The 72,089-nt window shown below is 38.7% G+C and overlaps 2 protein-coding genes across 4 annotated transcripts; one reads left to right on the top strand and one right to left on the bottom strand.

The window, feature by feature from the left end:
• Nucleotides 1-12,886: 12,886 nt before the first annotated feature.
• On the bottom strand, nt 12,887-13,496 carry LOC131996338 (GATA zinc finger domain-containing protein 8-like). Of its 3 annotated transcripts, XM_059365936.1 has the most exons (3): nt 13,377-13,496; nt 13,127-13,315; nt 12,887-13,072 (listed from the first exon to the last, which is right to left on the bottom strand). In XM_059365936.1, exons 1-3 carry the CDS (start codon nt 13,404-13,406, stop codon nt 13,007-13,009), a joined length of 285 nt encoding a protein of 94 aa, XP_059221919.1. In that variant the 5' UTR covers nt 13,407-13,496; the 3' UTR covers nt 12,887-13,006. The 3 variants fall into 3 exon arrangements, 1 of the variants encoding a protein (XP_059221919.1); XR_009397785.1 differs by having other exon boundaries at nt 12,887-13,315; nt 13,383-13,496; XR_009397784.1 differs by having other exon boundaries at nt 12,887-13,327.
• Nucleotides 13,497-13,534: 38 nt separating this feature from the next.
• On the top strand, nt 13,535-40,148 carry LOC106080948 (uncharacterized). The gene is made up of 3 exons (XM_013242576.2): nt 13,535-13,552; nt 13,847-14,067; nt 39,800-40,148. The coding sequence occupies exons 1-3, from the start codon at nt 13,535-13,537 to the stop codon at nt 40,146-40,148; spliced, it is 588 nt and encodes a 195-aa protein (XP_013098030.1).
• The last annotated feature ends 31,941 nt before the right edge of the window (nt 40,149-72,089 follow it).

The following is a 72,089-nucleotide window of genomic DNA, read 5'->3' on the forward strand; positions in this document are numbered from 1 at the left end:
GCGCCCTTTAGTGGCTCAAGAAGTCAAAACCCCAGATCGGTTTATATGGCAGCTATATCAGGTTATAGACCGATTTGAACCATTCTTTAAACAGTTGTTGGAAGTCATAACAAAACACGTTATGCAAAATTTCAGTTAATTCGGATAATAATTGCGTCCTCTAGTGGGTCAAGAAGTCAAGACCCCAGATCGGTTTATATGGCAGCTATATCAGGTTATGGACCGATTTGAACCATTCTTTAAACAGTTGTTGGAAGCCATAACAAAACACCTCATGCAAAATTTCAGTTAGTTCGGATAATAATTGCGTCCTCTAGTGGGTCAAGAAGTCAAGACCCCAGATCGGTTTATATGGCAGCTATAGCAGGTTATGGACCGATTTGAACTATTCTAGGCACAGTTGTTGAAAGTCATAACAAAACACCTCATTCAAAATTTCAGCCAAATCGGATAATAATTGCGTCTGATAGTGGCTCAAGAAGTCAAAACCCCAGATCGGTTTATATGGCAGCTATATCAGGTTATGGACTGATTTGAACCATTCTTAAAACAGTTGTTGGAAGTCATAACAAAACACGTCATGCAATATTTCAGCCATATCGGATAGGGATTGCTCCCTGTAGAGGCTGAAGAAGTCAAGATCCCAGATCGGTTTATAAGCAGCTATATCACGTTATGGACCGATTTGAACCATTCTTTAAACAGTTGTTCGAAGTCATAAAAATACACCTCATGCAAAATTTCAGCTAAATCGGATAAGAACTGTGCCCTCTAGCGGCTCAAGAAGTCAAGATCCCAGATCGGTTTATATGGCAGCTGTATCACAACGTGGACCCATATAGCCCATTTACAATTCAAACCGACCTACACTAATAAGAAGTATTTGTGCAAAATTTCAAGCGGATAGCTTTACTCCTTCGAAAGTTAGCGTGCTATCGACAAACAGACGGACGGACGGACAGACGGATGGACATGGCTAGTTTGACTTAAAATGTCATGACGATCAAGAACATATATATTTTATGGGGCCTTAGACGAATATTTCGAGGAGTTACAAACAGAATGACGAAATTAGTATACCCCCATCCTATGGTGGAGGGTATAAAAATGCGTCACCGACCGACTGTTACAACATTTTGCACAAGTCACTTGTTTGGTCCAAGGACGAACGCCATTGATTTTTAACAAAATCGGTTCAGATTAATATATAGCTCCCATATATATCTCTCATCCGATGTGCCCTATTAAGGCTGTAGAAGCCACAATTTTAAGCCGATCTTTACAAAGTTTTGCATGAGATATTTCATTTAACATCGCAATACTTGTACAAAATTTTATTAAAATCGGTTCAGATTTGGATATAGCTCCCATATATATCCTTCATCCGATATGACCTTTGAAGGCTATAGAAGCCGCAATTTTGGTGCGATCTTTACAAAATGTTGCAGAATATGTTTCATGTGACGTTGCAATATGTGTGCAGTTTCAGAAAAATCGGTTCAGATTTAGATATAGCTCCCTTATATATACCTTTCATCCGATATGGCCTTTCAAGGCTTTCAAGCCACAATTTTGGTCCAATCTTTACAAAATTTTGCATGAGATGTTTTATTTAAGGTCCCAATGCGTGCTAAAAATTTCGTAAAAGAAAGATTTAGATATAGCTCCCATATATATCTTTCATCCGATATCGCCTTTTGAGCCACAGTTTTGGTCCAATCTTTATAAAATTTGCCCTGTGATGTTTTATTACAGTACTTGAGATTAATTTCATCAAAGTCGGTCCAGATTTAGATATAGCTCCTATCCTTCACCCGATATGGCCCCTTTAAGGCTGTAGTACACTCAAGCAAATGTGTTATTAAAAACAGTAAAAATATTTGGTAAAACAGAAGTTTTTGTCTGCTGAAAATGGGAAAGCAGGCATTGCCGATGTTTCAGCAAACATAGGGCTGCTGTATTAGCAAACATTTCATATTGCTATTTCAACTGACAAAATCTGTTGCTTTGAGTACACAAGTCTGCCCTCCGCCATAGGATGGGGGTATAGGTATGTACACCTATTTTGGGAATCCCCATTTTAAAAGCCACCACGGCGCCACCAACGCATTTTTTTATGAAAAAGTTGCAGCAACAATTTTTTCAAGTTCAATCTTCAAAAATTTTCCAATTTTTTTTTCGAAAAAGTCACCAATATTTTCTTTTTAAATTTTGCTATACCAAATTTTTTGTAATAAAAATCTGCGTTACCAAATTTTTTCTGTGAGGAAAAGTTGCGTAGCCAACTTTTTTATACAAAAACCTGCGTTACCAACATTTCCTATGATAAAAGTTGCGTTACCAACGTTTAACCATGAAAAAAATTGCATCACCAATTTTTTTTATGAAAAAAGTTGTGTCGCAAGCCTTATTCTGTGAAATAAGCTTTGTCATCAACGTCTTTCTATGACAAGAGTTACGTCACCAATTTTTTTCTATTCTATAAAATGGAAAATTTGCGTCTCCAACTTCTAACATGAAAAAGTTGCATGCCATCCTTATGATAAAATTTGTGTCATCAGCTTTTTTTATGAAAATGTAGCAACACCAATTTTTTTAAAAAAATATTGCGCAACAAATTTTTTTCTTTGAAGTTGCGTCGTCAACTATAAAAACGTTACAACACCAATTTTTTCTATGAAAAAAGTTGCGCCACCAACTTTTCCTATGACAAAAGTTGCGTTACCAACTTTTTACCATGAAAAAAATTGCGTCACCAAGTTTACCAAAGTGCGTTACCAAACATTCTTGTTTCTATGAAAAAATTGCGTTATCAACAACAATTTTTTTGTCAAAATGTTGGGTCACTAATTTTTTACTATAAAAAAAGGGTTACCAACTTTTTTGCTTCACCAAATTTTTTCGGAGAAAAAAAAAGTTGCGTCTCTGACTTTTCTCTTTTGAAAAATGTGAAGGGTATATGAAATTAGTTTTAACCACCTATTAGACTTTCCAAACATGTATGAGTGTACCTGTGCGTATCTATTTTGGGAATTCCCATTTTTATAGCCACCACCGGCGCCTCCAACACATTTTGGTGGTGGTGATGACGACGTTTTATACTACTTGAGCTTCCTTGTTTCATTTGACATAAAGGAAAGCACGAAAAGTTTTACAACTTGTTGGCCATTCGTTTCGATTGCAAAACTGTTATGATTTCCAATTTTATTATCCACCGTTTCTTTTTAGCAAAAAGGATTTTTTTGTTTTGCCTACAGCTGCTGTCGCAAGGCTTTCACATTCTTCCGCTTAGCGTGTGAAGATAGCCTCAAACGCGGTTGCGCATGCGCAAACGCATGTTATGTAGTATGGTTGCCTTTTTCGGTACATTTTTCTTTTGCGTAAACACGATCCAATTAGTTAAGAGATTTGTATCAAGGCACCATGACATGTGACAAGTGTCACACACGCAATTCGATCCTCTTTTTCATTGCAAAAAGAAAGTCAATTGAAACTTTTCTAGCGATTGAAATCGATTTTCAAGAAAAACAAAAAGAAAACATTGTTTGACTCGAATGTGTTTAAAAAATTGGAGTATGTAACTGGGACCCAACATACAAACAGGAAGACGTTTGCTGTTTATTGTGAAAGGAGATTTTGGTTACGGCATTCATCTTCCTTTGGAAACTGTGTTACTATGTGGAGAAAATTACGCTATTGTTTTACTCGTATTGACGAGGCTATTACTGAAGGAAAGTAAGGAGGAGGTCAGTATAGCAAAAGAAAATATTGCCCATGAACATTCCACTAAGTAACAGGGTCAGTATAGCTATTGGTATCATAACGGGACACGTAGGACTACACTTGTGTAAAATCGGTGCGACAAGTGATGGCATGTGTAGGGTATGCGGGTAAGATGATGAGACGTTGGAGCATTTCCTTTGTCATTGCTCGGTTTTCTCGTCTAACAGATACCGGCACTTAGGTGGAGACACAATACCAGACATGAACCAACTTAGGCGAGTGGTATTCTTTTCAGAGGTTACTTTATAGTTTTTAGAGCACACAACAAGCCGATTACTGGCTTAGGTGTATGTCCATAGCGGACAGACAAAGACAAGAACAAATGTTATTCAACTTATTTCTCAAGACATTCTTCATTACAATTGTCTCAAAATTTAATTTTCTAAATGCAAGGTTAGGTAAGGTTAGAAGAGGATCCCAGCCCAAAAATGGTTAGGCCTTCTTGAACCAGACCTGACGTAAGGTCTAAAACAGGTTCAGGAAGGCAATCTATTATAAGGTCTGATATAAAGGGTGATTTTTTTGAGGTTAGGATTTTCATGCATTAGTATTTGACAGATCACGTGGGATTTCAGACATGGTGTCAAAGAGAAAGATGCTCAGTATGCTTTGACATTTCATCATGAATAGACTTACTAACGAGCAACGCTTGCAAATCATTGAATTTTATTACCAAAATCAGTGTTCGGTTCGAAATGTGTTCATTCACCGTTCAGCGATGAGGCTCATTTCTGGTTGAATGGCTACGTAAATAAGCAAAATTGCCGCATTTGGAGTGAAGAGCAACCAGAAGCCGTTCAAGAACTGCCCATGCATCCCGAAAAATGCACTGTTTGGTGTGGTTTGTACGCTGGTGGAATCATTGGACCGTATTTTTTCAAAGATGCTGTTGGACGCAACGTTACGGTGAATGAACACATTTCGAACCGAACACTGATTTTGGTAATAAAATTCAATGATTTGCAAGCGTTGCTCGTTAGTAAGTCTATTCATGATGAAATGTCAAAGCATACTGAGCATCTTTCTCTTTGACACCATGTCTGAAATCCCACGTGATCTGTCAAATACTAATGCATGAAAATCCTAACCTCAAAAAAATCACCCTTTAGCAAATTTTCATAAAAATGTTAAAAAATGCATTAAAATAAAATGTCTAATTTTAAGTTATTCTGTTTAGTGTACGAATTCTTCTTCTTCGAATTTCGAAGTGGGGAAGGTTGGAAAATATTCGAAATTCAAAAAAATTAAAGAGTTACAGCGTTTTTGGCCTTGAAAACGACCTTGAATTTTTATGCCCAAAAAAGTGGTTTTTGCAATGTTTTTTACAAAAATTTAAATTTTTTAGTATTGCTTCACCTAGCACCATTACGAAGCACGAATCCAACGGTGTCTGAAAAATTCTAAAGCTTGCAAAACTAAGAAAGTTACAGCGATTGCAAACGCACATTGTTTTTTTATACCCTACATCACTACTGTGGTACAGGGTATTATAAGTTAGTGAATTTGTTTGTAACACCCAGAAGAAAGAGAGATAGACCTATTGATAAGTATACCGATCGACTCAGAATCACTTTCTGATTCGATTTAGGTATGTCCGTCTGTCTGTCCGTCCGTCTGTCTGTCTGTCCGTCCGTCTGTTTGTCTGTCTGTCCATGTTAATTTGTGTACAAATTATAGGTCGCAGTTTTCATCCGTTCGTCTTCAAATTTGGTACAGGCATATTTTTCTGCCTAGAGTCGAAGCCTATTGAAATTGGAAAAAATCGGTTCAGATCTGCCCGTTCGTCAGTAATAATGCAATGAAATGGTAATTTGTAAACCGATTCTCTCGAAATTTGGCAGGAAGAATTTTTTTACGACTATCGTCATTACTGAAGAATTTCAGGGAAATCGGTTCAGATTTAGATATAGCTCTCATTTACATATATATATCGCCCGATTTTAACTTCTATAGTCACAGCAAGCGCATTTATTGAGCCATCTTGCCAAAATTTTGCAAAACGCTTTCCTCGACGACTACCACAGTATCTGAGGAGTTTTACACGAAATCGGTTCAGATTTAGGCATAGCTTTTGCAAATTGCAAAAAAGTGATCATTTGTTATCCGATTCAATCGAAATTTTGCAGAAAGGATTTTCTTATGACTCTCAATATTGCTGGTGAATTTCATAGAAATCGGCTCAGATTTAGATATAGCTGTCATATATGTATATCGCCCGATTTTCACTTTACGAGCCAATGCAAGCGCATTTATTGACCAATCTTGCCAAAATTTTGCACAACGCTTTCCTCGACGACTACCACATTATCTGAGAAGTTTGCTCGGAATTGGTTCAGAATTAGATATAGCTCCCATATATACGTTCGTCAGATTTTGGGTAATTCCCCATAATGTTGCTATATATCAACCGTAGTTTTTACAGTTTGAACATATTTGCTCGCCGAGGTCCATCAAAATTGGTTCGGAATTGGATATTGCTCCCACATTGTACTTATAGGGTAGGTGTAGGGTATTATACAGTCGGCACCCCCCGACTTTTGCCCCTCGTTACTGGTTTGAATTTTACGTAGTGAAGAACGCTTCCTTTCACCGCGAGCCAATACAGTAGAGGCAAGATATTGCGCTCCAATGTCACCCTATGTAGAACAGAAGACAAGACGGAAACTATGGGCAATGCCGTATGTCAAGCCTTCTGATCCGTTTTTTTTTTTACCGCTTGGATGATACCAGACATTAGATGTCTTTGTATGCATTTGTCGAGAAAATCGTGGTGCCCAATGTGATTCCAAAATTGCTTTTGGCTGTTAGATCTGAGTCATTCAACCACCATCGTCTCTGGTTAGGGAAAACCACATCAATACGCTATCACTTGCCGCACCGATTTTACATGAGTGAGTTCGTAATCCTATGTGTCCCGTTATGATAGCAACAGCTATACTGACCTCTTTATTACTTCCTTTCAGTAATAGCCTCGTCTTCTCATGATCTGGATCCCCCCATAGGATATTCGCCGCCTTACCGACCGTTGCGGTGTTCCACAGGGTTGCATGCACATTCATCGTCCACGACCTTAACTCGGACTGCGCCGACTTGAAAGGCTTCAGGTTAACCAAGTTTATTGACAGCAGTCCTCTGGCCTTTACCGCTAAATCGTCTGCCTTTTCATTCCCCTTACTCTGTAATGGTCCGGCAACCAAACGGAGAGGATTGTGCCATCCTCAGAGAAGGCGTTAATATACTTCTTATACTGCAAGACTGTTCATGACCTTACCGTCCTGGTTGTTATGGCAATTTTACTGTCCGTAAAGATGTTTACATTCGACGTCCTCGCGTTAACACCACACCAGCTCTCGCATTCCGTGATCGCCTGGATTTCCGCCTGCAGGACCGTATTATGGTCAGGCAGTCTAAAACAGATCTCAGTCCCTGGGTTCTCAATGTAGACCCCCAGACTCACTCTGTCCTCTAGCTTTGATCTATCCGTGTAACATGATCTTCCAGAAGGCAATACTAGGGTTCCGTCAATTCAAGAGTGTGCCGCTGGCAGCAGTGCCTCGCACTCGACCTCAAGTGTCGCCTCAGGTATCCGATCAGAAACCTCTTCCCTTCCTTCCAGGTTTCCTATTATCGCCTCGATTATACCGCGATGGTATGAGCTGCTCTCATTCTCCCATCGCCTTAAGTCTCATAGCGGCAGTGGCTGCCTCACACTTAATCTATATTTAAAGTTGTGCAATGTTCAATGAATTTTGCTCATATGTCGCAATATTCTACACCAAGGCCTCTACTACCGTGTCTTCTTCTGGCATCAGGACCTTTTCCTTTCGTCCCATAAGATTACAGTTATTAAAGTCTCTATCCATCAGTTTTATGGCTCACCTCAATCTGGTGATGGACCTTAATTGCATCAAGTCGTTAACACTCATTGGTGCCTTAATGAAGTTATCACAATCCTTCATTTAAGACTTCCTTAACTCCTCTTAATAGACTGCAAATTCCCCTTCTTTCACTTCCAATGATTCCATTGAACGCGTTTCTAGCATCTTTTCGGAGCATCAGTTGATCATTATTCCAACATCCTTTGTCCTTCCTCTTACCGGCCTATCGGAGCGAATATCGCCCCAAACTCCATGATTTGGACCAAGTTTTCGATGTCCTCTACAGTCGAAATTTCCTCAGAAGCTTAACGAATCTTTTGTCCAACTGACGCATTTCCTCGGTGACTTATTTCGAGGAATAAATTGTACGCATAAGGAAGGCTATATTCAACAATCTCTTTAATTTCGTGGTGGCCTTAACAATCGGCAGCTCTTCAAACTACTTAATGAAATCTTCCTTCTTCCACTTCCACTGGCCTCCTTGAATGTCCTTCTCATCTCTGTTCGGAGTATCCTACGATACCTATTTCACAATTTTTTGTACTTCTTCTAATATGGAACTTCTTGCTGGTCAATATCTATGGAAATGGCTCAATATTCCATGAAAACAATTCTGCTTTAAATTTTCTAATTAGTTAAAATTCTTTTTAAATTTTCGGTTGAGATGAAATTTTCATGAAACGACAAAATTTAAAAAAAAAATTTTCTGAAGACTTTTCTTGTAATTGTAAAGATTGTAAAGACAGAACTTCATTGAAATTTTCGTTAAAGACAAATCTTCATTAAAATTTTTTCTGAAGACAAAACTTTATTGAAATTTTCTCTAAAGACTTAACTTCATTGAAATTTTCACTAAAGAAAAAAATTTTGGGAAATTTTCTTCAAACACTAAATTTCAGTAAAATTTCTTGCAAAGAGAAAATTTCAATGAAATTTTCTTTAAAGACTACCCTTCATTGAAATTTTCTCCAAAGAAAAAAATTTAGGGAAATTTTCTTCAAAGACAAAATTTCTATGTAATTTTTTTTAAAGGTAAAATTTCAATGTCAGAGAAATGTTTTTAAAGACGAAATTTTAGGAAATTTTCTTTAAAGACGAAATTTTAGTGAAATTTTTTTGAGACAAAATTTCAGTGAAAAATGTTCAGTAAAATTTTTTCTGGAAAAAAAATTTGGTGAAATTATCCCTAAACACAAAATTCAGTAAAATTATCTCTAAGAAAAAATTTCAGAGAAATTTTTCTCTATAGGCGAAATTTCAATGGAATTTTTGGAAAATTTTAGAAAAATTTTCTATGAAGATATCTATGAAATTTTCTCCCAAGACAAAGTTTCCACGAAATTTTCTCGTAATAGAAAATTTCAATTGTAATTTTATCAAAAGACAGACAACATTTTTTCTGAAGATTTATTATATTAAGTCAACAAATGCTCCTATTATTCATATACATTTAAAATTTACATTTTATTCGCCAAGCAAATGAACAAAACACATTCTAAGTGTACCTTATATGGTCAAAATTTAGACTGTAAACCAAATAATGCTGAACATCGATAAAACGAAATCAAAGATTATTGCTCAAATTTTAGATTTCATGATTTTTCTCACACAGAAGCTATTGACAAACAAATTAAATTAATTGCAGCCTTCAATGCTCAACATCAACAGAGTCTACAAACATTTGGATGCAAGAGAAGCACTCTTAAAACAAACATTACATTCAAAATTCTGACATTGATTGGCTAATGAAGAAACGAACATCTGCGATTGTGCAACCATGTGGACATTAAATCGAAAATGATGGACTGAAGATGATGTCCATCGTTACATTACAATTGACAGAAGCAATTCAATGTACTAACAAACATTTGCGACAAAGTGTAACATACAAAAAAAAAGGCTTCAAAGTAAAGACCCTCTCTGGCTCAAGCCTAAACGACCAGATACAACACCATAACAAAACTTTACGTTGAACCATAAAGAGATGAAGAAGATCACCTTGAAGACGATAATGAAGTTAAAAGCCAGAGAGCTACCTATCTCACAGTCATCGCTTAAGCGTTTAACGTACACATGGTTGTTTGACTACCGAACACCTGAAGAGAGCTGAGAAAAAAAGAGGCCAATGAAAACGAAAGTGATCGTGTTTCAGTTTCAGTACCGATAAACGCTCACTCAACACGATCCACAGCGCTGACTATGCTGAAAATGTTGAACGTTGTGCCAAAGCGTAAACCGGTGAGCCGAACCACAAATGAATGTGGTAAAGTGCAGTAGCTTAAGATGAGCTTGATAAGAGTGTATGTGTTGGGTAGGATTTTCCCTGCGGTAATACCGTTGGGATTTTTATGGGTTTTAATTGTAAACAGAGTTGCCAGAGGGTGTCAAAGGGATTTGTTAAAGAAAAATCTCCTACAATGCACTTATAACAACTTTTTAATAATTTCTTTTAACTTAAAATGCTTGTATGTCCTCAAACTATATTTCAGTCCGTATAATGTCTGTTGAAAAGCTCACTCAGCATGATTCATAGTTACCAGTAGCTTATTTGAGAATGTGAGAAAAAGTTGGGACCTTGGCAAATTTATACGAGTTAAAGTCACAAGGCCACCGTAGCGCAGAGGTTAGCATGTCCGCCTATGAAACTGAACGCCTGGGTTCGAACCCTGGCGAGAACATCAAAAAACAATTTTCAGCGGTGGTTATCCCCTACTATATTAGGTTAGTTTGAAAAGAAGGTGCAGATATTAATCCGCCCTTTTTCACCATGGATAACGCCTTAGCCAGTTGTTGTATAAGTGAGCTTGTAGTCCTATGTGTCCCGTTATGACACCAAAAGTTATACTGAGCACCTTCTTACTTCCTTTCAGTAATAGCCTCGTCCTTTCACGATCTAAATCATCCCACAGGATATTCGACGTCCTACCGACCTTTTCGCTGTTCCACAGTGTTACATGCCCCCACTCCCTTAAATCGGACTGCGTCGAACCGAAAGACTTCTGGTTAACCAAGTTTATCGACGGCAGTTCTCTGGCCTTCACTGCCAAATCGTCTGCCATTTCATTCCCCTTTACTCCGTTATAGCCCGGCACCCAAAAGATGCGGTGTGTTTAATCCCGGAAAAGGCGTTAATCTCCTTCTTACATAGCAAGACTGTTCGTGGCCTTACCGTCCTGGTTTTTATTGCCTTTTTCGGACAGTAACGCAAAGATGTTCACACTCGACGTCCTCGCGTTAGTACCATACCACCTCTCACATTTCGTGATCGCCCGGATCTCCGCCTACAGGACCGTATTATGGTCTGGCGGTCTAAAACAGATCTCAGTCCCTGGGTTCTCAATGTAGAACCCCAGGCCCACTCTGTCCTCTAGCTTTGATCCATACATGTAACATGATCTTCCAGATGGCAATACTAGGGTTCCGTCAGTCCAAGACTTTGCCGCTGGCGGCGGTGTCTCGCAATCGACCTCAAGCATCGTCTCAGGTATCCCATCGGAAACCTCTTCCCCTGCTTCCAGGTTTCCTATCGTCGCCTCGATTATACCGCGATGTTATTAGCTGTTCCTATCCTCATAGACAGCGGCTATGAGCCGGCTGCCTTACATTTAATCTGTATGTTTATGGGTCGGATATCTAGAATAGTCTCCACTGCCCTAGTGCGCATAGTCCACATCGCTCCTTCTATGCCAAGACAACATGACCTCATGATGAGTATGGTTATCATCTACGAGCTTTATAATGGTATCAATACATTCTGCTAACGCAAAACGCAACGTAAAGATGTCCCTTTTAGGTTCGGAGCTCATAATTTGTATGGTTGGACTCCCTTCAACACATGTTCGAAAACCCGTTCGTTTACCAGATGGTGTACTTCATATCTATGATCTGGTGGAGTTATACCGGGTGCACTGCCGATATCGATTACTGTATAAGTCATCTCATCTCTGTTGTACCTTCATGCTACTCTGGCGTAAAAGGGCGGATCCTTACCTTTCTCAGCGACCATCTTTCCCTTCTGTCATGGCTTTGGCATCCTTTTGGAAGTCACAATCCTCCATGAAGACTCAGGGGCTGTGCACGCTTCCTTCGTTTCTCCATTGCGGGAGGTGCGGCTTGGTCTTCCCAGAGTACTTAAAAACGGGTAGCTCTTTTTGTTCAGGGTCATAGCAGTGTAATGCTCTCCGGCAGATCTGATTCTCTTTCCAGCTTACGTAAAAGTGCCTAGAATGTCAGTGCTATACCTTTCATCATCCTGCACTTTCGCCCAATTGCGCTGCTGGTGCAACCACCTCTGTCTTCTTCGTTAAGCCCCGGTCTTCATGTGAGCTTAGCAAAGCCCTTGCTCACTTCTGTCATCATCGCGCTGTCCTCATCTCTCGATTTGGCTGCGATGATTGTTTTACTGACACTGTCGCTGTCTGAAACTGAATCGGAAACACTACCTTCACTTAAAAACTGGGGACGAACTTCGCATTCCTTTAGGTTATCTGACTGTTCTTCATTTGTTAGTCGGAAGACTGGTTGTGATTTAAAAATTGTGTTATGGGTATTACAGCGACCGGGTACTTGTACCCATTTTTGAACCTTCACCCGATTGACCTGTAAATCTCAAAATCATTTGAGAGAACGTTGTTCATTTTGTTGCAGCTTGATCAGCGGCGGGGTTACCAGCCAGACATACCAGAATATATGAAATGACTATGGGTGACATGCAGACTGACAGCCTAACGAAGTTGGACATTATAGCAGTAGACCATTGCGCTGAACAAAATATAGACGAGTTTCTTTGTATTAGGGACGATTACAACGTCTTTTAGGTGGAGGTCTTTTCGATTGCCAGGGCTGTGGAAATTGCCGGGAGAGGTCGCCGACATGGGATCTATGTCAGGATATCAACGGACCGAACTAAGCTCGGCTTGACATTATTATATACCATACCAAATGTCAGTAAAATTGGGTATAAGTTAAACACTTGTGGTTCTACATATATCAAAGAGGTTTATATAGAAGATATATCAGATTCTAAGCCGATTAAATCTGAGGCTACATCAAACTATGGACCGATACGACCCATTCATAAAACCTACCAGCTTGCTTTTGGCATAAGGTCCAACCATTTCTACCCTATGCCATACGTTATAAAATAAAAATTGGTTTGTGTTAAGCTTTCAATTTGACCTTCGTAAACTTTTTACTTTAATTGGTCATTGCATTCAATCGTAATCCCATACCCACAAAAATCCTTCTTTTATTTGTCCTCATACAACACATTGGCAACCCCAAAGTGGAGGGAAGACACAACGCACCTTGTGTTTAGCGCATTTAACGATCTTCCCCATACACAGCTAAGCCACATTGCCGAAGACAAAGAAGAAATGAGCGAGTGAGTTGAATTTTGCTATGCCCTCTTGCTGTTGTTGTTATTGTTATTTAGAGTTTCAACTGTTTTGGTATCTCGTACTTACGGTATTTTGGATATTGTTTTTGTTTTTGTTACCGTTGCTGTTATTGTTTTTTTCGCTGCATCTGTTGTTGTTGTTGCTGCTGCGCACATTTTGGCAATTTGGAGTTCGTGATATTTTGGAGCAACCAACGGAGCGATCCAACCCAACCAATTCATCCCCATAGAGTGGCGTTGAAGATAAACGGCGCAGCTATAAAAGAAACTGATGGCACTGTCATTTGACACAGACACAATCGGAGTGTACAACAAACCGTTACTTGAAAGGAGAAGAAGAAGAGCATAGATATACGATAAGTGCGTGTGCGTGTGTATGAGCGTGCGAGAATAACTCAATTCAAATCCTGTGAAAAGAATTGTTGGCGTTTAGTAAAAACAAAAAACTAAAAGAACAATAAAAAATATACAAAAAATGAAGCCTTATTGTGTGGTATGTGTGTTAAAAAAATTTAATAAAATGGATATTGTTATAAACAAATAAAAACTGAAACAACTATGGTTAAAGAAACAATTGCACAGTGTTCTGAAATCGAATATTAAAAAAAAAATAATGATAAGGAAATTATTAAAAAAAACTCTAGTGTTACAATTCAAAGACAAAAATCTGTGTTTAATTAAAAAATCCTACTCTTGCCTTGGATCATAACAAAGGATTTCAAAATATATATTTTTTAAGGAGTTTTAAAATTCTTATGTGTTTCTATTGTGTTTTGTCATCAATTAGGTTTTTGTGGTATTGTGCGCTGCTGGCATGGGTATGGCCCGGCCAGAGCCCCCTCGTGATAGTTATTCAGCTCCACCACCCAGCAGCTATTCGCCTAGTGTGCCAAGCGGCGGTTATGGTGCTCCTGCACCCGTCTATGGACCACCTCAACAAGCGCCTGTGATACACAAACATGTCTATGTCCATGTTCCACCACCAGAGCCAGAGTATCAAGCACCTAGGTAAGTTTGCAGAAAAAAATTATAAGAAAAGGACCATTATTAGGATGTTTTTGTGGATTAAAAGTGAAAATGTGGTTTAATTATTCACATTAACAAAACTTGGGCTATGCCGCAATTTATGGGGAAATTAAAAATCTATTTTTTGTTACCCACCTAAAATTATTCCATAAACTCAAATATACATACAACTGCTTTTGGAGTTCGATAGCAACGAATGCCCAAAGGGGTTCCTGGCCCATCCTGATGAATATGAGCTATATTATAAATATATGTGGGACTTGTCCCAGAAACTGTAGGGTCTTGAGATATATTACCTCTTTGGACAAATTTACAATATCCTAGCTAAAAATATGATCCGACTATGTCTGGCGTCCGACATGTCAGCACATAGTCGGACGAGAGATACGACAATTCTTACCAAATCCTGAAAGAAATCGGTTTGACAAGTCTGAGGGAGTTCTCCAGAAGTCAAGACCCCAGTTCGGTTATATGACAGCCATACCAGGTTATGGCCGATTTCAACCCAAACTAGCACAGTTGTTGAATGTCATACTAAATTTTTCTTGAAATTTGCAAGAGGTGGACTCAAAAATTTGTCCTCTTGTTTGTGGAGTCCATCTTGCGATTATTCCAAAATAAAAAGAGAAAAGATCAAGTCCTTAAATCTTTTATTATTTTCGTTAATACTTAAGTTTTTATACCCACCACCGAAGAATGGGAGTATATTCATTTTGTCTTTCCGTATGCAACACATCGAAATATTTCCGACACTATAAAATATATATATTCTTGACCAGCTTAAAAATCTAAGACGATCTAGCCATGCCCGTATGTCTGTCCGTCTGTCTGTTGAAATCACGCTACAGTATTAATAAATAGAGATATTGAGCTGAAACATTATACAGATTCTTTTTTTGTCCATAGGCAGGCTAAGTTCGAAGATGGGCTATATCGGACTATATCTTGATATAGCCAGCTCATAGACCGATCCGCCGCTTTAGGGTCTTAGGCCCATAAAAGCACCATTAATTATTTGATTTTGCTGAAATTTGGGACAGTGAGTTGTGTTAGGCGCTTCGACATCCTTCGTCAATTTGGTTCAGATCGGTCTTGATTTGGATATAGCTGCCATATGGACCGATATCTCGATTCAAAGTCTTGGGCCCATAAAAGGCGCATTGGTAATCCGATTTCACTGAAATTTGACACAGTGACTTATGTTAGGTTTTTCGACATCCGTGTCGAATATGGCGCGGTTTATTTTTAGTTATAGCTACTAAAAAGATCAATATTTTGTTATACAAAATTTAACAATGACTTGTTCTTATTAGTATTTGGGCTAAATCAGAATATATTTAGATATAGCTGCTATGTGGCATAAGATATGCATTTTTGATCGGATTTTGACGAAAGGTGGTTTATATACATACCGGAGGTAGTGCATATCCAAAGTTCGGGTGGTTACCCGGCTGAACTTAACGCCTTTTTACTTTTTTTTAATAAAAATATTTTCCTAATGGGATTCAGGAAAATTTAGCTAATATTAATATAACAAATAAGCGGCAAAAATAGAAAGCCAAAGGCAATAACAACAAGTAAGAGCGTGCTAAGTTCGGCCGGGGCGAATCTTAAATGCCCTCCACCATGGATCGCATTTGTCGAGTTCTGGGCGCGGTATTTCTTTTTAGGCAAACAAATAGTATTGAATTAGAACTGTTATGCTATGGGAGCTATATCAAGTTATAGTCCGATTCGGACCATAAATGAATGCTGAACATTGTAGAAGTCATTGTGTAACATTTCAGTTCATTCGGATAAGAATTGCGCCTTGTAGGGGCTCAAGAAGCAAAATCGGGAGATAGGTTTATATGGGAGCTGTATCAAGCTATTGATCGATTCAGACCATATTTGACACGTATGTTGAATTGCGCCCTCTAGAGGCTCAAGAAGTCAAGATCCCAGATCGGTTTATATGGCAGATATAGCAGGTTCTATACCGATCTACGCCATACTTAACACAGTTATTGGGTGTCATAACGAAACACCTCATGCAAAATTTCAGTCAAATCGGACAAGAATTGCACCCTCTAGAGGCTCTAGAAGTCAAGACCCAAGATCGGTTTATATGGCAGCTATATCAAACCATGAACCGATTTAAACCATACTCAGTGCAGTTGTTGGAACTGATACCAAAACACTACGTGCATAATTTCAGTCAAATCGGACGAGAATTGCGCCCTCTAGAGGCTCAAGAATTCAAGATCCAATAACAACACCCGAACAGAAATTATAGCGATGGTGCTGATTTTTTTAGCATGGAAAGACCAGCAGCTGAGGATGCAAGCTCTGACTTTTATCTTCCAGTGCGCCGAAACCCACTACAAAGAATTTGAGGCCGTCCTGGTGTCCCTCAAAAACGGCAAGTCAGCCGGCCCGGATAACGTACCTGCCGAACTGTTGAGGTATGGCTCACACCTCATTGCATTTATTAATCATCCCAATAATCAAAGAGGCCTGGGATAAAAACTCTGTCCGAACAAAATGAAAGAAGAGAATCATGGTTACGATCCCAAAGAAGCGTGACCTCACCTTAGTGTACAAAATGGAAAATATTACATTGCTAAACCCAATAAATAAGATAATGACAAGTCTTCTGCTTTAGCGTATTTCGCCTGCACTTGACTCCATTTTGGCCGGTAGGTTTCTGGCCAGGTTGTTCTGGTGCCAACCACATCAACTCCTAGCATATAAACATTGAAGGGTCTGCAGAGCTCAATTCTCATCTAACCTTTTATTCGTCGACTTCAAGCGGGTTTTTGTCACAGTTTGGCGAAGCTGTATGTGGAGCACGCTGTTGAATGAGGGCATTCCAGAAATGATCGTGACGCTAAGGGAGCTGTAAAGCAATGCAAATATTTCAGTGCGTTTCAATGGAAAAGAGAACCGACATTTCGAGATCGAGAAAGGTGTGCATCTTGGCATGTAGACAACTTTACCTTTCTTGACAGCAAAACTACAAGGCACGGAGGATGGAAAGCAGGTATCCGCGAACGTATCAATAAGGCTGAAAGTGACTTTCTTGAACCTAACAAAGTTCAGAATCTTCAACAATAGTGTGAGATCTTTCTTATTTGAGCTTGACACAAGCCACTACACGCAAAGTTCAAGTTTTTATAAATCGCTGCCTACCAAAAAACTTCGAATTCTCTGACCAAATCGTATTTCAAGTGTAGTAGTGCAAATTAGAACAAACACTACCCTTGTCGATGTAGAAATCCGGAAGAGCAAATGAACTTGATTGGGTCATATACTAAGCCGACCAGGGGATGATATAACGAGAATGTCCTAGACTAGAACCCGCAAGCCCGTTTAAATTGGTGCTCTCAATTCCAAGATATTGTGGTTTTGAAAATTTTGTTATAAGGTAGGATCCAGCCACTCGTCCTTAATTAATATCCTCGTTACATTTTTATCACACCTATCTCCCATTCGTTCAAGCTTCGGATTATTATGCATTATATAAGCTTTAGTTGACTAATCACTACACCTGTCTAATCATTCTGATTTAAACGAGTCAATGTTTTGCGAAAACCAACAAACCGCCAACTGATGCAATTTTGAATTAACATTAATATGCAATGGTTAATCCGAGGCATGCAGCATGCAACATCTCAAGACCACGCGAGCGCTTGGCAAATGATGAAGACAACGACAAATCGCTAAAGAAAAACTGTGTTAACAGACGTTTTGTGGTGTTTGACACACATATGCATGTATAGCAGAAGTGTTGATCGCACTGTCAAAAGAAAAGCAAAAAAAAATTACCAGTAAGCTAAGAAAATCACCTGTTAGTGGAGTGGTTAGCCTGATGACTATCTAGCTGACTATTAGGCTAGACTGCTTGCTGCATTCGCTGCAGGCCTCCTATTGGTAATAATTTAAATTGCAATAATTTTAAATTATTGCCATCTCAAGACTGTTAGCTATGGAGCTCATATTTATCCTCCGTAATCATGTGAGGAAAGCATAAATATGTTTTTATGATTTCCGTTGCATAGCCTGCCACCCCATTTTGGCGGCTTTTATGGCGTGCCAATAACTCCCTGCTTTAAGAAATTTGACAAAGTCTTAACCAACCAGCAATCATTGGAGACAATAACCTGCAAGCTGAGCTATTTAAGCCAGGAGACTGGCAACGTGATATAGCATATGTATCAGCTCATAGGGTGGAATCTGTCTGAAAGATCGTATATCTGATGATTGGAACCTTGCAACTGCAGACGAATGAGTCCCCTACCCATTGCATACCAAAGACTCTCAAGCGTACTTAGGATATGGATATAACATTTTGCCTAGAGAAAACCACGAAGTAAAAGCGTTCTATGTTCCGCCAGGCCGAAACTTATATACCCTCCACCAAAGATCGCATTGTCGAGTTCTTTTCCCGATATCTCTTTTTAGACAAACAAAGGATAAAAGAAAAGAATTGCTATAATATTGGAGCTTTATCACGTTATAGTCCGATTCGGACCATAATTAAACTGAATGTTGGAGACCATAGTAGAAGTCGTTGCGTAAAATTTCGGCCAATTCGAGTAATCAGGCTATAGACCGATTCCGATCATATTTGACACTTATGTCGAAGGTCATGGGATCGGATAATGATTACGCCCTCTGGAGGCTCAAGAAGTCAAAATTCAAGCTCGGTTTAAATGGCAGCTATACCAGGTTATGGAACGATTTGAACCATACTAAGAACAGTTTTTAGTAGTCATAGCAAAACACGTCATGCGAAATTTCAGCCAAATTGGATAAGAATTGCGCCCTCTAGTGGCTCAAGATGTCAAGATTCAAGATCGGTTTATATGGCAGCTATATCAGGTTATGGGCCCATTTTAACCATACTCAGCACAGTTATTGAAAGTCATAATAAAACACTTCATGCGAAATTTCAGCCAAATCGGATAAGAATTGCGCCCTCTAGAGGCTCAAGAAGTCAAGACCCAAGATCGGTTTATATGGCAGCTATATCAGGTTATGGGCCCATTTTAACAATACTCAGCACAGTTATTGAAAGTCATAATAAAACACTTCATGCGAAATTTCGGCCAAATCGGATAGGAATTGCGCCCTCTAGTGGCTCAAGAAGTCAAGATTCAAGATCGGTTTATATGGCAGCTATATCAGGTTATAGGCCGATTTTAACCATACTCAGCACAGTTATTGAAAGTCATAATAAAACACCTCATGCAAAATTTCAGCCAAATCGGATAAGAATTGCGCCCTCTAGAGGCTCAAGAAGTCAAGACCCAAGATCGGTTTATATGGCAGCTATATCAAAACATGAACCGAAGTAGCCCATTTACAATCCCAACCGACTTACACTAATAGGAAGTATTTGTGTAAAATTTCTAGATATACTCCTTCGAAAGTTAGCGTGCTTTCGACAGACCGACGGACGGAACGACGGCGGAGAATATTTCGAGGAGTTACAAACAGAATGACGAAATTCGTCTTCCCCCATCCTATGGTGGAGGGTATAAAAACCTATGGTAATCATTCCAGTGAGCCTATGGTGAAAAGTATAAAAACCTATGGTAATCATTCCAGTAGGCCTGTTTAAGAATAACAAGGCCGCTAAGACCCCTAATGAGGCGTATGGTGGTCACCGTGGCGCAGAAATTAGCATGCCCACCTACGATCCCGAACACCTGAGCCTAAATCCCGGTATGAACATAAGAATAAAATTTTCTGCTGTGGTTACCCTCTTACAAATGCTAACGACATTTGTAAGGTATACAGACATGTTAAAACTTTTCTAGCAAGTAGTGTCGCTTAGCGGGACGCCGTTCGAACTCACCATGAAAAAGGAGGTCCCATATCATTGAACTAAAAAAACTTGAATAGAACTGCACTCTTTGATATGAGAGAAGTTTTTTTGGGTTCCTTAATGGAATGTTTATGGAAAAATATGTATGCAGGTAATGAGCCGTATGGATTAGTTCGTCTGTTAGAATGCTACTGGAAGAACCCATACCCGATGATTAGTACCTCAGCATACTATGTCCCATACGCATATTACATATGTCATGTACTTATCATTGTGGCTTCATGTCTGGTAAATCCACAATTGAGCAGATATTCACACTACCCTAAATTATGGAAATTATCCCAAAGAGAAAGATGCAAAAACCTCTTCGACAGCATTTAAACTTCAAAGGGGATTCAAGTCACGTCCGTGCACTAATAGGAAGTGTTTGAGCAAAACTTGAATCCCACCTAGTTTTACTCCTTCGAATGTTAGCATGCAGACAGACAGGCAGATGGACGTACAGACTTACTTACTTTTTTGGGTCTCAGATCATTATTTCGATGAGTTGCAAACGGAATGACGATGTTAGTATCAGAGAACACCAGCAAGCCATCTTAAAAACAAGTAAAATGGCGTTACTTTGGATACCCACCACCTCGGGTATATATGTTAACCACCCTTCGTCAAAATCCGGTGAAAATTGGATATCTTATGCACCCAAATTCGGCAAATTTCAGCGAATAAAAAATAAAGCTTTTTGGGCTTCATACTCTTTATCAGGAGTTTGGTCTGTATGGCAGCATATAATCCGTTTCGAAACATATTTGGGACGAATGGCGGGAGACCTACCAACTTTTTCAAATTTCAGTGAAATCGGATAAAAATAAAGCATTCATGGGTATTAGACCCTTTATCGGCAGACCCTTTATCCAAATATGGTCCAATTTGGCTCGTTCAATAACTTATCCTGCGTACATCAAGAAGACGTATCTGGAAGTAAGTCTCTCACTTTTGAACAGATGGAGACGTGCTGTCTGTCTCCATCTGTTCAAAAGTGAGAGACAGACGTCACTGACACAAACAATGCTCATCCAAAAATAAAAAGCAAGTGCAAAAAAACATCGGAGTGTATTTATGCAGCTCAACAAAACTGGATGTCTCATTCCTCTGTTTGCTTTGGCTTCATATGACACCCATCTGAGTGCTGCTTATTCGACAACCGAATTGAAAACAACATCCACACATTACTAAAACTTTCGGGCATATCTCACTCTATGATATATTTGCGTGTGTTTCTAGCTAACATTGTTTTTACGTGCCTTGGGTAACAGACAATTGCTTTGGCCAAAGTGGCTATTGAGTGGCAGATTTGAGTGTGTGAGAGACAGACGTCACTGACACAAACAATGCTCATCCAAAAATAAAAAGCAAGTGCAAAAAAGCAACGAAGTGTATCTATGCAGCTCAACAAAACTGGATGTCTCATTCCTCTGTTTGCTTTGGATTCATATGACACTCATCTGAGTGCTGCTTATTCGACAACCGAATTGAAAACAACATCCACACATTACTAAAACTTTCGGTCATCTCTCACTCTATGGTATATTTGCGTGTGTTTCTAGCTAACATTGTTTTTACGTGCCTTGGGTAACAGACAATTGCTTTGGCCAAAGTGGCTATTGAGTGTGTCCCGTAATGATATGGAAAACCATACTGACCTCCTTTCTACTTCTTCGCAGTAAAAGCTATCTTTTGTTGCGACCTGGATTCTCCAATTTTAAACATCCTACCGATGCTTATTTTACTTCATTGATGACTGTCTAATTGTTATTTTTTGAAAAATTATTTTTATTATCTAGCATCTTAACCTAAAACAAATAGAAGTGTGCTTCGTTCGACCGAGCCGAGGAAATGTTTTCTTAAAACAGTTGGAAAGTTGCCTAGGTGGCGTGGTTCCCACCCATGCCAAGGTCTACCTATGCCAAGACAATAGTGATCTGAACCTGTTGTAAAGTCCTGAATATGCACTTTTTCTCCGACGCAGTCTACCAATCTTTCGAGGCGTACGTTAGTATTGGTATAATTACCCTTTTGTGCATCCAGTAAACTACCCTCCGTCCTTCGATTGTAGGTTAAACAAGTAAAAGCGCGCCACCTTGAATCGCATTTGTCAAGTTCTTTTGCCGATATCTTTTCATAGGCAAGGATGCAAATGCAAATTTTGCCCATGAACATTCCACTAAAGAACAGCGGCAAACTTCTCACATATTAATGAGTGCAGTCCGATTCAAGTTTAAGCTCAATGATAAGGGGCCTCTTTTTTATAGCCGAGTCTGAACGGCGTGCTGCAGTGCGACACCTCTTTGGAGAGAAGTTTTACATGGCATAGTACCTTACAAATGTAGCCAGCATTAGGAGAGGAAAACCACCGTTGAAAATTTTTTTCTGATGGTCTCACCAGGATTTGAACCCAGGCGATCAGAGTCATAGGCGGACATGCTAAGCTCTGCGCTATGGTGGCCTCCTCTAGGCAAGCATAGGATAAACAAGAATTGCTATGCTATTCGAGCAAAATATCGGGTTAAAAACCGATTCAGTACATATCTGGTACATATATTGGAAGTCATAGCACAAATCGATGTGCAAAACTGCGCCCTCTAGAGGCTCAAGAATTATAGCCGGGAACTCGATTTATATGGGATTTGTATCAAAACAGGGATCGATATGGTTTTCCCATAGAGGAAAACCACCGTTGAAAATTTTTTTCTGATGGTCTCACCAGGATTTGAACCCAGGCGATCAGAGTCATAGGCGGACATGCTAAGCTCTGCGCTATGGTGGCCTCCTCTAGGCAAGCATAGGATAAACAAGAATTGCTATGCTATTCGAGCAAAATATCGGGTTAAAAACCGATTCAGTACATATCTGGTACATATATTGGAAGTCATAGCACAAATCGATGTGCAAAACTGCGCCCTCTAGAGGCTCAAGAATTATAGCCGGGAACTCGATTTATATGGGATTTGTATCAAAACAGGGATCGATATGGCCCATTTACAATCCCAACCGACCTACATACACTAATAGAAAGTATTTCTGCGAAATTTGTAGTGCCTATCATCATTACCTCGAAAGTTTACGTGCTTGGGTCAGACAAACGGCCAGACGGACGGACATTTCTGGATTGACTTACAATTTCACAGTGATCAAGAAAATATACACCTTATGGGATTTTAGACCAATATTTCGAAGCGTTACAAACAGAATGACGAAGTTTGTGTACCCCAATCCTATGGCGAAGGGTATAAAAATATCAGGTTTAAATTTTCATCCCAATCGAATTATTATTGTTCCCTCTGGGGCTCAACTAGTCAAACTTGGAGATCAGTGTATATGGAAGCTGTTTTAGGTTTTTTTTTGCAGGTCATGGTAGAAGTCATTATGCAAAATTTCAGCCAAATTTAATAAGAATTGCTCCTTCTAGTGGCTCAAGATGTAAAATCGAAAGATCGGTTTATATGGGAGCTACATTTAAATATTTGGCCCAACGACCTACATCTATAGGAAGTATTTGTGCAGTATTTCAAGCGAATTGCATTATTCGTTTAGACGCCATTGTGATTTTCACAGACGGAAGGATTGGGGGAAGGAGTGCCAGACGGATGGATGGACATACCTACATTGACATAGAATATCAAGGCGGATAAGAATATACAGTCGAAACCGGATAAGTGAAACGCTAAAAATACGTCGATTTGGTTTCACTTATCCGTAATTCTCACTTAAGTGTAGTTGGGAGAAGTGCAATTCGTTTTCAGTTAAGCGATATAGGTTTCGTTTAAGCGCAATTTTTTTACTTAAGCAAATGTACTTTGTTGGGTTTCCGATCAATATGTAGATGTGTTACAAACAGAATGAAGAAATTAGTATACCCCCATCCTAGGATGCAGGGTATAAAAATGAAAAAATGTGTTTCCAGTTAAGCGATATAAGCATAAATGCACGCGAATTTTAAAGTCAAAGTACTAATAATGTATGAAGTAACTTGAGTTGAAAAGAAGCAATTCTTAGTAGAGCCTTTAAAAAGTTTTTGCGAATTTCATTACTTTCAGATAGTTTCCCATAGAGATAACTTTTTCACTTTCGTTTTCAGTTTCATGTGAAAACACAATTTGGGGTGTAAAAACTTTTTCAGTTTAACCGTATTTTCGGTTAAGCGATTTTCGCTTAAACGAATTCAATTGCATTGAATGACACCAAAAAATGGAAGGTTCTTTCCCTCAAGTTTCGCTTAAGCGCAATTTTTTTACTTAAGCAAATGTACTTTGTTGAGTTTCAGATCAATATGTGGATGTGTTACAAACAGAATGAAGAAATTAGTATACCCCCATCATAGGGTGCAGGGTATAAAAATGAAAAATGGGTTCATTGAATAACAAAATGAACCAGACTTTTTAATATGAATTAAGATTTCATGTTAGCTATATTCCTTTAAATGTACGATGACATACAACATACATTGATGGATGCCAATTGCTTCAAAAATTCAAAACGACGCAAACCTGTCAAAAGATTAATCATTATTGCCGCCAATATATATTTCAAAGCTATCGATCTGAAATAAATTGTGGTAGAACGTCACTAGCCACAACGATGACCATTCCATATTACAAACAACAAATTTTTAAGCCTGACTTCACAACCAATATGGTTTAGGAAATTGTTACGAATTCTGTTTTTCGCAGTAAAATAAATGCCTTTGTTGTTGTTGTTGTTGTTGGGGAAACATAACATATCCATGAAATTCATGGAAATTGAAAGTGTTTTTTGTAAATGTCTGCAAGCAAAAAACCGCAAGTCTATGTCTTTTTGTTTTAAAGCGTCTGTTGATGTTTGGCTGTGTTGTTAGCCCCTGTCTGATGTGATGTGGCTTGAGGCGAATGGAGAGAATTACATTCATCCATTCATTCATTGCCTGGCTCATTCTGTCCGTCATTGCAATGCGATTATTGATTGTATTTCTATAACAAATTGCTAGCAAATAACATATCAATTATTCATTTTAAATTTTGCTTGATTGTTTTCCAGTTGCTTGTTGCTTGTTGTTTTGGTTTTCGTTTTGTCTTTCCCTCAAGCTCCTTAAAGCTGAAGCTCTACGTTGGTTATAGAAGTTGGGAATTTTCTATGGTTTGTAGATTTTTTTTTGGGATTTTTTGTTTTGCCATCCTCTCCATTTCAAATATTTATGTTCAACTAAGCTGCTATTAAATTGTTTGAGGGGGGTCGGGGGGTAAAATAGGACAATCGATAATAAAGTTTGTTCAATGATGATACGATGACAATACATTATGTTGTGAACCAGCCACTGTTGGACATGTAGAGTGATGAATTGAAGGCAGAGACGGATTAGTGAAAGAATAAGAAATAAGGCGTTAAGTTCGGCCGAGCCAAACTTTGGATACCCACCGCCTCGGATATATATGTAAACCACCTTTCATCAAAGTCCGGTGAAAATGGCATACCTTATGTCCCATAGCAGTTATATCGAAATATGTTCCGATTTGGACCAAATACTAATAAGTACAGTAGCTATATCTAACAAGTAAAAGCGTGCTAAGTTCGGCCGGGCCGAATCTTATATACCCTCCACCATGGATCGCATTTGTCAAGTTCTTTTCCCGGCATCTCTTCTTAGGCAAAAAAGGATATAAGAAAAGAGTTACTCTGCTATTAAAACGATATCAAGATATGGTCCGGTTCGGACCAAAATTAAATTATATGTTGCGTTAAGAATTGCGCCCATTGGGGCTCCCGAAGTAAAATAGAGAGAACGATTTATATGGGATCTGTATCGGGCTATAGACCGATTCAGACCATAATAAACACGTTTGTTGATGGTCATGAGAGGATCCAACGTACAAAATTTCAGGCATATCGGATAATAATTGCGACCTCTAGGGGTCAAGAAGTCAAGATCCCAGATCGGTTTATATGGCAGCTATATCAGGTTATGAACCGATTTGAACCTTATTTGATCCAGTTGTTGAAAGTAAAAATAAAATACGTCATGCAAAATTTCAGCCAAATCGGATAGAAATTGCGCCCTCTAGAAGCTCAAGAAATCAAATCCCCAGATCTGTTTATATGACAGCTATATCAGTTTATGAACCGATTTGAACCATACTTGGCACAGTTGTTGGATATCATAACGAAATACTTCGTGCAAAAAATCATTCAAATCGGATAAGAATTGTGCCCTCTAGAGGGTCAAGAAGTCAAGACCCAAGATCGGTTCATATGGTAGCTATATCAGGTTATGAACCGATTAGAACCATACTTGGCACAGTTGTTGGGTATCATAACAAAACACGTCGTGCGAAATTCCATTCCAATCGGATAAGAATTGCGCACTCTAGAGGCTCAAGAAGTCAAGACCCAACATCGGTTTATATGGTAGCTATATCAGGTTATGGACCGATTTGAACCATACTTGGCACTGTTGTTGGATATAATAAGAAAACACGTCGTGCAAAATTTCATTTCAATCGGATAAGAATTGCGCACTCTAGAGGCTCAAGAAGTCAAGACCCAAGATCGGTTTATATGGCAGCTATATCAGGTTATGGACCGATTTGAACCATACTTGGCACAGTTGTTGGATATCATAACAAAACACGTTGTGCAAAATTTCATTCTGATCGGATAAGAATTGCGCACGCTAGAGGCTCAAGAAATCAAGACCCAAGATCGGTTTATATGGCAGCTATATCAGGTTATAGACCGATTTGAACCATACTTGGCACAGTTGTTGGATATCATAACAAAACACGTCATGCAAAATTTCGTTCCAATCGGATAAGAATTGCGCACTCTACAGGCTCAAGAAGTCAAGACCCAAGATCGGTTTATATGGCAGCTATATCAAAACATGGACCGATATGGCCCATTTACAATACCAACCGACCTACACTAATAAGAAGTATTTGTGCAAAATTTCAAGCGGCTAGATTTACTCCTTCGGAAGTTAGCGTGCTTTCGACAGACAGACGGACGGACGGACGGACGGACGGACGGACGGACGGACGGACAGACGGACGGACATGGCTAGATCGACATAAAATTTCACGACGATCAAGAATATATATACTTTATGGGGTCTCAAACGAATATTTCGAGTAGTTACAAACAGAATGACGAAATTAGTATACCCCCCATCTTATGGTGGAGGGTATAAAAATAAACCGATCTGAACTGTATACGACACGAATGTCGAAAAGCCTAACATAAGTCACTGTGTGAAATTTCAGTGAAATCGGATTATAAATGCGCCTTCTAAGGGGCCAAGTCATAAATCGAGATATCGGTCAACAAGGCAGATATATTCAAATCTGAACCGATTTGGGCCAAGTTGCAGAAAAATGTCGAAGAGACTAACACAAAGCACTGTCCCAAATTTCGGCAACATCGGACAATAAATGCGCCTTTTATGGCCCCAAAACCTAAAACCGACAGATCGGTCTATATGGCAGCTATATCCAAATCTGGACCGATCTGGGCTAAATTGACGAAGGGCGTCGAAGAGCCTAACTAAACTCACTGTCTCAAATTTCAGCGACATCGGACAATAAATGCGCCTTTTATGGGCCCAAAACCTTAAATACAGAAATCGGTCTATATGGCAGCTATATTCAAATCTGAACCGATCAAGGCCAAATTAAAGAAAGATGTCGAAGGGCTTAACACAACTCACTGTCCCAAATTTCATCAAAATTTGATAATAAATGTGGCTTTTATGGGTCTAAGACCCTAAATCGGAGGATCGGTCTATATGGCAGCCATATCCAAATCTGAACCGATGAGGGCCAAATTAAAAAAAAGATGTCGAAAGGCCTAGGACAACTCACTGTCTCAAGTTTCAGCAAAATCGGATAATAAATGTGGCTTTTATGGGCCTAAGACCCTAAATCGGAGGATCGGTCTATATGGCGGCTATATTCAAATCTGGACCGATCTGAGCCAAATTGACGAAGGATGTCAAAGAGCTTAACACAACTCACTATCCCAAATTTTAGCAAAATCGGATAATAAATGTGGCTTTTATTGGCCTAAGACCCTAAATCGGCGGATCGGTCTATATGGCAGCTATATCCAAATCTGAACCGATCTGAGCCAAATTAACGAAGGATGTCGAAGGGTCCAACACAAATTACTGCCCCAAATTTCAGCAAAATCGGATAATAAATGTGGCTTTTATGGGCCTAAGACCCTAAATCGGAGGATCGGTCTATATGGGGGCTATATCAAGATATAGTGCGCTAAAGCCCATCTTCGAACTTAACCTGTTTATGGACAAGAAAAAAATCAGTGCAAAGTTTCAGCTCAATATCTCTATTTTTAAATACTGTAGCGTGATTTTAACAGACAGACGGACTGACAGACGGACGCACATGGCTACATCGTCCTAGATTTTTACGCTGATCCACCATCCTTCGGTGGTGGGTATAAAAGCAATGCAAATGCAAATTTTCCCATGAACATTCCATTAAGGAACTGGGACAAATTTCTCACATATCAATGAGTGCTGTCCGATTTATTTTAAGCTCAATGATAAGGGACCTCCTTATTGTAGCCAAGACCGAACTGCGTGCCGCATAGTGACACCTCTTTGGAGATAAGTTTTTACATGGCAATGTACCTCACAAATGTCGCCAGCTTTAGTAGGTACCATCGTAACCATCGCTGAAAAAATTTTCTGTTATTGCCAGGATTCGAACCCAGACACTCTTCGCCAAAGATGGACATATCAACTTCTGCGCTATGGTGGCTTAGGAGAAATGTGTTTTTTTAAGAATTTTTTTTTGGACTTTTCAGTTGTCCTTCCGTCGGCAGAAAATATTGATTTTAGGCTCTTTATAGGGTTGACCAAGTAGCCGAGTTTATAGCGTGCTCGGCTACTTGGTCGACTGCCAATCTAACCTAACCCAACCCTTTAAAGACTGTCTGTCTGTCGAATGCACGATCAACGAGATTATTGAAATTTCTGTGAGAAGACTGTCAAGGTTGGCTACAAGGTATGGATGAAGGATGAACTAGGACATCTATGGAGGTGGACCACAATGAAAGTTTTGAGTATGAACCCAAGCAAGATGGAGCTGGTGAATTTCACTGGGAAATATAGATACAGGATATTAACTCCCGTCTGTGGTTGACATCACTCTACAGTGGTCAAGGCAGGCGATATACCTAGGTCTAGTCCTTGATTTTAAACTGTCCTTGAAGAGTAATTGAGAGGAATAAAGTCGGAAGGCCGAATGAGCCTCCTACTCCTTCTGTAGAATGTTCGATAGGATGTGTGGAGTTAACACTAAAATGATTTACTGTGTATCCACTATGAAACCATATGAGACACTGGCATGGTGGCAGGATGAACGAGTCCTCCTATTTAGAACTCATTCAAAGGTGCTTGAGGTAAAAATTTTCTTTTGCACAAAAGTAAGTACCAAATTCTAACAATGCCAGCATCTCAAAAACTAGCCGAATTTATAACAACTTATTTTCTTATCCCACGAATTCTTGACCTTTGAACCTTGGGGTTTTACTTAAGTTTTTGTGCAACTTGACCTCGCCACGCATGGTTGCATATAACAAACAAAGAAGGCCTTTTGGTTGCGTAAAAAAATGTTGACTTTAGTTACAAGGCCTTTTTTTGACCTCTTCTTCAAACAGCAATGGAAAGATTTTTAGTGCCTACAATTTTTGTTCTGTTGTTGATGTTTTTGTGTTGCTGTTGCTGCCGCTTGCTGCTGAATGGCCAAAATGTTTGATTTGTATCTTAATGTATGACCCGGACCGTTTCATTGAACTTTTACTACTTGTGTTTCGCTTTTGGCCACAATGGATAAAAACTTTACTTTATGGCCATGAGGTTGAGTGGGGCCCAAAAGCATGGAGTGTTTGTACATTCGCTCTTTGGATTTTGAATGTTTGTTGGTTGGCGGCCTAACAATGTAGTCCTGCCTTCATATTAATGGCAATAGACAATGATTTTTTTTGGAGGTAAGAGTGTTGGGCAGTTGTTGGCCCCTATCATATCAACATCATCATCATCATAATCATCACTGTCGTTTAAAGGCAACATTTCCTCTAAATCATGAAACACAGGCGACAATGCTGAGGATGTCTATCATTATGATGATGATGGTCAATGGTGTTGTTGATGAGCATGGTAATTTCATTGACGCTGCTGGACCATGCACCAGCCATGGCTAATCGACAAATCATGTTGTCTTCCCCAAACTTGTAGCCGAAGAAGAGTTTCGCATGGTGGTCAAATGCAATTACTATGGCCTTTTGTTGCGGTTGTCGCTTTTGGTATTACCATTACCACCATTGTTCAAGTTTTTGTCTGTTGTTATCATTGTTGGGCTGCCTTTCAATTCCATAATAAAAATAATAACAAGATGACTATGTACGGTAACGTAAACAGCCACTTGGCTGCCAGCTACTGTTCCATCAACTCAGCCATTCATTCATTCATTCATTCAATGTAACATTTTTGAGCCTTTCGATTTTTGAAAGGTTGTTTTCATTTTGTTCCGCTTTTTTAAGTGATGGCCTGTTAACTGAAAGTGATGTGCCTGGCTAACAAGATTTCATTCAAAAATTGTCCCTAGGACTGTTTATGAGCATTTTTTTGAAAATTCGAAAATAGAGAAAGCCTAGGAAATGTCGTAAATCAGGTGACAGTTGTTGGTAGGCTGCTGATAAAGTACATAACATAGCAACACATTGTGGATGGATGGATGCCGGAATATTGGAAATAAAGTCAATGGGATATGGGGCTTCATACCAATTGATTTGATGGTTTCTGTCCAGAGTGTGATTGTATTCTTTATGTCTGCATGTTTGAGGACAATGTATTTTTAAATCGAAGTTATATGCCTCATAAGGGTAAGTGTGTCTAAAATGGTGCAATATTTAGATTGGTAATTTAAGTCTTATGGAGGTGAAGCACAACATATGGGTTGAACCTATTTTAAGAAAAAAGAAAAAAAAAAAAATCCAAGACAAGGCAAATGAAGCAAGTAAAAAAAAGTTTAGTCAAACAGGACTATATTCTATATACCTTCCATACACTGCGCGAAATGTTGCCTTGAGAGAAAATTTTGAACCGAATTTTGTCTTAAAGAAAATTTTTGAAAAATTTTGTGCTTAGAAAAAATTTCTAAAAAATTTTGCAAAAAAAAAACAAATTTTCCCATGAATATTCCATTTAGGAAGAGGGGCAAACTTCTCACATTTTAATTAATGCTGTCTCATTCAAGTTTAAGCTTAAAGATAAGGGGCCTTCTTTCTATGGCCGAGTCTGAAAGTCGTGCCGCAGTGCGACACCTGTTTTGACCATAGCTGCCATTCCATTTTTATACCCTCCACCATAGGATGGGAGTATACTAATTTCGTCATTCTGTTTGTAACTCCTCGCAATATTCGTCTAAGACCCCATAAAGTATATATATTCTTGATCGTCATGACATTTTAAGTCGGATTGTAAATGGGCAATATCTGTCCACCTTTTGATATAGCTGCCATATAAACCGATCTGGGGTCTTGACTTCTTGAGCCTCTAGAGGACGCAAATATTATCCGTTTAAGCTGAAATTTTGCATGAGGTGTTTTGTTATGACTTTCAACAACTGTGCAAAGAATAGTTCAAATCGGTCCATAACCTGATATAGCTTCCATATTAACTGATCTTGGGTCTTGACTTCATGAGCCTCTAGAGGGAGCAATTCCTATCCGATTTGGCTGAAATATTCGTGTTTTGTTATGACTTCCAACAACTGTATTAAGAATGGTTCAAATCGGCCCATAACCTAATATAGCTGCCATATAAACCGATCTGGGATCTTGACTTCTTGAGCCTCTAGAAAACGCAATTATTATCCGATTAAGCTGAAATTTTGCATGAGGTGTTTTATTCTGACTTTCAACAACTGTGCTAAAAATAGCTCAAATCGGTCCATAACCTGATATAGCTGCCATATAAACTGATCTGGGGTCTTGACTTCTTGAGCCACTAGAGGACGCAATTATTATCCGATCTAGCTGAAAATTTGTACAACGGCTTCTCTTATGACCTTTAATATGCGTGTCGAAAATGACATGAATCGGTTTATAGCCTAATGCAGCTCCCCTATTTGGCTGAAATTTTACACAATGATTTTTACCATAGTCTCCAATATTCAGTTCAATTATGGCCCGAAATGAGTCATAACATTGCAATTCTTTTCTTTTATCCTTTGTTTGCCTTAAAAGAGGTGTCGATCCATGGTGGAGGGTATATAAGATTGGGCCCGGCCGAACTTAGTACGCTTTTACTTGTTTCAAATGGCATAGTTCCTCATAAAGCACCGCTGAAAAATTGTTCTTGATGTTCTCGACAGGATTCGAACTCAGTCGCTATAGATGATTTTGCGGTGGTGCTGATGTGTATGTGTATGTATCGGAATAAAGCGAACGAATTTCAACTATCACCGCAAATATTCAAGCTCATGTACCTCTTGTATTTGCGGTGGTGTGATGAGTTTTTTGCCAAAAACAACGCAAACACCGCAGTTTTATTTTTACCATAAAAATGTTCAAACAAGTCCATTATTTTTTTTAAAAACAAGTAAGGAGGGGTCAAAAAGACGGACAAAGCCGACCTTTTGATACCCTACACAACATTGCAGTCCTTAGTAAACCTTCCATGATATCACTTATCGTCAACAGAATTCGGGCCAGCATCCCTACGTCGTCTTCATAAGCGATTATCTTCAAGCCATCTGCGCTGAGATCCAACAGAATTTCATTCATCACGAAGTTCCACAGAATCGGCGAAAGCATTATTTCCTGGGGCGTTCCTCTTGTCACATGCCTTCTAACCACACAATTTCCAAGATTCACATTAATAAGCCTGCCACAAAGCATATTATTTACTTTTGACTTTTGATTCTATCTTCATGTTATCGGCGAGAATTCCCCTTCATGGTGAAGAGGAATTTCTCTTGTCACCCGTTTTTCTGTCTGCGAATCTCCCAGATTCGCATTAATAATCTCTCCAGAAAGCATATTTGTCCATTTGGAGATTACAGGGTGAATTCCCGTTCGGCGATTATCGATCCTACCTCCAAGTTACTGAAGTCCCACTTCCACCAAGTTCTCCGGCGTCACTCCCTCTCTCACCTTTAGGTCTATCAGTCTTTCCAGTGTTTTGAGCAAAAAACGATGACAGACTAATAGGCCTATAAATAATCCTTCTTATAACAGTGGTTTGTTTTTCTCACCTTGTGGATATTGAACAACTTGAACCCCCTCCATGCATTTGGTATGAAGAAACATGCCAGGCTCGCCCGAAAACCCCATTCTATCCTGGGCAGTGTGACTCCAAGGAACTCCTGCAGCAGTGCCGGAATAAAACCGTCAGATACGGCGATATCTCGTCCTCTTCCTGGTCGCCCGTAAAATGCATCTCTATGAAGTTCCACCGTCTCTGGTGTAAGTCCCGTCCTCCCTCCTCTGGGAGCAAAGCATGCTTGGATACTTCGAGAGCACTTTGCGCAGCCTTAATGCCTGACCAAAACTTTCCAATTCTCTACAGAATTTCGCCCAGAAATTCCTCGTCTCCTTCTTCAACTTGACAAGGGCCTCATGATATGCATCCCAGCCCTTAGCTGGGCTCTCTCTCTCTCTCTCTCTCTATTCTTCGTCCCAGCCCTCAGCTGTTCTCTCTCTCTCTCTTCCGGCGTTATAAAAAAGAGTACTGGTCTCTCTCCTTAGTACCTACAGCTCCGGTGACCACCATGACTGGTTGGTTTTAAGCAGCGGTACTCTCTAGAAAAATGTTAAAGGTAATTTTAGAGGAAACTTTCGGGAAATTTGGTCTTTAGAGGAAATGTCAGAGAAATTTGGTCTTTAGAGGAATTCCAAAGAAATTTTGTGTTTAGAAAAAATTTCAGAGCAATTCTGTCTTTAGAGGCATTTCAGGTAAATTTTTTCTTTAAGCAAAAATTCAGGGAAATTTGAAAATTTTAACAAAGTCCAAGGAAAATTTAGAAGAAATGTTGTGTTTAGACAAAATTTCCGCAAAATCTCTTTTTAGAAATTTTCATGGAAATTTTGTTTTTGCAGAAAATTGAGACAAAAATTTTGAAATTAGGGAAACTTCTGAACAATTTTAATATTAGAGAAAATTTTGTTTTTGCGAGAGCAAGTTTCAGGGAAATTTTGTCTTTAGAGGGAATTTTGAGAAACTTTTGTAATTAGAGGAAATGTAAAAGTGTCACGGAAATTTTGCCTTATATGAAATATGTGGAGAAAATTTCATGGAAATTTTATCTCTAGAGAACATTTTGAAATTAGGGGACATTTCTTGAACATTTCAATGTTTTTTTTTTTTTTGCTCGAGCTTGGTTAATGTGGTAAATGTATCATAGATGCGTTTTCGCTATTAATACGATTGAAATACAACATATCAACAAACGACCCTTGAAGTCATCACCCCTAATATGGTTGAAGAAGACGAAACGCGTCCCATAGTGGTTGGTGTGTGTTGCTATCTTTGGCTTTCCTTTTCCATTTACATCTCCGATCATCCAGCTCGTCTCGAAAGGGAAACAAACAAAAATTGTGAAATTTAATGGCGAGATCATTAACAGGCAAAAAAAACTTGAAAATTTTCAATTTTAGATAAAATTTTCAGGAAATTTTGTCTTTAGAGAGGACGTTTTGGGGCAATGTTGTTGTTGTTGTAGCCACATAGCATGTGGAGGTCGCTTTGTTATATCGAGCATCATGGGCACTCGGCATTTAAACAAGAGCCGACGCCGCCCTGCCTCTCACTGAGACTCTACACTCGATACCGCTGATTGTTCGCGACTGCAGTTGCAGCTATACCGTAAACGAAGCATCCCATTATTCGCAACCCGTGGACAAGACCGGTAGCTCTCAGCTGAGCTGGTAGCTAAGCTTCTTGTGATAACTACATAGGAACACCTCTCAGATCGGAGCTCAAGATTCCACCCTGTATGATGTTATCCCGTACCGGGAGGGAAGTTTTGTCTTTATGGGAAGTTTGAAGGTAATTTTGTAATTACAGAAAATTTCATGGAAATTTTGTCTTATCAGAAAATTTCATAGATATCTTTTGATATGTGGAAAAAATATCATGGAAATTTTATCTTTGGACAAAATTTAAAGAAAATTTTGAAATTAGAGAAAATTTTTTAAATATTTCAATATTTGAGAATATTTGCAGAATATTTCGTCTTTAGAGAGCAAGTTTCAGGGAAATTTTGTAATTACAGAAAATTTCATAGAAATTTCATCCTACGAGGGTTGCAGAGTTTTTCACAAAATGGTATAAAAACCTACCCATTGACTCAATGAAAACGTTTTTATATTTTTCTCTTTCACTGCCTGTTCGTCCGCATTTCCAAAGCACCAAATCTTACCAGAGATTTCTCATAACATAACAAATCCCCAAATACTTGTCATTTCTCAACTTAGGAATGTTTTGTACCACCCCATTGTGGGCCAATTCTCAACCACAGCAACATTAATTAAACATTCATTAAATAAAAACAAAATGTTTTAAAAATCAAAAAGCCAAAGCAAAATGAAATTAAAAGCTTAATTTATTTAAACGTACTCTCGTATGGTAAGCATAACATGGCATGATTCGTACACCATGGGAGCCGTTAGCATTATGACAGCTCCACACCGTGATGTGGTATTTTTCCATTTAAATTTAAAGCCTAATTACCGCTTTTGGTTACATACAAAATGGGATAATACACTCGGACATGCTTCAGTGCCCCACACAACTTGGTTTAGTTTAAATTTCTCTGTTCCGCTATGGAAAATTTTGAGAAAAAAAAACAAAAATTTCAGACATTTGGACAAAAATTTTTTTAATATTTCAGTATTTGCACTGAAGACTCATGGGTATGGCTCAAATAACCGGCAAAAGGATTATGAGAGGGGTGCCTTGGAGAGGGTGTTAAGAGCCCAATGTTGCAAAGAGTTTCTTTTGTAAATGACTTCTTTACTTTGCCTTCAAAATATTAAGTGGAACACATATCACTTCATACCATTGCATTGTTCGAGTGAATGGCAACTGCTGCATTGGGAAAATAAAACTTCCTGAATTTCAACACTTTTATGGATGACAAACTGTATGATGATATGTATTTGAAAGTGTAGAAAAAGTCAAGCATTAATCCAGAAATCTTATATTAGAGTACACCATTTCCACAATTCAATTTGCGGAAGAAAAAGACCGAAAAAGGTCATAAGTTAACTGCGATTTTATTTCATTCATGAGTCTTATTTGCGAGTTTACCATTAGGTTGAGGAATGTAATGAATACAAATATGTATTGTAGAAATAATAGTGAGAATAATAGAAATCATGACTGAGGATACGCAGTTTGGCAGTAAACGTTTTTAGACTACGGAAATTTCACACTGTATCCTTAAGAAAGAAAAAATTAAAGACCTGTTTTTAGAAAAACTAAATTACTCTTTAAACTCTGCAAATTGGTTTAGATGGGAGCTGTATATCAATGTGGACCGATTTGGCCCATTTACAATCCCTTCCGGCCTACATTAATAAGAAGTATATTTGCAAAATTTCAGACGACTTACTTCACTCCTTCGAAAGATAGCTTGTTTTCGACAGACGGACGGACAGACAGAGGAACGGACATGGCTATATCGACTTAAAATGTCATAACAATCAAGAGTATATTACATAAACCCTAGGGAGTCTAAGACAAATATTTCGAATGACGAAGTGAGTATACCCCCATCCTATGGTGGAGGGTATAAAGAGTTTAAGTTAATACTGCTCACTTATCGGAGGTTTTTGCACGGGCGCCAATGTAAAGATGAGTTGCCTCCACTAGCTGACATAACCCACGCGAGAGAAGAGTTCCTCTCAGAAAAGCAGACTTGTAGAGACATAGAAAGATGAAAGTCTTCGCTGTCCTGTGTGAGGTATAGAAGGTGGTGACCTAGATAAGTACTCCGCATTCATCGGGTCTGGTTTTCATCTTGGAACTTGAGGCTTTCGTGTAGGCCTGGTTTAGTACTCCCGGAGATGGCTAAGTACACCGACTTAAAATCTCGGGATCCTGAGGGAGCTGGGAGTGTGTGTTGATATGACAAAGTACTCCAGCAACTGTAGCAATGGTTGTCGTCTTGGGACACAAGGCTGGCGATATCTTTTAATCTGATTTTCTCCTTAAATGACGACAGAAGTATACCAGACTCAGTCCGTTTTATAGTTTGGCAGTTTCAGGGTCATTTATGATCACGGGCAGTCACTATGTTTTACGGAGTTAGGAATTGGGGTGAGCTGGTAGACGTAACTTCACATGTTATCCATGGGCATGCACAGTCACACAAAGACATATAAAGTGGTTGGGCCATAAGATCAACTGCAGTCGCTTAAGATCACTTGGATACCTCTCTGGAAGCTTCGTTTATTGGGGTTTATTGTCGGTTGACATAGGTAGAAGTATGAGTTTGACAATGGGCCTAGTCAACAGCTCCCACCTTATTGTCAGGGCCTGAATATACTTTCTCAAATCTGCCCTATTGTCACTCATGCGTAGGCAAATTGTCCTTTCTGACAAAGACCATGTCATTAACAGCAATATCTGGTTGGGTATATTCCCACTTATTTCATTTATGGAATTCGACTAAATACTCCTTTTTCCAACGTCTGGCGAAAAAGTGATGAAGGAACTTCAGTTTCTGCCATCTGTTCACATAACAAAAGATGTGAGTAGTCATGTCGGGTTCCGGTGGGGAAAGCAGAGCTGAGCCTATTAGAAAGAGTTATGGGGTTAAAGGGGACAGATCGTTGATATTATCACTCATTGAACTCAGGGGCCTAGAGTTTAAGCAAGCTTCGATCCTCGAAAGTAAATCTCTGGGTATGTGACATTTTCTTTAGATGAGTTTTAAAACTGTTTACATCTGCCTACCATAAGCCATCCATTTGGGAGCACCAGGGGGAAAAAATTTCCTTCGCAATAACCAGAAGGCATTTTGTGAAATTAGTGTTGCCTTAATCGAGGAATTAAATTGTGCTTACCAAGAACATTGGAAGCTCCTAAGAAAAGAGGTTCCATTATCGGAAAATATCCGAGAGGGACACCATCTGCGAGAGAAAAATCGGGTAAACGCTACCAGAAAGCATTCGAATAACATGTCATTGATCTCTACCATGAAATGTCAAGAATCGCGTTACTCGAAAAACACAAACACGTATTTTTTGGTATTACGCTCCTTTCAATGTAGGTCTTAATATCGAAGGGGCCTGCAAAATCTACTCCAGTTTATATAAAAGAGCGAAATAGTGTGGTTCTCTCAGGGGGAAGTGGGGTCACAATTTGGCCGACAGTTCTCTTGCGAAACAAAACACATGCACTGCAATTGTTGATAACGGTTTTAACGAGATTCTTTAACCTAGGGACCCAAAATTCTTGTTTCATTAATCTTGATATCAACGAGTTTCTTCAATGTTCCGTGGAATCGTACGGAATAGAGTTTTGGGTAATCTTTAGTCATAAGTAAGAGTGGAAGACTATCTTATCTTCAATTCATTCGCATAAATCCATTAGAATCTATGAACGGGTTAAAATTCAACAAATGGCTCTTTCGAAAGATTTGCGAATTGTTCACTAACGCAGCATATTTCGCGAAATGGCTAGGTTGGCATAAAATCAAACGACACTCTTCACAAAGTTAATTTCAACTTGCTCTAAGCAATAAGATGAAAACGTCTGTGTAACTTCAAATTTGAGGTGTATCCGATGAAAGAATAGAAATTTATACTCTTAAGGCTCTGGATAAATCAGAAAAACGGGTAAAAATGTCCTCAGGGTGGATGATGTTCTATCTTGAAAAGAGCCTGCAATCACGACTCACGAAATAGCTTGAGAACGGTGACAATTGAAAGCAGAAAACGAATTTTACATCATATTTTGGCGATAGGTTAGCCCCCGTGTCGGGCGTCCAAGTAGTCGAGTTGGTAGCGCGCTCGGGTTACCTGTGCGCTGATCGTGAATTCGATTCCCATCATAAGCTTTGGTCTGTCGCTACTGTGGTATCACAATGGACTTGAAATTGTCTAAGTGAGTTTGTAAAGGACTGCCACTCATACCTAGCCTCCATGTCAAGCAAGATCATTTCGTGCATGGGCTAGATCATTTCGTGCATAGACCCTACCGCCGGGGAACTGATCTTTTTTGTACCATTGTTCTTTGGTTATATAAACCGATCTGCGATCTTGACTTCTTGAGCGTCTAGATGTCGCAATTATTATCCGATTTGCCTGAGATTTTGTACGACGGATCCTCTCATGAACATCAACCTACGTTTTTATTATGGTCTGAATTGGTCGATAGCCTGATACAGCTCCCATATAAATCGATCTCCCGATTTTACTTCTTGATCCCCTACAAGGCGCAATTCTTATCCGAATAGACTGAAATATTACACAATGACTTCTACAATGTTCAGCATTCATTTATGGCCTGAATCGGACTATAACTTGATATAGCTCCAATAGCATAACAGTTCTTATTCAATACTCCATGTTTGTCTAAAAAGAGATACCGCGCATAGATCTCGACTAATGCGATCCATGGTGAAGGGTATATAAAATTCGGCCCGGCCGAACTTAGCACGCTTGTGCTTGTTAATTATAAATTCACTCCATTCTAGCTTAGCAAAATTATTATAAAAAGAATATGAAATGTAGTAAAATACTCTTAAAAATCTCCGATTATTGAGCTCGTCTCGAAAGAGAAACTCCAAAAATATTTTGACTCTTTAATTAATCTCCGTAATCCCCTCTTTGTATTTTCAGAAAACCAATTATGGTGCCTCCTCCACAAAAGCACTATAAGATTGTCTTCATTAAAGCGCCATCACCACCCGCACCCACTGCACCCATCATTCCAGCCTTCCCACAAAACGAGGAGAAGACTTTGGTCTATGTGTTGGTCAAGAAGCCAGAGGAGCAGCCCGATATTGTTATTCCAACACCGGCACCAACACAACCCAGCAAACCCGAAGTCTATTTCATTCGTTACAAGACCCAGAAGGAAGAAACTGGACCATATCCCAACAGTATTGCTCCAGCACCATCTGGCGATTATGGGGCACCTTCAGCACCCTCGGCGCCAAGTTCTTCATATGGAGCTCCCTCACATTAAATTTGTGTTTTGCTTAGCGAAGAGAAAGCAGAAAAGCAGCATAACAAGGCATTAAAGACCAAAAAAAAAACGCAAGAAATACTCATAACACAAAAAAAGTGAATGGTAGCAAAAAAATAAACACAACTGGATTTAGTATTAAACTGGAAAGCTGAAAGGATATCTCAAGTTTAGTAAATTAAGCTCTAAAACCATAAAACTTTTGTACTAAATACTTGACCTAATCTATGCTCATTCTAATCCTTGACTTTCTGGCTCTCCCTCTTTCTTTGTCTTAACTAAACTCTATACCCTTTAGTTTTTCTTTAAAACATTTGCTTATAGTCATAAGAAATTCATTATTATTATTATTTTTTTTTTTTTATAAAAAAGCAATTAAAATTTTTAACGTGTGACAAAATATTGAATAAGTTTTATTTTTAGCATCATTATTATTTTTTTGTTGTTTCTCCCCAGTAAGGATGTGTTGGGAGAACGGCATGAACCCACATCCCAATGGTAGGACCAAGACAGTTGAAGTTTCCTTTACTAGTCTTGGCCTACTACAATTAGTTAGACTGTTTGTTTCATATGTATTTATAAAATAAAAGTACTTTATAACAACTCATTCATATAACATACATTTATTAATATATATATATATATATTGCATAAACTTTTTATATGTATTTTTTTATTTTTATATACAATTTTTTTTTTTTTTATTTTGTTCCATCTGCAAGCAAAAAAGTTATTATTATGCTCATTTGTATTTTGTATTTGAGTTTCATCATCCCCATGACATTATGTTGTAAAGCATTTCAGATATTTTTTTTTACTCTATTGTATTTTATTGTTTATTTAATAACAAAGTTTTTTTGTATAAAAGCGAAATTAATAATAAAAAGAAGAAATTTTATAGAAAACAACTTAGATGTTGATGTGTGTTCTGCTTTATTACAACTTAGATTGCTTTTTGGAATTTTTAAGAGAGAGTAAGGAAGGCTTTATTTTATGAGCACGGAATATAAAAAAATATTTCCAAGAATTCACCATCTGCGTTTCCTTTTAATGGCATCATTCAAGAAGATTTTTCGTTCATAGTTGAGTTTGTTTGCATTCGTTTCGTATGTATGAGAATTACATGACGTTTACGTGTTGACATTCTACTACAGTCATAGAACTGTAAAACTATATGCCATTGTACAACAAAAATGTGGGATTTGTTGTTGTTTTCCTACACCTAAAAGCGTATTGTGTCACTCACTTAGGTGACAGATGTTCCCAAACTGTTTGCCTTAAGTGAAGATGATATTTGATAATATTGAGTTGCCCAAAAAGTAATTGCGGATTTTTCATATAGTCGGCGTTGACAAATTTTTTCAACGGCTTGTGACTCTGTAATTGCATTTTTTCTTCTGTCAGTTATCAGCTGTTACTTTTAGCTTGCTTTAGAAAAAAAGTGCGCGAAATTTTGTTTACATTTGTTTGTTTGGAGTCAATTTTAATATGGGTACCACATGTATTGAAAGAAATTCATTTAACAAACCGAATCAACGTTTGTGATATGCACCTTAAACCCAATGAATTCGATCCGTTTTTAAAACGAATCATAACTGGAGATGAAAAATGGATTGTTTACAACAACGTTAGTCGAAAACGATCATGGTCCAAGCATAGTGAACCAGCTCAAACCACTTCAAAGGCTGATATCCACCAAAAGAAGGTTATGCTGTCTGTTTGGTGGGATTGGAAGGTTGTGGTATATTTTGAGCTGCTTCCAAGGAACCAAACGATTAATTCGGATGTTTACTGTCAACAATTGGACAAATTGAATAAAGCCATCAAGGAGAAGCGACCAGAATTGGTCAATCAAGGTGTCATATTCCACCAGGACAACGCTAGACCGCACACATCATTGGTCACTCGCCAAAAACTGAGTGAGCTTGGCTGGGAACATTTGATGCATCCACCATATAGCCCTGACCTTGCACCATCAGACTACCATTTATTTCGATATTTGCAGAACCCCTTAAATGGTAAAACCTTCGGCAATGATGAGGCTATAAAATCGCACTTGGTTCAGTTTTTTGCAGATAAAGGCCAGAAGTTCTATGAGCGTGGAATACTAAATTTGCCAGGAAGATGGCAAAAGGTTATCGAACAAAATGGCAATTATATATTTGATTAAAGTTCATTCTAAGTTTTATTAAAAATGCATTTACTTTCTTTTAAGAAATCCACAATTACTTTTTAGGAAACCCAAAAGTTGTTATTGAATAAACAAGTAAAAATATATTAAATTCGAACGGGCCGCATCTTATATTCTCTCTATTCAGGATAGGATATGTCAAGTTTTTTTACGTGGTTTCCCTTTATAGGCAGAAAGTAAAAATATATAAGGAGGGGTCTGCAATAAATCTCATGGAATAAGAATTGCTTCTTTTAAGTGCTTTTGAATTCAATTTGGGAAATAAGTCTATATACACAGAAAAAAAATATCACAAAAATTTGTTCAGTTAAAAGTTGGGCGGTGCCGACTGTATAATACCATACACCTTTCCTATAACTACAATATGGGAGCTATATCCAATTTTGAACCAAATTTGATGGACCTTGGCGGATGTTTTCCGATGGATTATTAAACAATTCAAACTGTAATAACAACAGTTGACAAATGACAACATTATTGCAAATTACCCCAAATCTGACGAGCTATCTCTTATTCTCTAATACTGAACCTATTTCGGGCAAACTTCTCAGACAATGTGTTAGTCGTCGAGGAAAACGTTGTGCAAAATTTTTCCAAGATTGGTCAAACAATGCGCTTGCAGTGGCTCTCGGAGTGAATATCGGGCGATATATGGGTTGCTCAAAAAGTAATTGCGGATTTTTCATATAGTCGGCGTTGACAAATTTTTTCACAGCTTGTGACTCTGTAATTGCATTCTTTCTTCTGTCAGTTATCAGCTGTTACTTTTAGCTTGCTTTAGAAAAAAAGTGTAAAAAAAGTATATTTGATTAAAGTTCATTCTAAGTTTTATTAAAAATGCATTTACTTTCTTTTAAAAAACCCGCAATTACTTTTTGGGCAACCCAATACATATATGACAGCTATATCTAAATCTGGGCCGATTTCAATGAAATTCGGCAGTAATGTCGAGAGTCATAGGAAAAACCCTCCTGCCTGGCCGGGCTCTGCCTAATTTTTCATTTTTCAAGTTTTTTTTTTGCCTATTAGGGTAAAGATCATTAAATTTTTACAATTTTGGTTTGTTTCTCTTTCAAGACGAGCTCAAAGATCGGAGATGCAAATGGAAAAGGAAAGCCAAAGATGGCAACACACACCAACCACTATGGGACGCGTTTCGTCTTTGGTTAGAAGACTTTTCAACCATATTAGTAATACTTTTTTAATTGAACCCGGATTTTTTTTTTTAATAACGATCTCGATTTAAATTTTGGCAATTTCAATTAATTAACTCAATCATTTTTTAATTGAATGTGAACCTTTTTATTGCCTCCACCATAGGATGGGGGTATACTAATTTCGTCATTCTGTTTGTAACGCCTCGAAATATGCGTCTGAGACCCCACAAAGTATATATATTCTTGATCGTCATGTCATTTTAAGTCGATCTAGCCATGTCCGGCCGTCTGTCTGTCGAAAGCACGCTAATTTTCGAAGGAGTTAATTTAGCTGCTTGAAATTTTGCACAAATATTTCTTATTAGTATAGGTCATTTGGGATTGTAAATGGGCCAAATTGGTCCATGTTTTGATATAGCTGCCATATAAACCGATCTGGGATCTTGACTTCTTGAGTCTCTAGAGGGCGCAATTCCTATGCGATTTGGCTGAAATTTTGAATGATATGTTTTGTTATGATATCCAAGAACTGTGCTAAGTATGGCTCAAATCGGTACATTAGCTGGTATAGCTGCCATATGAACCGATCTGGGATCTTGACTTCTTGAGCCTCTACAGGGCGCAATTCCTATCCGATTTGGCTGAAATTTTGAATGATATGTTTTGTTATGACTTCCAATAACTGTGCTAAGTATGGCTCAAATCGGTACATAAGCTGATATAGCTGCCATATAAACCGATCTGGGATCTTGACTTCTTGAGCCTCTAGAGGTGGCAATTCTTATCCGATTTGGCTGAAATTCAGAACAACGGTTTTTCTCAATAGTGATTTCGACAGACAGCCGGACGGACATTGCTACATCGAATCAGAATGTCGAGACGAAACAGAATATATATACCTTTTGTGGTTCCACAAAAATATTTCGAAGTGTTACAAACGGAATGACTAGATTAGTATACCCCCATCCTATGGTGGAGGGTATAAAACTGTTAGTCGTCTAGGTAGTAAGTTCCTTCAAAATTTTTTTAATGAAATCTGAAACTTTTTAGACCCGTCTGCCTGTTGAAATCACGCTACAGTCTTTAAAATTAGAGATATTGAGCTGAAACTTTGCTCAGATTCTTTTGTTGTCCATAAGCAGGTTAAGTTCGAAGATGGGCTATATCGGACTATATCTTCATATAGCCCCCATATATACCGATCCGACGATTTTGGGTGTTAGGCCCATAAAAGCCACATTTTTTATCCGATTTTGATGAAATTTTGGACAGTGAGTTGTGTTCGGCCCTTCGACATCCTTCGTTAATTTGGCCCAGATCGGTCCAGATTTGGTTATAGCTGCCATATAGACGGATTCTCCGATTTAGGGTCTTAGGCCCATAAAATCCGCACTTACTATCCGATTTTGCTGCAATTTGAGGCAGTGAGTTGTGTTTGGCCCTTCGACATCCTTCCTCAATTTGGCTCAGATCGGTCAAGATTTGGATATAGCTGCCATATAGACCGATCTCTCGATTTAATGTTTTGGGGCCATAAAAAGTGCATTTATTGTCCGATTTCGCCGAAATTTGGGAGAGCGAGTTGTGTTAGGCGCTTCCTCATTTTTTTGAAACTTGGCCCAAATTGGACCAGATTTGGATATAGCTGCCATATATTGGGTTGCCCAAAAAGTAATTGCGGATTTTTCATATAGTCGGCGTTGGCAAATTTTCACAGCTTGTGACTCTATAATTGAATTCTTTCTTCCGTCAGTTATCAGCTGTTACTTTTAGCTTGCTTTAGAAAAAAAGTGTAAAAAAGTATATTTGATTAAAGTTCATTCTAAGTTTAATTAAAAATGCATTCACTTTCTTTTAAAAAATCCGCAATTACTTTTTGGGCAACCCAATAGACCGATATCTCGGTTTAAAGTCTTTACCACTTTCACTGAAATTTGACACAGTGACTTATGTTAGGCTTTCGACATCCGTGTCGTTTTTGGTTCAGATCGGTTTATTTTTAGAGATAACTATTTAAAAGACCAATATTTTGTTATACACAATTGAACAATGACTTGTACTTATTAGTATTTGGTCCACCTCGGAACATATTTCGATATAGCTGCTATGGGGCATAAGGTATGCACTTTTTACCGGAGTTTGACGAAAGGTGGCTTACATATATACCCGAGGTGGTGGGTATCCAAAATTCGGCCCGGCTGAACTTAACGCCTTTTTACTTGTTCGGGTATCCTGAGGTCTCTCTTTCACCGCTTTCTGTCCTTTATCTTTCTCGGTCTCATAGCTGGTGCTAAATCTTTTTCTTCCTCATCATTACAGCGTTGCAGACATATGAATAAGTACCCTTGAATCCCCGCAGTTCCCAAGAACCGCCAGGCACTTGGTCACAAATTCCATTATCAGAATCGTACTATAGTCCCAAAGACCTTTCGATTGTTCCGATCGGCCTTTATATCCATTTTGGATGTAGGTGCTCTTAAGGCACTTTTCCTAAAATTTCAAAACGAGTATCAGATCGGTACTCTAGTCTCACAAACCCTTCATTTAAGTCACATGTTGACTCGATTGTGTCACATATCAGCTTGAGGGGTTTTGGAGATGTGGCTTGACCCTTATTTACCAAAGGTTATGTAAGTTTATGCTCGCTAAAAACAGTCCTGTATCTTTGATACTTATGGGTCACACTCGACGTCAATAGCGTTTTTGTGGTTATGCATAGAGGTGGTGGCAAACGACGTACCCAAAAAGACCAAAATCTTGACTTTTTGTGCTCACAAAGGGATCTTTCATCCGATTTTTAACATTTTTAAAAAGCCTATCAACCAAAGCTATAGAGAACTCTTTCATATTTGGGAAACTACTGCCTTTAGGACATACACGTTAATGTTGCCGCCTTGGTGCAAGTTGCCATTGTCAACTTAGTTGAAAGCTTGAATTTCTGTTTTGTTAATGGTATGGCATATGGAAGGTGGAAATTCTGCTACCTCTCTTTTGCCAACCAGCGCAGCCATGCAATCCCAACACCTAAAGGCGATACTTAACTTTTCAGAAACGAGTTTAATACAACCACATTTCTTAGCATATTGCCACAGCAACAGGATGTGGCTGTACTAATGTTTTGCCTTCTTTGTAATAGCAGTGTAGGTGCAGGTAGGTGTCTGCAATGCATTTCAACAAGTGAGCTTAACTGAATACTTACCTCCCGAACCAATGTCTAAAACTCAAGGATTCTCTTAGCAGGATGTAGAAGTGAAAACCACAAAATGATTCATTGACACACAAGTCAAGTGGTAGATGCTTAACAGGTGATGAAGTATTTGAATTGGGTGTGAAAACCTTAAATGTCTCTGTTAAATTTATAAAAAGGCAGAGAGAACACTGTCCTCCCCCTTCTATAGCTAAGGAAACTTTGCCAATTAAATATGTCAGAAGTGATTATATTTGTAATTAGAAAGACAAATTCTTATTTACTTAGTAGTCTCTATGCGTTTCATACACAACCCCTTTCCCAAACTGGGAACTGATTTAGCTGTAATCACCCTTTTGTGCAATCATTTATTGTTGTGCATATTTGCTGCAGTTTGAACAATGCAATGATAGGCCTAGACTACAATAGCCCGCATTTTCACACGAAAATTAATTTACAAAAAATTTTAGAAAAAGACAAGAAGAGCATCAAGCGCACAGTGGGATGAAAGGTAAGAGAAGTATAGAAGAAAAATACTGGAGAAAAAGTTACAAAACAAAAAAACAATTAACAAATAAAAGCGTGTTAAGTTCGGCCGGGCCGAATCTTATTTACCTTCCACCATGGATCACATTTGTCGAGTTCTTTTCCCGGCATCTCTTCTTAGGCAAAAAAAGGATAAAAGAAAAGATTTGCTCTGCTATTAGTGCGATATCAAGATATGGTCCGGTTTGGACCACAATTAAATTATATGTTGGAGACCTGTGTAAAATGTCAGCCAATTCGAATAAGAATTGCGCCCTTTGGGGACTCAAGAAGTAAAATAGGGGGATAGAGCTGTATCGGGCTATAGACCGATTCAGACCATAATAAACAGGTATGTTGATGGTGATGAGAGGATCCGTCGTACAAAATTTCAGGCAAATCGGATAATAATTGCGACCTCTAGAGGCTCAAGAAGTCAAGACCCAAGATCGGTTTATATGGCAGCTACATCAGGTTATGGACCGTTTTGAATTATTCTTAGCACAGTTGTTGAAAGTCATAACAAAACAGATCATGCAAAATTTCAGCCAAATCGGATAATAATTGCGTCCTCTAGAGGCTCAAGAAGTCAAGACCCCAGATGGGTTTATGTGGCAGCTATATCAGGTTATAGACCGATTTGAACCATACCTGGCACAGTTGTTGGATATCATAATAAAATAGTTCGTGCAAAAATTCATTCAAGTCGGATAAGAATTGCGCCTTCTAGAGGCTCAAAAAGTCAAGACCCAAGATCGGTTTATATGACAGCTATATCAGGTTATTTGTTGTTGGATATCATAACAAAACACGTCGTGCAAAATTTCATTCCAATCGGATAAGAATTGCGCCCTCTAGAGGCTCAAGAAGTCAAGACCTAAGATCGCTTTATATGGCAGCTATATCAAAACATGGACCGATATGGCCCATTTACAATACCAACCGACCTACACTAATAAGAAATATTTGTGCAAAATTTCAAGCAGCTAGCTTTACTCCTTCGGAAGTTAGCGTGCTTTCGACAGACAAACGGACGGACGGACGGACATGGCTAGATCGACATAAAATGTCACAACGATCAAGAATATATATACTTTATGGGGTCTCAGACGAATATTTCGAGTAGTTACAAACAGAATGACAAAATTAGTATACCCTCCATCCTATAGTGGAGGGTATAACAAGTAAAAACGCATTAAGTTCGAACGGACCGAACTTTGGATACCCACCACTTCGGGAATATATTGTATGTGAACCACCTTTCGTCATTATCCGGTGAAAAATCCATAATTTATGCCCTCATAGCAGCTTCATTGAAATCCGACAATTAATGCGACTTTTATGGGCCCAAGACCTTAAATCGGGAGATCTATATGGCAGCCATATCCAAATCTGGACCGATTTGTGCCATAATGCAGAAATATGTCGAAGGGCCTTACACGACTTACTGTCCCAAATTTCAGCAAAATCGGATAATAAATGTGGCTTTTACGGGCTTCAGACCCTAAATCGGCGGATCGGTCTATATGGCTGCTATATCCAAATCTGAACCGATCTGGCCCAAGTAGAAGAAAGATGTCGATGGGCCTTAGACAACTCACTGTCCCAAATATCAGCAAAATCGGATAATAAATGTGGCTTTTATGGGCTTAAGACCCTAAATCGGCGGATCGGTCTATATGGCAGCTATATCCAAATCTGGACCGATCTGGGCCAAATTGAAGAAGGACGTCGAAGAGCCTAACACAACTCATTGTGTCAAATTTCCGCTACATCGGACAATAAATGCGACTTTTATGGTCCCAAAACTTAAAACGGAGAGATCGGTCTATATGGTAGCTATATCGAAATCTTGATCAATCTGTGCCATATTAAAGAAGTATGTCAAGGGGCTTATTTTAAATCACTGTCTCAAATTTCGGCGACATCAGACAAAAAATGCGTCTTTTATTGTTTGTTTCTTTGTTTTTGTTTCTTTGTAAATTTAATTAGAGCTGTGAATTTTGAAAGTTAGTTAAACTATAACAACCTATATTGAGTGATTACAAGTTTTTGTACATTTAGGTACGATAAAAAGTACCAAAAAGGTACGAAATGGGTGAACTTTGTGCGGGGCGTATGGATAGAGGTAGAATTTTGAAATTTGACTTATAAGATAAAAGGCAAAAAAATTTGATAAAAAATTTTTTTGAAAATTTTACTTGTACTGGCAAAAAACGTACGTTCGGTACCGCAATTGGTACTATTTGGTACATATAAAGCTAGAGGTCTGAAATTTGGCATGTATGTACAACTAAGAAATATATGATGGGCGACTAAATGATCTATTCAAAATTCGTTAATTTTGATACCAAAATTGGTAGCATTTAGTACGAATCTTGAATATGACATCAAAAATCACTTCGTAATGTTGGAAAACTGTGCTAGCTTTAAATTTGTAACAATTTCCCACTGTGCCTCTTGGACCACAATCAAAGAGTTCCCTAATGTGAATAATGCTGATTGCATTGTCGTGGCTCATGTTAAACATGACATCCATCTAACAGGCCATAAACATCATCATTGACATGAAATCTAAAACTAAAAATTAAATGAAAAAGGAACTCCCTACGGAGTCTGCAGCAGCAGCAGCAATGTAGCATCATCAGCACCGTCATTGTCGTCTTTATCGTCACCATCATTGTCATTACATTTATAATTGTGTTAAACAGCATGATGACGTTTTTCACAGCGCCACAAATCCCGCATCTATGCAAACATTACGCTGTCATAAGGAGGAAGATGGGCTATTCGATGGCAAGCACTGCGGCAAGCTTTACATGTGCAACATGCAATTGTCACAAAAAAAAAAACAAAAAGTTGTGGAATCATGTTTAATATTTACGAGGCTCTAACAAATGCTAAACTTTAGTTGTAAATTCATAGGAGACATTCATCAAAATGTATAAAGTCAACAAAAAAACGTCTAATTAATATGTAAAACGAGGGGAGGTTCAACAAGTAAGGTCGATTGGTAGGAATTTGTAAACTCTACAACATGGATAGCATTTGCCAAGTGATCTAGAAGAAGCAAGTTTGTAAGATGTAAGTCGTGTGTTGTCATCATCGATTGTTTTTCCTAAATGTTTTGTAACTAAACTTCCATTACTTCTTGCTCTACCCTCGTACATTTGTTGGCTTATCTTCTATAACTCACACACACACACACAAACTAATCATGTTTGACAAATATGAGCGCAAATGATTTCCATGGTTTTTGTTGTTCATCTATGGATTTTATTGCCCCCTATGACGGTGGTATATCAAAGGCAAAACTACTTGAAATTCATCATCACCGCAGACAGAGGGTTGCAACTCTGCAAAATGGAGTTCATTTGAAAGTTAACAGATAAATTTATTTTTTCATGTGACACTTTGATTGTTCCAGTAAATTCGTTCACACATGCAAAGGCAATTAATTAACTGCGGAATTAATTAAATTCATGTTTGAGTATATAGAGGTAACTAAATGTCAACATGCATTATAGTCATTGGAAAGATGCATCATTATAATAAAATAATTATGAAGGCTGGGAAATGCTAATGATTTGGTGTGGTTGACTAAATTCAACATAATCGTAAGAAAAAGAGGACATGCAAATATAGAATACATGGGTCCATTGTTTTGAAAGAGAAGGGGTTTCTAGTAGGCTATTTCGATTGAAGCATAGAAGTGATCGATGTATTGGGTTGCCCAAAAAGTAATTGCGGATTTTTCATATAGTCGGCGTTGACAAATTTTTTCACAGCTTGTGACTCTGTAATTGCATTCTTTCTTCTGTCAGTTATCAGCTGTTACTTTTAGCTTGCTTTAGAAAAAAAGTGTAAAAAAAGTATATTTGATTAAAGTTCATTCTAAGTTTTATTAAAAATGCATTTACTTTCTTTTAAAAAATCCGCAATTACTTTTTGGGCAACCCAATATGTTGTTTTACTCCATAAGGTAGTACGTTTTCTATCAATAATGCTGGGTCTTTCTAAATAAGACAAACGGATTGCTGGTAGACTCTAATTAATACGCTGACGCAACCATCGCACAGTAGGATAGAATCGCAATAAACAAGATAGAATCGAATTGACAGCGCATCCACAAAACATCTCTAACCCGCACATATGTATCGACCATTGCAACATAACGCTTAAATGAAAGGTATTTTGGAGTAAAGCAAGAATTTGATATTCACCTTCGGGGACGGATGTTTAGGGGTCCGCCCCAGTTTCCCAAAACTCCCCCAAAAACAATATGTATTCACTCAAGGCAAATTCTACCAAAGAATTAAACATAAAACCGATGGCTTTGATGCAGGCACATCCTCCTGCAGAGACAAAGAAGAAAATCTGGTAACTGACACAGATAACATGCTGAGTATATGGAAAGAACATTTTACCCAACTGCTAGTGTCCGACGTTGACGGAGAAGAGGATACCGCAGAATCAATCCCTGATGATGGTTTAGAATGTTCACCTCCTTGTCTAAATAAGGTTCAAGTAGCAGTGACCCGACTAAAGAACAACAAGGCAGCAGGAGCCGATGGGTTACCCGCTGAACTATTTAAGACCGGAGGCGACACGCTGATAAGGCGTATGCATCAGCTTATTTGCGCAATCTGGTTAGAAGAACGCATACCCGATAATTGGAACTTCAGCATACTATGACCCATACACAAGAAAGGAGGCAAGACGGAATGTGCCAACTACAGAGGAATAAGTCTTCTCCCCATCGCATACAATATACTCTCGAGCGCGCTGTGTGAGAGATTAAAACCAAAGAGATAATTGGGCCCTCAAGCGGCTTTAGACCCTGGTAAATCCATTCTAGACCAGATATTCACACTGCGCCAAATCCTGGAAAAGACCTGAGAAGGACAAATCAACACCTACCATCTCTTTGTTGACTACAAAGCCGCCTTCGATACTCCTTTACGTTCAAAGGTATTTCAAGCCATGTGTGAGTTTGGTATCCCTGCAAAATTAATAAGACTCTGCAGGATGACACTTGCTGATACGCGTTCCTCAGTAAGAATAGGAAAGAATCTCTCCGAACCATTTAAAACCCATCGAGGTTTCAGGCAAGGAGAGAGCCTATCGTGTGATCTCTTTAATATCCTGTTGAAGAAGATTATACGAGATGCAGATGTAAATAGATATGGCACCCTAATCACAAGAGAGCACATGCTACTCGCCTATGCCGACGACATCGATATCATAGGTCGGTCACCGGAAGTAGTAACAGCAGCCTTTGAAAGAATCGAAAGAGAGTCAGTGAAATGGGTTTGGCAGTAAATGGAGATAAGACGAAATGGATGGTTTCAACTCCCAAAAAGCCTTGCACAACCGAGCAGATAAGAAAATGGAGAAACTTAGGAACCACAACTTTGAGACAGTCAGTAACTTCATCTACCTCGGGACCGCCGTAACCGCGAAACGAATTACACCAATTTTGAGATTAAGCAAAGAATAATACAGGCAAACAGATGCTACTTTGGACTAAGTAAGCAGTTTAGAAACAAGGCCACCTCTCGACAGACGAAGATTACACTATACAAGACACTGATACTACCTGTGCTGTTATATGGTTCTGAAGCATGGGTACTTGTGAAAGCAGATGAGGCAGTGCTTGGAGTATTTGAGAGAAAGATTCTTCGTAAAATATATATGGACCAGTTTGCGTTAATGGAGAAGATAGGCGACGTATAAACCACGAGCTGTATGAGCCGTATGATGACGATAGCATAGTTGAACGCATCAAAATACAACATCTGCATTGGCAAGGTCATGTTGTCAGAACGAATGAAGAAGCTCCAGCAGAAGAAGTCTTTTGAAGGCAAACACGGTGGTACACGCAAACCGGGAAGACAAAAAGCCCGATGGAAAGATCAAGTTGTGGGAGACACCTCCAGACTTGGTGTCAGAGATTTTAGAATGAGCGCAGAAGATCGAGGCGCTTGGAACGCTATTCTACGTTCGGCTAGTGGAACAAATATTCTATCATAGCCAATTAAAGTAAAGTAAGACTAAGGCAATATGTCCTCAAATAAAAGGCACTTAGAGTAGAGCATTATCCAGATATCTATTTTCAGCACAAGTGTTTGGTTTAGCTGTGGCAACCCAGCCTAAAAACATCCCCCAAACCGAAGCTTTTAACGACCATGGCGATAAACGGCTCATATGAAATGACCTTGGAAGTAGAGCTCAAATTGTGTATACACATTTGAGACGAAATGTCAGGCGGGTTTCTCAACCTCAAAATATTCTCAAATAGGAGATATTTATCGACCATGAAAATATGGGGTTAAAATGAAAGGTAATTGAAAATCTGATATCGACTTTTGAGTGCAAGTTTTTGGGGCCCTAAAACAGAAACTAAATCGGGAAATCGAATAATGGGTATATATGACAGCTGTATTCAAAAATATGACCATCTATACCATATTTAGTACGGATGTCAATAAGCCTAATACAACACATTGAAACAAAGTACAGCAAAATCTTATATATTGTATAACCAGTAAGGAAGGGCAAAAGTCGGGCGGTGCCGACTGTATAATACCCTACACCTACCCTATAAGTTCAATGTGGGATCTATATCCAACTCTGAACCATTTTTGATGGACCTTGGCGAGCAAAAATAAGTTCAAACTGTAATAGCTACGGTTGGTAAATAACAACATCATTGCAAATCATCCAGGAAAGCGTTGTGGAAAATTTTGGCAAGATTGGTCAAACAATGCCCTTGCAGTGGCTCTTGGGATGTAAATCTGGCGATATATAAATATTATAGCTATATCTAAATCTGGGCCAATTTCTATGAAGTTCAGCAGCTATATCGAGAGTCATAAGAAAATCCTTCCTGCAAAATTTCGAGAGAATCGGGCAACAAATGAGCATTTTATTGCATTATTACTGCAAATCGGACGAACGTATATATGGGAGCTATTTCCAAATCTGGCCTGATTTCTATGAAATTCATCTGTAATGTCGGGAGTCATAAAAAATCCTTCTTACCAAATTTAGAGAAAATCGGTAAACAAATGATCATTTTATTGCAGAATTACTGGAAATCGGACGAATATATATATATGGGAGCTATATCCAAATCTGAACCGATTTTTACCAATTTCAATAGGCTTCGTCTATAGGCCGAAAAACACGCCCATACTAAATTTGAAGACGATCGGATGAAAATTGTGTCCTGTAGTTTGTAGACAAATTAACATGGACAGACAGACGGACATCGCTAAATCGAATCAGAAAGTGATTCTGGATCGATCGGTATACTTGTCTATGAGTTCATCTCTCTTCCTTTTCGGTGTTATAAACTAATTCACTAAGTTATAATACCCTGTACCACAGTAGTGTAGGTAGGTGTAGGGTATAAAAATCAATTTGTGTTTTTTTTTTTTTTAGGTTCGTTTGTTTGTGTGTTCCTTATAGACTCAGAAACGGCACAACCGATTTTCTTGACATTTTCACAGATGGTGCATAATGATTCCGTGGTGAAAATACGGTACTACATTTTTTGATATCTGAAGGGGGCGCGGACCCTTACCCCAATTTTCAGAAAAGCCAGAAATCGGTGATGGGTTGCGCGATTTTAGCGAAATTTTGTGTGCTCTTAAAGTAAGCTAAAAATAAAAAAATTGGTGTCCAAATTTCGGATGGGGAACCTAAGGGGGCAGCCTTACCACCTAAACTTACCAAATATATATAAAGACCAATCATGACAATATGGAACTCAAATGAAAGGTATTTAAGAGTAGGAAAAGTATCTGCTATTCAATTGCCTGCTATTCAAGTGTTTGGGGGACCTCCCCAACCTCTAAAACACCCCTAAATCGGACATATTTACCGACCTTGGCACTATACGACTCAAATGAGAGGTATTTGCGAGTAGAATACGAATTAGGTATTTCAGCCAAATCGGATGAGAATTTCTCGCTCTGTTGGCTCAAGAGGTGAAGATCCAAGATCGGTTTATATGGCAGCTATTGTATATCAAAACATGATTCTTTCGAAAGTTAGTGTGCTTTTGACAGAAAGACGGACGGACGGACATAGCTAGATCGACTTAAAATGACATGACGATCAAGAATACATATACTTTATGGGGTCTCAGACGCATATTTCGAGGTGTTACAAACAAAATGACGAAATTAGTATACCCCCATCCTATGGTGGAGGGTATAAAAAAACTGATCTTAACCATATACGACACGTATGTCGAAAAGCCTTAAATAAGTGAAGTTTCAGTGATATCGGATTAAAAATGCGCCTTTTATGGAGACAAAACTTTAAATCGAGATATCAGTCTATATGGCAGCTATATCCTAATTTGTACCCATCAGGGTCAAATTGAAGAAAAATGTCGAGTGGCCAAACGCAACTCACTGTCCCAAATTTCAGCAAAATTGGATAATAAATATGGCTTTCATGGGCCTAAAACCCTAAATCGGCATATCGGTATATATGACAGCTATATCCAAATCTGGATCGATCTAAGCCAAATAAAAGAATTATATCGAAGGACATAACACAACTCACTCTCCCAAATTTCAGCAAAATCTGATAATAAATGCGGCTTTCATGGGCCTAAGATTCTAAATCGGAAGATCGGTCTATATGGGGGCTATATAAAGATATAGTCCGATATAGCCCTTCTTCGAACTTAACCTGCTTATGAACAAAAGAGAATCTGTGCAAAGTTTCAGCTCAATATCTTTATTTTTATATAGTGTAGGGTGATTTCAACAGCCAGACGGACGGACATGGCTAGATCGTCTTAGATTGATTACACCGATCAAGAATATATATACTTTATAGAGTCGGAAATGGATATTTGGATGTGTTGCAAACGGAATAAAAAACTAATATGCCCCCATCCTTCAGGGGTGGGTATAAAAAATCGTTGAGATTTGGATATAGCTCCCATATATATGTTCGTCAGATTTTGATTAATATTGCAATAATGTGGTCATTTGTTATCCGATTCTATCGAAAATTGGCAAGAATGATGTTCTTATGACTCTTAATGTTACTTATTGGATAGAAATCGGATCAGATTTAGATATAGCTGCCGAATATGTATATCGGCGGGTTTTTACTTCCGAGCCACTGCAAGCGCATTTATTGACCAATCTTGCCAAAACTTTGTTCAACGCCTTCCTCGACGACTACTGCAATATCTAAGAAGTATGGTCGACATCGGTTCAGATTTAGATATAGCTCCCATATATATGATCCTCAGATATTGAGAAATATTGCAATAAAGTTCTCATTTGTTTACCGTAGTTATTACAGTTTGAACATCCAAATGTGATACGTATTGTTTAATAACCCATCTGAAACCCTCCGGCGAGTTCCTTCAAAATTGGTTCAGAATAAGAAATAGCTCCCACTTTATACTTATATGATAGGTGTAGGGAATTATACAGTCGGCACCGTCCGACTTTTGCCTTTCCCTACTGCTTATCCTTTATCCTTTGTTTCCCTGTAAAGAGATACTGGGCAAAGATCCTGACAAATGCGATCCATTGTGAAGGGGATATATAAAATTGGGCCCTGCCAAACATAGCACTCTTTTTCTTGTTTTCTTTTTGGGTTTAAATTTTTTTCAATAATTCGTTAAATATTTGCTGCATCCGTTTATTTAGTTTAAAACATACTTTCAGGTGCTCAAAAATGTTGGCTATCAAAAAAATGTTTATTACAAAACTCAACAAAGAAAGCTTTAGAAGAAACAGGTAACAAAATTTTATTACCGCTTCTGAATAAAAGCTTCAACTTGTGTGAAATAAGCGACCATAAATATACAACGGTAAAACCCGTTCATCTCATCGAAGTGGTAAAATTAAAGCTTTCAGCTGAATAACAGCAGACTAAGTTAGCCCACACACACACACACAAACGCACGCCCATGGCCATAAATTGGGCCAACATGCTGCTCAGCTACCAGGCAGGCCAACAATTTGTCAGATTGTGTGAATAAAAGTGTTTAAAGAGCAGTACAACCAAGCAGCTCTTCCTGTCAACACCAATGCCACAGCATGCATGCAACACGCAGCAGACAATGTCAGAAGAAAGTCCACAAATCCCCCGCATAACACGCAAACAGACGCTTATACAGACACGTTGTCAAGACAAGACAGCCAACGGAGAGAAGACAGCAGACCAGCCAAACCAAAGGATGTTGTCAACATGACAACTCTTAGGAAATGGACTCAATGTCTAACAGTGGGATGAAATTAAAAATGGTGAAAAATAATAAAACTAGAAGTCAAATCGGGGGATCAGTAAGGTTCATTCGGGGTATCAGTTTATATAGGAGCTATTTCTGGATGGATCGATTCAGACCAAATTCCGCAGAGATTTTGAAAGACATTACCGACCCCGACCACAGGCAAAATTTCAGTGTGCAACCCTAAACTTGCAAACTTGACAGACGGACGGGCTAAGGGACATGTCTAAAAGGTCTTTGAATGTCAAGATGATCAGGAAAATATTGGTTGCCCAAAAAGTAATTGCGGATTTTTTAAAAGAAAGTAAATGCATTTTTAATAAAACTTAGAATGAACTTTAATTAAATATACTTTTTTTAGACTTTTTTCGAAAGCAAGCTAAAAGTAACAGCTGATAACTGACAGAAGAAAGAATGCAATTACAGAGTCACAAGCTGTGAAAAAATTTGTCAACGCCGACTATATGAATAATCCGCAATTACTTTTTGGGCAACCCAATATATACTCTTTGCACAGTCTTAGAGGAATATTTCGATGAGGTACAAACGGAATGACGTAGTTAGTATTATAAACTATCCTACACCCAGAGAAATTAGTCTGCTGATATTATATTAACGACAGGTTTCCCCTTGTGGGCTAGGGTATAACTAGCGGAGAAAGAGTCCGCCGCAGAAATTTATATTTGCCGAGACTAGAGTAAAGAGCACGGAGATTGTTTAGGTTTTCACAATCTTGTTTATTTGAGTGTAGGCTATGAAGAGGATTAGTGACTAAAGGCGAATACTTAATGCCGAGGTTTGGAGCGGCACTCGGAAATACGGACCAAATCAGACAGTGGCTGGTTGATGTAGGTGGAGACCTGGAACGGTACCCCAATTGCACAACAGCTGCGCCACGTGGGTGAAGACCTGCGACGATACTTCTCCACCAAAGACGTTCCGTTCATGGCTGGAACTTGGAACGGCGGTAATTGGCTACGACTGGTGAAACGGCAGAGGCTGGGCATGGCACTTTCAGGGCTGTAGCTAGGGTCAGAATAAGTCGATGGCTGGGCTTAAAGGGGAAGTGATTTGGTTGCGGGGAGGCCTGGAACGGCACTCCCAAGCGAGGCGGAGGCGTTGCGGGGAGCGTCGAGGTTATCCGGCGAGGCAGTCGAGGTAAGGTTACGGCGGTCGTCGAGTCACAGGGCTATCGCTCGGGATATGTCTTGGGTTGTTAAGGTGCAGTGACCACGGAAGTACACTGTTCTGGGAAGGGTGGAATAGGAGGTGATATGGCGCGGGGATGATGTAATTATACCGGGCTGGGGTTCACTCAGCAGGGGTTTTGCGTTGCAGTTACCACGAATGACGGGGAATACGCGGCGATGACGGGGAATACTCGGCGAGGGTTGTATAAAGCTCTATGGTGCAGTGACCACGAAAGTACAAGAGAACAAAAACAGAAAATGTGCTAGCAAAAAATTACTGCTGTCCCATTTTCAGCAAACTTTTTGCTGTTACAGTAAAAATGTTGGCAGTTTTTAGTAACAAATTTCTTTGAGTGTATGGTGTTTGTTTGTGTTTGTTTGTTTCTTCCGTATAGACTCAAAAACGGCTGAAAAGATTACCATGAAACATAGGCTATATTGTTTTATCGCAAGCAGGGCGGACCGTCCCCCTTACCCCAAAAGTACTACCCAAAAATAAAAGTGGACCGATCGGGACAGTATGGGACTCAAATAAAAGGTCTTCAGGAGTAGAATACAAAATTCATGTTAAAAATTGAGTCCAAGTAACTGGGGGGCCACCCCAACTCCAAAACCCCCTAAAATTGGTTTTTTTCGACAATCCTGGCAATATGGCACTCAAATGAAAGGCATTCGGGAGTAGAATGCGAATATGGTCAGGAAGGAGAAATAGGCTTTATAATTTGTTGATTTCGGAAGGGGGCGCACCTCCCCCGTTACCCAAAAACACCACCCAAAATCAAAAGTGGAACGATCGGGACAATATGGGTATCAAATGAAAGGTATTGGAAAATAGAATACGAATATGTTATTAAAATTTGGATATAGGTACACATCGGGCCGCCCCAACCCCAAAACTCCCCCAAACAGACATACAGGGTGGCTGATGAAAGCCGCTACCAAAAAAAAATGTAATAACTTTTTTTCTATTTAATAATAATAATTTAATAATTAATTTAATTAATTAATTAATTAATTTAATTAATAATAATTTAATAATTAATTTAATAATTTAATTTAACATGAATAAAAGAAAAATGTATTCCATACACCGAAAAAAAAATGTAGCAATATTCATCATTGTAGCAATATTCATCAGCCACCCTGTATTGCACGTTTATGTCAATATGGGCCTTAAATGAAAGGTATTCTGGAATATATTACGAATCTGGCATACAAAATCAGTTCGAAGTATAGGGGGCCATTCAACCTCCCAAAAATGCCTTAAATGGACATATGACTTATCATGACCATATGGGACTCGGTTTTTTTCTTTGTTCCGTAGAACCGATTTTCTAAAAATTTTCACAGATTGTGAAAGTTTGTCTGGAAGGAAACAACTATAACTGTAAGATATCGGATGGGGGCGGGTATTTGAGAGTAGAAAACGAATTCGATATCCAATTTTGGAACCAAGTGTTTGGGGGGATATGAATTTCAGTTAAGGGAGTGCTTTGGGCGTCACCCCCTAAACTGAACATCATATCCGACTATGACAAATTTGAGCTCAAATCAACGGTATTTGGGGGTAAAGAACGAATTTGATATTTATTTTCAGGTCTAAGTACCGGTGGCCGCAAAAAACCCTCCCAACGGTTCATATTTACCGACCATGGCAATCTGGGGCTCAAATTAAAGGGATTTGGGAGTGTTGCACGAATTTGATATCCATATTTAAGACTAATGCCTGAGCTGCCATCGCTCCCCTAAAAAGCACTTCTCATTACCCTAATTTTGAAAAACATCAGATCTCGGAGATTGGTCATGCGATTCGTTCAAAATTTTTATACCCACCACCATAGAATGGGGGTATACTAATTTCGTCATTCTGTTTGTAACTCCTCGAAATATTCGTCTAAGACCCAATAAAGTATATATATTCTTGATCGTCATGACATTTTAAGTCGAACTAGCCATGTCTGTCCGTCCGTCCATCCGTCCTCCTGTCTGTCGAAAGCACGCTAACTTTCGAAGGAGTAAAGCTATCCGCTTGAAATTTTGCACAAATACTTCTTATTAGTGTAGGTCGGTTTGGGATTGTAAAAAAGCTATATAGGTCTACGTTTTGATATAGCTGCCATATAAACCGATCTGGGATCTTGACTTCTTGAGCCTCTACAGGGAGCAAGTCTCATCCGATTTAGCTGAAATTGAGCATGAGGTGTTTCGTTATGACTTCCAACAACTGTGCTGAGTATGGTTTAAATTGGTGCATAACCGTATATAGCTGTCATATAAACCTATCTGGGGTCTTGACTTCTTGAGCGTCTAGAGTGCGCAATTATTATCCGATTTGGCTGAAATATTGTATGACGTGTTATGTTATGAATTTCAACAACTGTATTAAGAATGGTTCAAATCGGTCCATAACCTGATATAGCTGCCATATAAATCGATTTGGGGTCTTGACTTTTTGAGCCTCTAGAGAGAGCAATTCTCATCCGATTTGGCTGAAATTTTGCATGAGGTGTTTTTTTATGACTCTCAACAACTGTGTTAAGAATAGTTTAAATTGGTCCATAACCTGATATAGCTGCCGCACAAACCTTCTTGAGCCTCTACAGGGAGCAATTCTCACCCGATTTGGCTGAAATTTAGCTTGAGGTGTTTTGTTATGACTCTCAACAACTGTGTTAAGAATAGTTCAAATTGGTCCATAACCTGATATAGCTGCCGCACAAACCTTCTTGAGCCTCTACAGGGAGCAAGTCTCATCCGATTTAGCTGAAATTGAGCATGAGGTGTTTCGTTATGACTTCCAACAACTGTGCTGAGTATGGTTTAAATCGGTGCATAACCGGATATAGCTGTCATATAAACCTATTTGGGGCCTTGACTTCTTGAGCAACTAGAGGGCGCAATTATTTTCCGATTTAGCTGAAATTTGGCATGTGGTGTTTTGTTATGACTTCCGACAACTGTGTTGATAATAGTTTAAATCGGTCCATATCCTGATATAGCTGCCATATAAACCGATCTGGGGTCTTGACTTCTTGAGCCTCTAAAGGTCGCAATTCCTATCCGACTTGGCTGAAATATAGCATGACGTGTTTTGTTGTGACTTTCAACAACTGTATTAAGAATGGTTCAAATCGGTCCATAACTCGATATAGCTGCCATATAAACCGATCTGGGGCCTTGACTTCTTGAGCGTCTAGAGTGCGCAATTCCTGTCCGATTTGGCTGAAATATTGCATGACGTGTTTTGTTATGAGTTTCAACAACTGTGTTAGGAATTGTTCAAATCGGTCCATAACCTGATATAGCTGCCATATAAACCCAATATGGGATCTTGACTTCTTGAGCCTCTAAAGGGCGCAAGTATTATCCGATTTGAAATATTGTACAACGGCTTCTCTCATGACTTTTAACATGTGTGTCGAGTATGGCATGAATCGGTTTATTGCCTAATACAGCTCCCCTATAAACCGATCTCCCTACTATACTTCTTCAGCCCCTGAAGTGCGAAATTCTTACTACATTTGGCTGAAATTTTACCCAATGACTTCTACTATGGTCTCCAATATTCAGTTCAATTATGGTCCGAAATGATCAATAACTTGATATTGTTCCAATAGCATGGCAATTCTTTTCTTTTATCCTTTGTTTGCTTTAAAGAGATACCGTGGCAAGAGCTCGACAAATGCGATCCATGGTGGAGGGTATATAAGATTCGGCCCGGCCGAACTTAGCAATCTTTTACTTGTTTTGCACTATGACAGTCACCAAGGAGTGTAAGAAGGAGATTAAAGCCTTCTCTGAGGATGGCATAATCAGCATCGACTGGGTGCCGGGCCATAATGTAGTAAGGGGGAATGAAAGGGCAGACGTGTTGGCATTGAAAGACAGAGGACTGCTGTCGATAAACTTGGTTAACCCGAAGCCTTTTGGGTCGACGCAGTCCGGCTTAACCGCGTGGGCGATAAACGCGCATGTAATACTGTGGAACAGCTAGGACAGCGAAAATATTATGGGGTGATCTGGATCGTGAGAGGTCAAGGCTATTACTGAAAGGAAGAAAGAAGGTGGTCAGTATAGCGTTTGGTGTCATAACGGGACTCATGAGACTACGAACTCACTTATGCAAAATCGGTGCGGCAAGTTATAGGATGTGTAGGACATGTGGGGAAGATGATGAGACGTTGGATCATTTCCTAAACATTATAATTTTCTTCTTAGGTGTATGTCTCTAGTGGTATGGGGAGGACTAATATCTGCACCCTCTTTTCAACCTAACCTAACCTAACCTACTGTCACCAAAAACAAAACATGGTTTCTATTGTTGTAGTTTGGTGCCTCGGGGGCCGTCCGAATCCAGCGAAATGGATACATTGACCAATCACAACAATTCAGAGTCATAGACGGACATATGCTACAATGGCACGAGTGATGAGAGAATGGCAAAGTGTCCCCACCCTAAAAAGATAAAAGATAGAGTTAAAGAAGGCTCAGCGGAGCGGGCCCGGTTCGGCTAGTATTTATTTATAGCTAATATCATGGCAATGATAACATATGTTAGTCGAACTGCCACTTTTCAGTTTACCAGGCAATTTTGGTTACGGAACCAAACCAAGCCGTTCTAAATTCGTGAGCCAACTAATAATCCTATTTATATCCTTATTAGCTCTGAGCGTCCTTCTATGATGTGTCTGTAAAAAAATCTTTAATTCGCTTATTTAAATTAACCTTTAAACAATTAAAACCCCTAACTTTATAGATTTCATCCCACTATGCTTCTCCTGCCCTATTCCTTTCTGTATCCTTCGACCAAGTTCACAGTGTGAGTTTTGTAGTGTAGTCTATAAATATTAGAATGTTTCTTTAAAAATGCTGTTGTTGCAATTTAATGAACAATAGAAAGTTGTTGCAAGTAGTCTAGTGTTTGCCATCATTTGTCCTTATATGACTGCAATTCTTGTTGCTTGAAAAGATCATAAATATTGCAACGATATGTTGTGGGAGGCATGTAAAGCAAGTGTCCTGGTAGGACGAGAGTACGACATTCGCCACTTGTTTTGTCTGGAATGGACAAGCAGTGTTGGTTGCATTGTTGTCTATCTCATTTCTCTATGCGTTTATTTTTAATGAATGAATAAATGAGTGAGTGAGAATGTATATATTTACATTAACTTCCATACATACATATCCATATGTATTTACATGAAAGGGTCCTGGTTGTAACATTGTAGCCATAAGAATGTAGTTTCCTTAAATCTTCAGTAGGTAGGGTATGCCAGACACTTTTAATCACATCTGATAAGAGATTAGGCAGCCACCATGATTTGAACTTTATTGTCGATGTCATATTTGAATAAACCAAAGAGTTGCTATGCATATGTCAGTGTGTGTGGATGTGTGTGTACCCTGTAGGAAATGTCAATAGTTAATCTATACTGACTTACTACTGACACCAGAACTAGTGACAAATTGTACCCAATGACGTGCTTTTTGCCTTGGACGTTTTATATGAGCTTGTCATTTAGTAGTCAATAGTTAGTATATGGGTGAGGCATCGTCAATAGTAGTTTTCTCAAGAAAACCATTGAAATACCTAATAAAAAAATCAAATAAATTATAGTTTGTCACCTGTCAATAAAAACCATGTAGACAAGATTGTAGACAATTTGGTGACAATGGAACACATATAGTAGACAAAAGTGTTGACTTGGGGACACTTAACCCCACACTTTCTACAGGGTATCTATGATTTGTGAATTTAACAAACATTTTACAGCAGTCAATTTCCATTGTTCCTTGAAGAAAGTGTGTTGTTCTGTATGTTTGATGAATTGATTAAAGATTATAAGAGTAAATTAAAAGCCGTTGAATTGGTAATTATTGCAAAATTGATTGATTTTGCTATCATTAATTAATCTAAAATTGCAAAATTTGTAAAGGCAATTGCCTTTTGAGTCTTTGTTTGTTCTTAGGATTTTTGCAGAAGATGTTGGTGTGAAATATGGGCATGTGGTAAAGGGATTTGAAATTTAAGAAAAGTATTGAAGTTTGTGGTAAAGGTAAGGGGCATAATCAAGTTCATTAAACACGCCCGGTTTAAAGACTGTACTAAATTTCCCATGAATATTAAATTGGATTGCCCAAAAAGTAATTGCGGATTTTTTAAAAGAAAGTAAATGCCTTTTTAATAAAACTTAGAATGAACTTTAATCAAATATACTTTTTTACACTTTTTTCTAAAGCAAGCTAAAAGTAACAGCTGATAACTGACAGAAGAAAGAATGCAATTACAGAGTCACAAGCTGTGAAAAAATTTGTCAACGCCGACTATATGAAAAATCCGCAATTACTTTTTGGGCAATATTAAGGAACATGGAAAACTTCTCTCATATCAATGAGTGCAGTCCGATTAAAGTGTAAGCTTAATGATAAGTTGGCTCTTTTTTTAAGCCAGCATTAGTAAGGGGATAACCAACGCTGAAAATGTTGCTGATATTCATGCAGGGCTTAAAGTCTGTATAGATGCTTGAGTATACACACTCAAATGGGGATCTAATAAGAGGTTAACCTCTTATTAGATGGTCTGAATCGGTCTATGGCCTGATACAGCTCCCATATAAATCGATCTCTCTATTTTACTTCTTGAGCCCCCAAAAGGCGCCATTCTTATTCGAATTGGCTGACATTTTAAACAGGTCTCCAGCATATAATTTAGTTGTGGTCCAAACCGGACCATATCTTGATATCGCTCTAATAGCAGAGCAAATCTTTTCTCATATCCTTTTTGCCTAAGAAGAGATGCCGGGAAAAGAACTCGACAAATGGGATCCATAGCGGAGGGTATATAAGATTCGGCCTGGTTGTGGTTCTAATGGTGAATTCGGGGCATGTTTTAGATCAATACCTTTAATTAGGTGACACCTCGGGATGAAAGTAGACTAAGATTAGTCTGCATTTGGCCTACTTAAAACCAATCAGAACAGTTGCTTAATTTCCTACATTCCCAAGTCACACAATTGCATTTGCAGCTTTAGAAAGTATCGAAAGATATTCAAGGAAAATATGTTTGGCAGTAAATAGGAATAAGACAAAATGAATGATATCAACTGCCACAAATCCCTATAAACTCGAGCCGATAAAGTTGAGATAGTCAGCAACTTTGACTAATACTGCCCGTTCTGTTGCATTTCTCCGAAGCATAGGTACTTGCAAAAGCAGAAGAGGCGGTACTAGGAGTATTTGAGAGAAAATCCTTCTTAAAATTTATAGACCAGTCTGCGTTAATGTAGAATTTAGGCGTCGCAAGAACTAAGAGCTGTATGACGGCGATATCATAATTAAACGCATCGAAATAAAACCCTAGCCAAAGCAACGGTCATGTTCCCACAACACAGAAAAAAACATATTTTGAAAAACAACAACTTTGGTATTAAAGACTACGACGAAATTTGTTAATTTTTCTGCAACAATTTATTTGTAATATCAACTACCGAAAGTACAAATGTGATTTTGAAAGGCACGCTTTGCAAGCCATCATTTAAAACAAAAATAAGCTAGACAAAAGGTCATTTCACCAGCCATCACATGTGCTTTGCTGAACAGTTCAGCAGCTTAGATTGCCATGATAATGATGAACATCACACAAATCGAAACAGAAAATTACAAAATGTGTGGTGCTCATAAACATAATGAGGATTAATCTGTACTTTTGTGGTATTAATCAAGATGTTCACTTTGCAGTAATCAATATGATCCCCACGTGATCACAATCTTTATTTTGAACTTCAGTTATATTAGTGATTCAAGTATAGTTTGATTTGATTGCCTATTGAACAACAATAGACACAGACAGGTCTGAAGTTACAAATCCTAAATCAAAATTTAAGAAAAATATCAAAAATTTTGTTACTTTTACTTTTTGGGCAACCCAATATAAAAATCAATTGTTTGTTTGTATGTTTGTGTGTTCCTTATAGACTCAGAAACGGCTGAACCGATTTTCTTGAAATTTTCACAGATGGTGCATAATGATCCCGTGGTGAAAATAGGGTACTACATTTTTTGATATCTGAAGGGGGGGCGGACCCTCCCCCTTACCCTAATTTTCAGAAACACCAGATCTCGGAGATGGGTGGTGCGATTTAAGCGAAATTTTGTGTGCCCTCATATAGTACCCTAGAAATAAAAATTTGGTATCCAAATTTCGGATGGGGTACCTAGAGGGGCCGCCCCACCCTAAAACCTACCAAACATATATTAAGACCAATCACGACAATATGGGGCTCAAATGAAAGGTCTTTGGCAGTAAAACACAAATCAGATATCGATATTCGGAAAAAGTGTCTATGGGGCCACCCCACGCCCACATCACCACCCCACGCCCACATCACCACCCCACCCCACCCCCACATCACCACCCCACCCCCACAACACCACCCAACCCCCAAAACACCCCTAAATCGGACATATTTACCGATCATGGCAATATGGGACTCAAATGAATCCGACATATATTTTCAAGGCCAACTCACTGAGTGGCCACCCATCCCCCAAATCACCCCCAAGCCGGTCTCGTTTGCCGACTATGGAAATATGGGACTCAAATTAAAGGTATTTGGGAGTAGACCACGTATCTGATATCAACATTAAGGACCAACTGTCTAGGGGGCGTCCCACCACCATAACAATCCCCAAATAGGACGTATTTGCTCACCAAGACAATTTGGTTCGTAAAGAGAGTGGAACTACATTTTTATAGTTTTTAGGGCCAATAACCCAAACCGAACATATTTGCTGACTGTTGCAATAAGGAGTTTAAATGAGATTAGAAAACGAATTTGATATCGAATTTTGAGGGCAATGGCAATATGGGGTTCAAATAAATAATATATAGATATATGAGAATAGAGCACATTGCTGATATATTTTCCGGGCTTTGTGTTTGGGCGACCACCCTAATCCTCAAAACACCCCTAAACCGGTCATATTTACCGACCATGTCAATGTGCAGCTTAAATTAAAGGTATTGGAGGGTAGAGCAAGAATTGATACTCACTTTCGGGACAAATTTTCTGGGGGTCTACCCCTTTCACAAAATACCCCACAAACAGCAATTTTTTACTGACCATCGCAATATAGGACTCAAATAAAGGTATTTGGGAGTAGAATACGAATTTGATATCCAAATTTAGGACCATGTATTTAGGGAATCACACCCTCCCCAAAACACCCCGCAAAGGGCAAAAAATTTTCGACCATGCCAATATGTGGTATTTAAGATTAGAAAACGAATTTGATAACCTATTTTGGGCCATGTGTTTGGGGGACGCCACATCGTGTAAACTCCCCCAAACCAATGGCAATATGGGGTTTAAATAAATGGTTTTTGAAAGAAGAGCACGATGCTTATATTTTTTCAGGGCCAAGTGCCTGGGAGACCACCTCACCCCCGAAAACACCCCTAAATCAGATATCATGAGAGTAGCGGGCTGAAGTTAAGTATTTTAAGAAAGGAGTACACCTTACATCCGCACTTAAAAATCGTAGACCAATAAAGATCATATGGGATTCGGACAAATGCACTTATGTTGTTAAATTGTTAGTCAAGCGATATACTATTTTCATAGCATGGTATTTCACCAAAAGCTCTTTCATTGTCGAAAATAAATATTCCTAGGAAACTTTTGTTCCATATAAAGAAAAAGAAGGCGCAGCGGAGCGGGCCCGGGTCAGCTAGTTTGGTATAGAAATTAAATACTAAAAAATGTTTATATTTCTAAAACAATTAATTTCTTCTTCATCAAATTTTCCACTTTATCGAATTTTGAGTAACATTTTCTTGTAAAGTTAAATTTTAAAGTGTACGAGTATTTTACAAAAAATTTTAAAATTCCTTATGCACTCAGGTGCCTTTAATTTTGTTCCATACTTCTATGCACTTCCCATTTCATCATCAAACCCGCCTATCATATGCCCCTTTTTTTCGTATGCTCTAATGCAGGCATTTTGCAATGAACCTTTGTTTGATGACTACTGCGAATTGCAATGTGTGAAACTCATCAATGATGCAACAAAGTTTTCAAAGTAGAAAGGTCGGCTGCATTCCTCCCCGTCTGGTATTCTGTCTGAGTTCGTCAATGACTCTGAGTTTTTGTTCTTTGATTTTTGCATTACCTTTCAAAACAAAACAAAATTGAATACCTTATGGATAGATGGCAAGCATAGATGGCAGTGTAAAGGAGGAATCTTCTAGCATGATTTTTATCACTTTTGCCTTCATGGTAAGGACTCATGGCAATCAATGTAATGTAAAGTACTATGTGTTTCATGACGAAATGTGTTTAAGGAAATTAAATTAGAAACATGAATTTTAATGGCTTCTCAAAAAGCTAATGTTGACATGGCACCCTTTATGGGCCACGATATGCAGGAGGCCATGGAGAAATGCTGCAAAGCTACTTATTAATGCTAATAATGTTATGAGCTGCCAGAAAAAACAAGATTGTGTTAATAATTTATAGCAGAGGTTAATGGGATTGGTACCGCTAGCGCAAGTTGGGAGTTACAAAGTTTAATGGAATATTCACTACTGCTGCAAGCACATGTGAAAAAAAAACGAGATACATCATAAAGTTCAATGATATTTCCAGCAAGCATTCATATTTCCCTATGTATGTGTGTAGCCATTCTACTCCCCAGGATTACATTGTCATGCATGCTTTCTTGTTGTTCGCATTCTGCAGTACAAGTGTCTGTTTGCCATTCACTGCTTGGAGTGATGTGAATGAAGTAGACACTACGCAGTCAGGTGAAAATTGCATTATGCATTGGTGCAATTTTTTATTTTCCTCTCCGTGCGTCATCCTGAAACCGACGCAGCAACATAGCTACTGAAGCTGCTCTCCTTTTATGCGGTATTCGCAGAGTACGAATATGTGCGGTGGCATGGATGTTTGGAGTTGGTATGAAACATGTCCTTCATGTTTCCTGTTCACATGGAAATGTGAGTGCGTGTGTGGTTAAGCACTTGTTACTCCGCTAGGATGAGGCCAGAGTGCAAAAACTATGTTGCAATAATTTATAGACGAATTTAAGAGTACGATGGTTGTTTGAAGATATTTTTTGGTAAATTGACAATGAAAAATTTTACAATTCAGAGTGACGACTATGGACTCTGTTTCCACGTTGTTAAAAGGTAGCAAGGTGTTAAAGGCTTCGACTGCTAATTAATTTTATAACAAGTAAAAGCATGCCGGGCAGAATATTATATACTCTCCACCATGGATAGTATTTGTCAAGTTCTTTGTCTGGTATTTCTTTAAAGGCAATCAGAGGATAATGGATAACTCTTCGCGACGATTATTACGCAACTCTTTACCTTATAATCGTCCAGAAGATTTGCTTATAAATCGCCTGAGTTAACTTTTTGCGATTGTGTTTATTTTCATGTCTGGTGCGCTTAGGATTTGGATCATGATATTCGATATCTTGTCTTGAGTGGCCAACTTCCACAACACCAAATTCGTTTAAATGAAGATTGGTACTTAGTGTGAGGAATATGATGAGTAGTCAGTTTTTGTTAGGTTTTTGATGAACAACTAATCTTGAAATGCATTTTTATATCTTCCAAGCGAATAATGCGAAACCCTTCTAGAACAATTTCTAATAAAAATTCCTAAACATTTATTTGTTACTAGTACACACGATTCTTGCGCGATTCTAAGATCTTCCAAGACTCTTCTGACTTTCTCTTTGGCAACTCGTACGGAGGATACTTCATGAGGGTACAACTCCTCATGACGGGGGAATGTCTAGGACTCTTAGACGATCTAACCTTCTTGTAGAAGATTCGCGGAAAATTGGTTGGCGATCGAAAATGCTCTATATTCATATACTATACATATGTGTACAAGTATGTAGTAGTGTGTGTGAATTTACACCCCACTGCTATAGACTGTAAAACGACTGAACTGATTTTCATGAAATTTTTTACCTATTTTTTAATATTCGAAGGGGGAGTGAACCCTCCCTAAGTTTTCAAATACGCAAGTTCTCTCTTTAAGCGAAATTTCTTTGCACACTTATGGGAACCCAGAAACACGATGTTGGTATCTGGGTTCAGCTTTTCTGGGGGAACGCCTTATCCCAAAACCCATACAAACGGATATATTTATCGCCTGGGGAAAGATGAATGTCAAATGAAAGTCATATTAAAAAAAAAAAACAAGTAAGATCGTGCTAAGTACGGCCGGGCCGAATCTTATATACCCTCCACCATGGATCGAATTCTTTGCGCAGTATCTCTTTTTAGACAAACAAAGAATAATGAATAAGGACGGAACAGGATGTAGAGGAGGAGCTACATCAAGTTATAGTGCGATTCAAGGCTCAAGAAGCAAAATCGGGAGATCGGTTTATATGGGAGCTGTATCGAGCTGAAGATCGATTCAGACCATATTGCATACGTATGTTGAAGGGGAGAAGTATGTTGTTGGGAGAAGCCGTTGTACAAAATTTCGGCCAAATCAGATTATAATTCCAGATCGATTTATATGGCAGCTATATCTGGTTATGTACCGATTTACGCCATACTCATCATAGTTTATGAAAGTCGTATCAAAACACCTTATGCAAAATTTCAGCCAATTCGGGTGAGAATTGCGCCCTCCAGCGGCTCAAAAAGTCAAGATCGAAGATCGGTTTATATGGCACCTATACCAGGTAATGGGCCGATTTGGACCATGCACAAAATGTTGGAAGTAATACCAAAACACCACGTGCAAAATTACAGCCAAATCTAAAAGCTGAAGAAGTGAAGACCCAATATCGGTGTATATGGCAGCTATATCAGGTTATGAAACGATTTGAACCATACTTAGAACAGTTGTTGGAAGTGATATCAGAACACTACGTGCAAAAGTTCAGTCAAATCGGTCGAGAATTGCACACTCTAGAGGCTCAAGAAGTCAAGACCCCAGATCGGTTTATATGGCAGCTATATTAAAACATGGACCGATTTAGCCCATTTACAATCCCAACCGACCTACACTAATAGGAAGTATTTGTGCAAAATTTCAAACGGCTAGCTTTACACCTTCAAAAGTTAGCGTGCTTTCGATAGACGGACGGACGGACGGACATGGCTAGTTCGAATAAAAATGTCACGACGATCAAGAATGAATATACCTTATGGGGTCTTTGACGCATATTTCGAGGTGTTACAAACAGAATGACGAATAGTATACCCCCATCCTATGTTGGAGGGTATAATACAATCGCCAAACTGATATATGGACAAGGAGACAATATGGGACTCAACTGAAAGGTATATGGAAGTGGATTCCAAGGGGGACAGCCCCATTCCACAAACCAACTTCCAAATAGATTTGTAGGCTAATCGAGACCACATGGGACCCAAACGA

The sequence above is a fragment of the Stomoxys calcitrans genome, chromosome 3 (assembly GCF_963082655.1).
Source record: "Stomoxys calcitrans chromosome 3, idStoCalc2.1, whole genome shotgun sequence".
NCBI classification, from domain to species: domain Eukaryota; kingdom Metazoa; phylum Arthropoda; class Insecta; order Diptera; family Muscidae; genus Stomoxys; species Stomoxys calcitrans.

Bases quoted from the DNA above. Each gene is read 5' to 3' on its own strand.
- LOC131996338 (XM_059365936.1), bottom strand. From the start codon at position 13,406: ATGCTCTTCTTCTTCTCCTTTCAAGTAACG. The intron at 13,316-13,376 runs GTTTGTTGTACA...TTTCTTTTATAG, and splicing joins TCTTCTCCTTTCAAGTAACG to CTGCGCCGTTTATCTTCAAC. The intron at 13,073-13,126 runs GTAAGTACGAGA...TAACAACAACAG, and splicing joins AAAACAATATCCAAAATACC to CAAGAGGGCATAGCAAAATT.
- LOC106080948 (XM_013242576.2), top strand. The intron at 14,068-39,799 runs GTAAGTTTGCAG...TTGTATTTTCAG, and splicing joins CCAGAGTATCAAGCACCTAG to AAAACCAATTATGGTGCCTC.